Source organism: Ranitomeya imitator, chromosome 1, assembly GCF_032444005.1.
Source record: "Ranitomeya imitator isolate aRanImi1 chromosome 1, aRanImi1.pri, whole genome shotgun sequence".
NCBI classification, from domain to species: Eukaryota; Metazoa; Chordata; class Amphibia; order Anura; family Dendrobatidae; genus Ranitomeya; species Ranitomeya imitator.
Window position 1 is genome coordinate 539,597,467 of NC_091282.1, and position 72,089 is coordinate 539,669,555.

Here is a 72,089-nt window from a genome sequence, read left to right on the forward strand (position 1 = left end):
AATTTTATGTGTACATGGTAGCCACTTTACGGCATCTCTCTTATACCAGGTCCTACACTTGCCTTTCCTCGCTGAGAATAAACGTCTCCATCTGAATGGGTACCTGTGAAACCTCTTCTTAGACTAAAATTATCTCTCTCTGTGGAGGGGTATTGGACCTGCTGTAATTAAAACACCTGTGACTAGGAGGCGGAGTGCTCGATCAGAAGGCTAAAGAATACATTTCAAAAACCTGACCGTCACATCCAAACATAGACTAAGTGTGAACAGGTGCTGAACCTAGAGTCGCCAACTCGTATACAGTCAAGTAAATAAGGCAGCACACTGCAGCGCTAAAACATGCAAACATGAAACAAGAAAATTGAACTGCATTACTGCACTAGAAATATGAAAAATGAGAGCGCTTAGCGCATAAAAATGGCCAACTTTACGGCATCTCTCTTATACTAGGCCCTACACTTGCCTTTCCTCGCTGAGAATAAACATGGTTTCACAGGTACCCATTCAGATGGAGACGTTTATTCTCAGCGAGGAAAGGCAAATGTAGGACCTGGTATAAGAGAGATGCCGTAAAGTAGCTACCAGGTACACATAAAATTGGCCATTTTTATGCGCTAAACGCTCTCATTTTTCATATTTCTAGTGCAGTAATGCAGTTCAATTTTCTTGTTTCATGTTTGCATGTTTTAGCGCTGCAGTGTGCTGCCTTATTTACTTGACTGTATACGAGTTGGCGACTCTAGGTTCAGCACCTGTTCACACTTAGTCTATGTTTGGATGTGACGGTCAGGTTTTTGAAATGTATTCTTTAGCCTTCTGATCGAGCACTCCGCCTCCTAGTCACAGGTGTTTTAATTACAGCAGGTCCAATACCCCTCCACAGAGAGAGATAATTTTAGTCTAAGAAGAGGTTTCACAGGTACCCATCCAGATGGAGACGTTTATTCTCAGCAAGGAAAGGCAAGTGTAGGACCTGGTATAAGAGAGATGCCGTAATGTGGCTACCAGGTACACATAAAATTGGCCATTTTTATGCGCTAAACGCTCTCATTTTTCATATTTCTAGTGCAGTAATGCAGTTCAATTTTCTTGTTTCATGTTTGCATGTTTTAGCGCTGCAGTTTGCTGCCTTATTTACTTGACTGTATACGAGTTGGCGACTCTAGGTTCAGCACCTGTTCACACTTTGTTAGGACTGGCGGAACGCACCAAGAAAGATGTTATAGATGCGTTCGCAGTCCGGGGTCCACCGTGCAGGAGAAACCCTGCTGCTAGTAAATAGCAGACTATATGGCGGTACACTAAAGTATATACACGTGGGTTCAACCTCACCCAGTGTGAAGGGAGCAATCCTGCTGCGTCACAGGATCGCGGCACCGCACCTAAAGCGTGAGCGAGCAGTCAGCGTACTTAACCCCAACTGGGATTGAAGTCCGATTAGACCCTCGCTGGCACTACACCACAACTGGGTGTGTAAGGAAACTAAGAATAAATATATAAATGCACAGGAGTGCGAGCAATGCCGCACTGACGGACGCCACCAACCACACTGGCTTGGGTATGGAAAGCGCAAGGCAAGCGCACAGCGCCGTACAGGCGGACACAGCAAGAGGACGCTGCAATGTGTGTTTCGTGCTGTTGGACAAGTCGGGCGCTAGATAGCAAACATACACCTTCCGCGAACAGACATTCAATAGGGAGGGTTGTTTAAAGAGCGACTTTCACTCACAACACACACACATATTTACAAGACAATACTAGCGCATGGCCGTGCGGTCATGCGCAGTTTATATAGTTGCAGCACAGGAAGTGGCCACAGGACTTTTGCCCTTCCAAGACCTGTCAAGAGGACCAATGGAATGTGCCGCAGAGCCTGAGCACATGACCCTCGATCTCCAACGGGAGATCTTACCCTGGGCATGCTCAGTATGCGCAGACAAGGACTTAGTCCCAGAGAAGTCCGCTCGCTGCTGACCAGTACTGGCTTTAATGGCAGAGACTGGAGAAACAGCAGTAACTCTCAGAAAAGAGTGAGAATGAGCAAGACGCTGGGACCGACGTCTTTGCTGAGCAGACTCCACTGCGGCTGGATAAGAATGGGAGACCACAGCGGAGGTGGCTCGAGATTCCCCCTGTGCAGAAGCGGGAACTCGACCCCTAACATTACCCCCCCTCCTAGGGCCCCCCCCTCCTTGAGCCTCGCTACGTTCGAAGGCAGCAATGAGCTGCGGAGCCCGGATGTGCTCAGCAGGCTCCCAGGATCTATCCTCAGGACCGTAACCCCTCCAGTCCACCAAATAAAATTTTTTGCCACGAACCACCTTGAACCCCAAGATAGCGTTCACCTCGTAATCGTCCGTAGACGAACCCGACGTCCCAGTAGAAGACTCAGAAAACCGGGACATGTAGACGGGCTTAAGGAGGGACACATGAAAGGTGTCGGTGATACCAAGGCGTGGAGGAAGGGCCAGACGGTAAACCACAGGATTAACCTGTTCGAGGACCTTAAAAGGACCTAAGTAGCGAGGTGCAAACTTGGTAGACTCAACTCGCAGCCTGATGTTACGGGCGGAGAGCCACACCAAATCGCCAGGAGCAAAGGTTGGAGCGGGGCGCCGATGTGCGTCGGCGGAGGACCTCATTCTCTCCTTGGAAGCCCGAATGGCATCCTGAGTGCGATCCCAAATGTCCCGTGCCTCCACAGCCCAGTCTGCCACCCTGGAATCGGCGGAAGACACGGGCATGGGCACAGGTACCCGCGGATGCTGACCATAGTTAAGGAGGAATGGGGTCTGTCCAGTGGAGTCAGCTACAGCATTGTTAAGAGCAAACTCCGCCCACGGTAGCAAAGATGCCCAGTCATCTTGCTTAGCAGAGACAAAATGTCGCAGATATGTGACCAAGGTCTGGTTGGCTCTCTCCACCAACCCATTCGTCTCGGGATGATATGCCGAAGAGAGATTTAACTCAATAGTGAGAAGATGACAAAGCTCTCTCCAGAACCGAGACGCAAACTGGGGACCCCGATCACTGACAATTTTGTCTGGCATACCGTGAAGACGGAAGATGTGTTTAATAAACAACGCTGCCAAGGCCCGTGCAGAAGGTAGCCGAGGAAGCGGCACCAAATGCACCATTTTAGAAAGATGGTCGGTGATTACCCAAATAATGGTACAGCCACGAGACTTGGGCAGACCCACCACAAAGTCCATCCCGACCATCTCCCAGGGCCTGTCTGCCACCGGCAGAGGGTATAACAAACCAGCTGGCCATTGACGGAGAGACTTATTCTTGGCACAAGAGACACATGCCCGAACGTAGTCTCCGACGTCACGAACCATATGTGGCCACCAGTACATTCTCGCCAGCAACTCTGATGTCCTCTTTGCCCCAAAGTGTCCACCCACTCTGGACGAATGAGCCCAGGAGAGAACCTCCGGTCGCAAATTGATGGGAACAAAAGTCTTGCCCGGAGGCACAGACTCAAGCGAAACCGGAGCTACGGTTCTCAGACTTTCCGAAGGGACAATGAGCCGAGGCTCGTCCTCCTCCTCCTCAGTTGACACAAGGGAGCGAGAGAGAGCGTCAGCACGAATGTTCTTCTCCCCGGTGAGATAATGTAGAGTAAAGTGGAACCGGGAGAAAAACAAGGACCATCTGGCCTGACGAGAATTCAGCCGCTGGGCTGTCTGCAAATAGACCAAATTCTTGTGGTCCGTGAAGACTTGGAATGGGAACCGAGCACCCTCCAAGAGATGTCTCCACTCCGAAAAGGCCAACTTCATTGCCAGCAACTTCCTATCCCCGATGGAGTAATTTCTCTCCGCTGGTGTGAAGGTCTTTGAGAAGAAGAAGCATGGGTGCTTCCGACCTTGAGCATCCTTTTGATAGAGGACTGCTCCAGCACCAACGGATGAGGCATCCACCTCCATAAGGAATGGCTTATCTACATCGGGACAATGTAAGATGGGAGCGCTAGCAAAATGGGACTTTATAGAAGCGAAGGCCTTGGAGACCCCTTCGGACCACAATTTGGGATTCGCTCCCTTCTTGGTGAGGGATACCAAGGGAGCTACCAAAGTTGAGAAGTGGGGGATGAACTGGCGATAGTAATTTATGAACCCCATAAAGCGCTGCACCGCTTTCAGAGAATGGGGTTCCTGCCAGTCCATCACTGCCTGTAGTTTGGCAGGATCCATAGCCAATCCCTGGGCCGAGATGATATAGCCCAGGAAAGGTAAGGACTCCTGCTCAAACACACACTTCTCCAACTTTGCATATAAGGAATTCGCCCGTAGGAGTTCGAAGACTCTGCCAACATCTCTCCAGTGGGAGTCAATATCTGGAGAGAAGATGAGAATATCATCCAGATAGACTACAACCGAGCTGGAAAGCATATCCCGGAAGATATCGTTGACAAAGTCCTGAATAACGGCTGGGGCATTACAGAGCCCGAAGGGCATCACCAGGTACTCATAGTGCCCATCCCTGGTATTGAAAGCCGTTTTCCATTCGTCCCCCTCACGGATACGAATCAGATTATAGGCACCCCGCAGATCTAATTTGGTGAATATCTTAGCTCCCCTTAGCCTGTCAAAGAGGTCCGATATCAGGGGCAACGGGTATTTATTTTTAATGGTGATAGCATTGAGACCCCTGTAATCGATGCAAGGACGTAACTCCCCGTTCTTCTTCTGTACGAAGAAGAATCCCGCCCCTGCCGGAGACACCGACTTCCTTATAAACCCTCTTGCCAAATTCTCCTGAATGTATTGAGACATAGCCTCCGTCTCTGGGAGAGAGAGGGGATATACTCTTCCCCGAGGAGGTTCAGCTCCAGGCAAGAGGTCTATAGGACAGTCGTAGGGGCGATGAGGCGGTAGGGTCTCAGCAGCCTTCTTAGAGAATACGTCTGCATAGCACCAATAGCACCTAGGAAGAGATGAAAGGTCTGCGGGTACCTCAGTAGTAGAAACCTGTAGACACTCACTCACACACCTGCCCATACAAGACTTACTCCAACCCAATATTCTCCCTGAGGACCACTCAATATGTGGAGAGTGGAAACGGAGCCAGGGTATTCCCAGCAAAATCTCATCCATTCCCTCGGGAAGAACAAGAAGGGAAATAATCTCCTGGTGGGAAGGGGACATGGACAGCGTGAACGGAACTGTCTGGTGTGTGATCTGCAGTGGAAGCGTCGCCCCATTCACAACTCTAACTGTAACTGGTTTGGCGAGCATGACTAGTGGTATAGCATGGCGTAGAGCAAAAGCAGAGGACATGAAGTTTCCCTCTGCTCCTGAATCCACACAAAGCTCGACTGTAAGAGTGGAGGAGCCTAACAGGATTGTCCCTTTAAAGGACAATTTGGAGGAAAATGCTGCTGTGTCTAGTGAACCTCCCCCAATGGTTACTAGACGCGATCGTCTTCCCGACCGCCGCGGACATTTATTGGCGTAATGTCCAAGTTGATGACAGTTTTTACAAACCACGGGTACTCGAGCGGCCTGAGACTTAGGTCCTGCTCGAGAAACCTCCATGGCCTCATGGGAATCTGACGCCAAGACAGGAGATTCAAGAGGTCTGGCGAAGGTAGGAGCCAGCCGAAACCTCTGCCTACACTGGGTCCGCTCCAACCTCCGCTCGTGAAAACGGAGGTCGATGCGGGTAGATACTGAAATAAGTTCCTCCAGTGTGGCGGGTATCTCCCTGGTGGCCAAGGCGTCCTTCACATGGTCTGCCAGTCCCCTCCAGAACACCGGAATAAGAACTTTGTCTGGCCACTCTAACTCAGAAGCTAGAGTCCGGAACTGGATGGCAAACTGGCTGACCACGGACGTGCCCTGAATAATAGTCAACAACTGGAGCGCGGTATCGTGGGTAACACGAGGTCCTAAAAAGACCTGCTTCAGAGTGTCCAAGAAGAGAGGAGCACTCTGTACCACACGATCATCTCGCCCCCAAAGTGGCGTTGCCCACTCCAACGCCCTGCCCGACAAGAGAGATAGAATAAATCCCACTCTCGCCCGTTCCGTAAGGAAACGTGACGCCAGGAGCTCAAGATGTATGGAGCACTGGCTCACGAATCCGCGACATTGTTTACTGTCGCCAGCAAACTTGTCAGGAAGCTGGAGACGGGATAAAGTCGGAGCAGGGGTGGCAGCGGACAAACTGGCTGCGGCTACACTAGCAGCCTGAACAGCTACAGCAGTGACATCCACAGCTGAGGTTGTACGCTCAAGAGCTGCCAACCTTCCCTCCAGCTGCTGGATGTACCTCTGTAAACGCTGGTCGTCCGCCATTTACTAGCCAGACCCTGGCGCTAGTATTCTGTTAGGACTGGCGAAACGCACCAAGAAAGATGTTATAGATGCGTTCGCAGTCCGGGGTCCACCGTGCAGGAGAAACCCTGCTGCTAGTAAATAGCAGACTATATGGCGGTACACTAAAGTATATACACGTGGGTTCAACCTCACCCAGTGTGAAGGGAGCAATCCTGCTGCGTCACAGGATCGCAGCACCGCACCTAAAGCGCGAGCGAGCAGTCAGCGTACTTAACCCCAACTGGACAACAAACAGAACCCTAAAAAAAATGATGATAAATATGATATAAGAATAATAAAGGGACAAAGTAATGTGTATAAAAATGCCTTTATTCAAATATATGGCAATGGCACTAACAATGTGCCTGTACTTGGAGGAAAATAATATAGATAAAATAATACTAATAAAATATATAAACGGACAACAGAAAATAACAGATCACTAGGTATACCATATACACTATCTCATTATACCATAAGGTTATACCGATATCCACCAAGGTCTAGACAAAAACTGATATTAAAATATGTGCAGCCATGCAACAAAGTGCATAAAAACAAAAATATAAAAAAAAAAAAAAAAAAAAAAAAAAATAATAATAATGAATAAAGAAAAAATAATAATAGTGAAAAAAAGGGGTCACACAAATATAGTGTAAATATTTGAAGAAAAAGAAAAAAAAAAAAAGTGAAAAAATATATATATGAATATATGAAAAAATATATATATAAAAAAATACCAAGTGTCTGGCAATATATAAAAAATAAATAAATAATGTATATATATATATATATATTATGAAAGGTAAATGAATACAATAGTGAAACAATGTAATATAGTGGTCTAGAACAACTTATGGCAGATGCAGGTGCACCACATGATACAAATGTGTGCAGGAAAAGAAAGCACACTATACCTGAATAGAGTCAGGTTACACAATATAACTGAATATGTAAACGTGCATAATATGGCAATATAGATAAACCTAGGTGCACAAAAGTGCACGCTATGCCGTGGTAAATTGAAAAAAGTCACACTGGACAGAGTATAACCTGAAAGGAATAGCAGTAAATATATTGATGGCGAAAATAAAAAAAAAAAAAGGATTGTGGTATTACCTATAAGTGTCCGTTCCTCCAAGATACAGTGCTCTGTATCTTGGAGGAACGGACACTTATAGGTAATACCACAATCCTTTTTTTTTTTTTTTTTTTTTTTTTTTTTTTTTTATTTTCGCCATCAATATATTTACTGCTATTCCTTTCAGGTTATACTCTGTCCAGTGTGACTTTTTTCAATTTACCACGGCATAGCGTGCACTTTTGTGCACCTAGGTTTATCTATATTGCCATATTATGCACGTTTACATATTCAGTTATATTGTGTAACCTGACTCTATTCAGGTATAGTGTGCTTTCTTTTCCTGCACACATTTGTATCATGTGGTGCACCTGCATCTGCCATAAGTTGTTCTAGACCACTATATTACATTGTTTCACTATTGTATTCATTTACCTTTCATAATATATATATATATACATTATTTATTTATTTTTTATATATTGCCAGACACTTGGTATTTTTTTATATATATATTTTTTCATATATTCATATATATATTTTTTCACTTTTTTTTTTTTTTTTTTTTCTTCAAATATTTACACTATATTTGTGTGACCCCTTTTTTTCACTATTATTATTTTTTCTTTATTCATTATTATTATTTTTTTTTTTTTTTTTATATTTTTGTTTTTATGCACTTTGTTGCATGGCTGCACATATTTTAATATCAGTTTTTGTCTAGACCTTGGTGGATATCGGTATAACCTTATGGTATAATGAGATAGTGTATATGGTATACCTAGTGATCTGTTATTTTCTGTTGTCCGTTTATATATTTTATTAGTATTATTTTATCTATATTATTTTCCTCCAAGTACAGGCACATTGTTAGTGCCATTGCCATATATTTGAATAAAGGCATTTTTATACACATTACTTTGTCCCTTTATTATTCTTATATCATATTTATCATCATTTTTTTTAGGGTTCTGTTTGTTGTGCTCTGATATATATTCTGAGTGGTTATCCACTCATTTTTTCTGTGTATCGACCACTTTCCACCTATACAAATTTTATATATATATACATACTTTTTATTATTTCCAGTGGGTATTTGTGGTTTTTACACCTTGCTCAATTAACCCCAACTGGGATTGAAGTCCGATTAGACCCTCGCTGGCACTACACCACAACTGGGTGTGTAAGGAAACTAAGAATAAATATATAAATGCACAGGAGTGCGAGCAATGCCGCACTGACGGACGCCACCAACCACACTGGCTTGGGTATGGAAAGCGCAAGGCAAGCGCACAGCACCGTACAGGCGGACACAGCAAGAGGACGCTGCAATGTGTGTTTCGTGCTGTTGGACAAGTCGGGCGCTAGATAGCAAACATACACCTTCCGCGAACAGACATTCAATAGGGAGGGTTGTTTAAAGAGCGACTTTCACTCACAACACACACACATATTTACAAGACAATACTAGCGCATGGCCGTGCGGTCATGCGCAGTTTATATAGTTGCAGCACAGGAAGTGGCCACAGGACTTTTGCCCTTCCAAGACCTGTCAAGAGGACCAATGGAATGTGCCGCAGAGCCTGAGCACATGACCCTCGATCTCCAACGGGAGATCTTACCCTGGGCATGCTCAGTATGCGCAGACAAGGACTTAGTCCCAGAGAAGTCCGCTCGCTGCTGACCAGTACTGGCTTTAATGGCAGAGACTGGAGAAACAGCAGTAACTTTCAGAACAGAGTGAGAATGAGCAAGACGCTGGGACCGACGTCTTTGCTGAGCAGACTCCACTGCGGCTGGATAAGAATGGGAGACCGCAGCGGAGGTGGCTCGAGATTCCCCCTGTGCAGAAGCGGGAACTCGACCCCTAACACACTTAGTCTATGTTTGGATGTGACGGTCAGGTTCTTTGAAATGTATTCTTTAGCCTTCTGATCGAGCACTCCGACTCCTAGTCACAGGTGTTTTAATTACAGCAGGTCCAATACCCCTCCACAGAGAGAGATAATTTTAGTCTAAGAAGAGGTTTCACAGGTACCCATTCAGATGGAGACGTTTATTCTCAGCGAGGAAAGGCAAGTGTAGGACCTGGTATAAGAGAGATGCCGTAAAGTGGCTACCAGGTACACATAAAATTGGCCATTTTTATGCGCTAAACGCTCTCATTTTTCATATTTCTAGTGCAGTAATGCAGTTCAATTTTCTTGTTTCATGTTTGCATGTTTTAGCGCTGCAGTGTGCTGCCTTATTTACTTGACTGTATACGAGTTGGCGACTCTAGGTTCAGCACCTGTTCACACTTAGTCTATGTTTGGATGTGACGGTCAGGTTTTTGAAATGTATTCTTTAGCCTTCTGATCGAGCACTCCGCCTCCTAGTCACAGGTGTTTTAATTACAGCAGGTCCAATACCCCTCCACAGAGAGAGATAATTTTAGTCTAAGAAGAGGTTTCACAGGTACCCATTCAGATGGAGATGTTTATTCTCAGCGAGGAAAGGCAAGTGTAGGACCTGGTATAAGAGAGATGTCGTAAAGTGGCTACCAGGTACACATAAAATTGGCCATTTTTATGCGCTAAACGCTCTCATTTTTCATATTTCTAGTGCAGTAATGCAGTTCAATTTTCTTGTTTCATGTTTGCATGTTTTAGCGCTGCAGTGTGCTGCCTTATTTACTTGTACAGTCATAGGTTATCATAATAGTAAATAGGAAAATATCCAGTTGTATTTTCATGGGTGTATGCAGTCCAAACTAACGTATGTTAAAAAGTTTCTTATGACATCCTGGTTTATCTATATGGGTAAGATGTGCCCTTGCTAATTGAATTAATTAATACTTGTCCATTTGGGTTCAGAAACGTCTTAACATATGTTAGTTTGGGCTGCATACATACCTATGAATATACAGCTGGATATTGCATACTGTATTGCATAGATAAGTTTATAGCTCCAAAAATAGTTATTGTGTGTAACAATAAAGATGTTATTTTTCAACAAACAAAAAAATATGGGAGTTATATAGATTATACGGAAAAGCACATCAGTCTCGCCTTAAAGAAGTGATCCTATGAATGGCATGGCGTTGAAGAATTGCTATTTATTTTCTATTTATTCTAATATAATAATGAACCTTTTTATTCATTTGAACTACTATACCGACTGCATGCATGCCACTGATATTTTCTAGCATGAGTTTATGTTTTGACCTTGAATAAAAGATTAGAGAGAATCAAAGCCTAAGTAAATAAAATAGACACCATATGACCTTAGACAAAAGATATTATGACAGGCTTTGCTCAAGCCTTGCATACTTGCAGTTTGGTTTCTACTGTGAAAAGACAGCAAATCTGCCAAAGGCTGCAGATTTATAGGCTTCCTATTTAATGAGCTGGGAAGCAGCTGAGATCTGTCCTGTGGGAGACGGGTTCTCTCCCAACCTAGGGATAGGTTATATTTGTATAGGATTCTTAAGGCTAAAGCACCGTGGAAAGGTTAGGCTTTACAATCAGAACTATGACTGTCCTGTCAGCATATCCTTGTCATATATTACATGTAGTCCATCTCTTTAGCCTGTACAATGTATATATATTTTCTATATATTTTTTTTCAGTGAAGATTTACCAAAATTGGACTGCATTGCAATCTCTGAGCTGTACAAAGTCGTAATTCAGCATCTATAGAAATGTATATGTGTTTTTTATATCTTTGTATTCCCTTAGCCATACCCCAAACATTGTGCCAAGTATCAGTGAGCATAACTTAATAATTTATTTTGACCTAGAATCTCTAAAATACTGTTTGAGAATTACTGTTGGCATAGAATCAAGCTTTGTTTGTGCCTATTAGAGGCCCCTGGCTGGTTTTATACATGACATTTTGGTCACATTTGTTTTTCTTGTTCGAGGGATTGGCAGGAAAACACAAAATCTAAATGTTACCAGTTAACAAATATGAAGTAAACAGATATAGGAACAATGCATTTCATTGTTACTTACAAACATAGCCTTCAGTTTGTATTGTTTTTTTCCTGATTTATGCAGTGCTTTTAAAAAAAGCAACCAAGAAAGATGGCAAACACGGCAACTGGTTTAATAGTCCTTTAGTGATCGTTTCCTGATGAGAAAACAACAGATTTTATAAAAATTAAAGCAATATCCTGCTACGAGAATGCGAGAATCAGGGCTCTGGAATCGTGGAGATAGGGTCAGTTTTAGGGGCAGTTGGACTTGCAGTGGTAAGTCAGTAGAAATAAATTTTGCTTAACTGCCTGATGAACTATTGATGTACATTTTCTTTTCATCATAGGTTGCTATGCAAAGTAGGAAGCGAGCTCAGGACCTTAACTTGCTTCACATAAGACAGATTATGGTCATCATGTTGGCGTCTTGCATTATCATGTTGTCAGTTCAATTTTACCACACAATGAATGGCATTAAATCCAAAATAAAATGGCGGAATTGTGGAGGGGTTTTTTGATATTTTGCGACTATTGGAGTTTTTTCATTTTCCAGTACATTTTATGGTAAAGTGGTAAACTAGATGTGATTCTTGGAACAAGAGGAAAAAAACTATGAACAAAACCCTTCATGACCCAGCCTATTTTGACCTTTATGACCTGGCCATTTTTTGCAATTCTGACCATTGTCCCTTTATGAGGTAATAACTCAGGAACGCTTCAACAGATCCTAGTGATTCTGAGATTGTGTTTTCGTACCATATTGGGCTTCATGATAGTGGTAAATTTAGGTTGATTTTTATTCTGTTAAACCAGAGAGTTATGTGACACAAAATAGTTAATAAATAACATTTCCCACATGTCTACTTTACTTTAGAACAATTTTGGGAAAAAAGTATTTTTTTAGGAAGTTATAAGGGTTCAAAGTTTATCAGCAATTTCCCATTTATCCAGCAAAATTTACAAAACCATTTTTTTTAGTGACCACATCACATTTGAAGTTTCTTTGAGGGGACTACATGACAGAAAACACGCAAAAGTGACACCATTCCAAAAACTGCACCCCGCAAGCTACTCAAAACTATATTCAAGACGATTACTAACCCTTCCGGTGCTTCACAGGAACTAAAACAACGTGGAAGGAAAAAATGGAAATTTTAATTTTTTCAACACAAATTTTCTTTTAGCCTCAATTTTTTTATTTTTACATGGGCAGCAGGATAAAATGGATTCTAAAATTTGTTGGGCAATTTCTTCTGAGTTCACAGATACCTCATATGTGGTCATAAATCACTGTTTAGGTGCACGGCAGAGCTCGGAAGGGAAGGAGCGCCATTTGACTTTTCGAAAGGAAAATTAGCTGCAGTTGTTAGCAGACACCATGTCGCATATGGAGAGCCCCTGTGTGCCTAAACATTGGAGATCCCCCACAAGTGACCCCATTTTGGAAACTGGACCCCCCAAGGAACTTATCTAGATGTGTGGTGAGAACTTTGAACCCCCAGGTGTTTCACTAAAGTTTATAACGCCGGGCGTGAAAATAAAAAAAATCATATTTTTTCCACACACATGATCTTTTAGTCCCCAATTTTTTTATTTTCTCAAGGGTAACAGGAGAATTTGGACCCCAAAAGTTGTAGTCCCCAATTTTTTATTTTCCCAAGGGTAAGAATAGAATTTGGACCCCAAAAGTTGTTGTCCCATTTGTCCTGAGTACGCTGATATCCCATCTGTGGGATGAAACTACTGTATGAGCACACGTCAGGGCTCAGAAGGGAAGTAGTGATGTTTTGGAATGCAGACTTTGATGGAGTGGTCCACGGGCATCATTTTGCGTTTGGAAAGCCCCTGATGTGCCTAAACAGTGGAATCCCCCCAATTGTAACTCCAATCCTAACCCCAGCACACCACTAACCCTAATCCCAACCCTAACCACAAACCTAACCCTAACACACCCCTAACCCTAATGCCAACCCTAACCACAAACCTAACCCTAACCCACCCCTAACCCTAATCCCAACCCTAACCCTAACACACCCCTAACCCTAATCCCAACCCTAACCCTAACACACCCCTAACCCTAATCTCAACGCCAACCACAAACCTAACCCTAACACACCCCTAACCCTAATCTCAACCCTAACCCCAACTCCAACCCTAACCCTAACTTTAGCCCCAAACCTAATCCTAATTTTAGCCCCAACCCTAACTCTAACTTTAGCACCAACCCTAACCCTAATTTTAGCCCCAACCCTAACCCTAATTTTAGCCCCAACCCTACCCCTAACTTTAGCCCAACTCTAACCATAATGGGAAAACTGGGTAGGGGGTGGATCACCAAGGCAGAGGGGTGGTGCAGGGGGGCATATCAGTGGGGCAGGGGGTGATCTGAGGGGTGCAGAAGCAGGGGAGTGATCAAGGGGGCAGGGTGTGATTACCGCTGCAGGGGGGAGGGAGCAGAGGTCTGGGGGTGGAATCGACTGGTGGGGGAAGTGGAAGGCAGCAGAGGTGAGTACCAGATGGCAGGCGGCGGTCAGGCGGTGATGAGGCAGTAGTGGAGGCAGCAGGGCAGCAGAAGGGACATCGCTTTTCAGCTTCCAAGGAAGGGATCACGCTGGAGAGCAATGGCAGCCATATTTCACTCCATCCCTCCACATCTGATTTGAGGGATAGCGTCACATGGACGCTAGCTCCAATCAGATCTGGGGGTGGTGATAAAGAGGTCACCCCCCGGGCACAAGTACAAGTGCCCCTGTACCTGCAGGTTGGGTGACATTTCAGTTAACCCGCTCACCGGACCCGCAGGAACAAGATCCTGCCATGACACATATGCTGCATTACAGGTCAGATTGGCACTGACTTTCATGACGCATACACTGTGACACAGGTTGGGAAGGGGTTAAAGGGTTCAATAATGTATAAAGTGCATACACACTAGAAATGTAAAAAAAGTTAAGTAATTTAAATGATTACTTTAATCATATAAATATGTTATGTTCCATCAGTCAAAGTAGGTGAATACTCTAGTTTTCAAGAAATCACCTTAAATTTGGTATTAATTATTATAGATTAGCGGATCTGGCAAAATTAGTATTTGTCAAATAACACAGTTTTCAGGGAAACTCAATTCACAGTGAAATTATTCTCTGCAAAACAAGTTTCCATTATTATTCTCTGGGCTCTTTCTAAACCCCATAGCATAACAAATGTAAGATGTAAAAACACGCTAAAAAATAATTATACTCACCAATCACTTGTCCAGCCCTCTGCTGCTCAGGACCCACCATCAGGTCCTTGGAACTGCCTCGTCTTTCCTCCAGTCTGACCCACATTTCCCAGCCTGTTTAGTCTAGGATGCCTTCAGAAGCGAACATTCTGCCATACTGAAGTTCTACCCACTGTTTAGTCCTCTATTTTCTGTTCTTGCATATTCAGCATTTGCATTTGGCTTTTGTTCAATTAAAGGTCTTTTCTTCTGTCTGTGTCTTCATTGAATTTGACAACAGGATTAGTAACAAGGCATCTTAAAGATGCTTCTCCATTACCAATCCTTGGGCTTGATGTCAGCTGACGTTACAAAGCTGACATCAACTATTACCCCACTTGCCACCACTACAGGGCAAGTGGGAAGATCTGGGAAAATCTCCAGAATTGGTGCAAATAATGGATGCACCATTTCTGGGGTGGCTGTGGACTGCTATTTTTAGGCAGCGGGGGAACACTATCCATAGCCCCTTCCCAGTCTGAGAATACCAGCTCCCAGTTGTCTGCTTTAGCCTGGCTGGTTTTTAAAAATGGGGGGGAAACACATGTTGTTTTTTAAATTATTTATTTAAATAATAAAAAAAAGCATGGGGACCCCTCTGTTTTCGATAACCAGCCAAGCTGACAGCTGAGGGCTGCAATGTCTTGAGGGAATTAGTGGTTGGTTTAAATAATCTGTTAAATAAGAAATAATGCATCCATTTACCTTTCTAAAAATAGATTTTTTTCAGTGAATGATATTATTTATACAGACAAGGGAGAGGTGAGTTTACCATTTCAGTATACAACTGTATGTGTTATCGATGCTTTTAAATAGGTCTGCAGGTAAAACGTATGCACTATCTGAACTCAGGGAGCTATGATGCAAAAACAATGCAGCTTCAAGGATGTAAAATGATAAATATAGCTTCTGTTCTCCAGAATGATTCACCATGGCATTCCACTTTTACTATAAGCAATCTGTCTTTATAATACTAGTTTAGCTTCAACTTCACATCTTGTTATTCCTTCCTTTTAGTTTTAAATTCTAAGCCCTTCTTCAAATGTTATGATTATTTTATTTCCCAACTGGCAATGTGCTATTGATTTATTGTATCAGTGGGAGCACAAAGTGACTGTTTCTTGTTCAGCATATTACCATCTTTCTTCATAGGCACAATCAAGGCACATACATGTTGGCGATCCGCCCTGCTGTATTATTAGATGCAGCTGACAGAGCTGTTTCTGCGCAACTATTCCATGCAGCATATAATAATTCTCCTTACACCATTGAACTGCCATAATTGTTGAGTCAATAGGATCTGTAAAGAAAATTGTAAGACCTTTGCATCACAGCTAGACTTTGACAGGAAGACTGAGGACCCATCTTAAGACTTTTGTATACCTATAATTTCAATTAGAACATGCAGAACTATACAACTAATGAATAGTAGCTAGAGATGAGTGAATACTTCAATGTTCCGTTTGGATTACGATCGCCAAATTTGCGATTTATTAATCGAATATTCTCTGAACATAACCGAACGCCATAGAAGGCAATGGGAGGCTAAAACAAAGGCATACATAACACCTTACAACGGCCCAAAATCTGTCAAAACACATCATTGAGAGACAGACACCAGGAAAGTGGCCTCAATTCAACCACAGTACAAATTGTAGCATGCCACTGCAGAAATCAACCATGCTTGAGGTATCGGGGTCTTGGACAGCATTTACATCTTTCAACTGAGCGTCACAGTAAGAGAGATCGTGAGAGGCCTCCTGTGCTGGGAGCCCTGATTCCACATGCAACAGCTCAACCTGCTTTCATGCTCAGCCACACTCAGGTGGCAAAAATATCATATAAATTTCACAGACTACAGTTGCATGAAAAATCTAAGGATAGTAACATGGGTAGTTGACTCCAAGGAAATGGAGGCCTGACGATCTTGGAGGCCTACTACTACAGGCAACACACATGAAGGAGACCCAAACAGGAGTCTACACATTTACAAAAATTAGTGGCAGACACCAACAAAGTGTTATTAATTGGAATAGAGTAGAACTAGTATAGCGGGGACCGACACCTCTTCCACTACAACCAACCCAGCAGATGAAGACTGTATCGGCAAGGTGTTGGAACCACTGTGCCTTATCCTTTTGAAAGCCTGGAGGAGTGTAACTAGGTGGCCTACCAATTCCCAACTCAGACAATTGGCAGCAGGCTAAAACTGCGATCCAAGGAGGGACAAAGAGGTGGCACCAGGTGCTATTCCATGGCTGGCCTACTGAAAGAGGCAGCTAACTCCCTACTGCAGGTAAGCTGCTAAGGCCCGAAAGGCCACTTAGGCGAAACGTACGTTGGAGTCGGAGTCCTTGAGGGTCACAGATCATCTTCACACTGGTACTAGTATTGCTCCAGAGGTTCTATGCACTTTTTCTGTCTTGATTAGTCTATTTATTATGAAAGCATATGCACTTTATTAAGATGGATTGTCCATTTGTTTTTTCATCCATCTTCTGCACCTTGGAGGGTTATATATTATTTTTCTAGTATATATTTTTTATTATATGGATCTGGTCTCCTCATTCGGTATATCCTTTATATGCTGTAGCATTGTTGGTTGTTCTCTTTTTTGTATTTTGTTTATTTGTTTGTTATTATTTTTTGTAATAAAATTATATTTTTATACCTTATTGTGATCATTGCCTTATGTTCACTTTGACATTGGTTTATATTTGATGGTGGACATTTATTCACTTTTGTGAATTTTGTTGTAATAAGTCATAAGTAGGTAGCAACGTGAAAGATAATACAATAATTAAAGCAAAATGAGGTAGGGGGAGACAAAGTACAGGGGCTTATATACAATGATGGTCCAGCCATCTTGAAGGAGTGGGGGATAGCTAAAGGTTGCATGAGCTAGTCACCAGCATGTATCTGTGGTGCTGTTGGGTGTGGTGGAGTTTGATAGAGGGATATTCTCAGATAGTGAATGGGCTACGCAATCACCCACACTTACACATAAAATGACTTTGACTAGATGTGATAGGCCACTCTGAACAGATGTATTTTGAGGGAGCACCTAAAACTGCAAGTTGTGGATTGTCTTCATTTCTTGGGGTAGAGCAATCCAGAGGACTGGCGCAGCAAGAGTGTTGTGAGTTCTGTTTTTGGGCTCCCTCTGGTGGTTACTGATGGTACTGGGTGACTTGTCTTTCCTGGGTTTCTGGGTTCCACCTGTTCCATCAGCATATGGGAGTTTCCTATTTAACCTGGCTTTGCTGGCATTTCCTCGCCGGTTATCAATGTATCCAGTGTGTCTTGTTACCTCTGCTCCCTGCTCCTAGAACCTTCTGGACAAGCTAAGTTTGGATTTTCCTGTTTTGTGTTTTGCTTAATTTGGTTTTTAGTCCAGCCTGCAGATATGTGATTCTCTGCTGCTGGTTGCTCTAGTGGGCTGAAATTGCTTTTCATGTACCATGAGTTGGCACATGAGTTCAAGTAATTTCAGGATGGTTTTTTGAAGGGTTTTTCGCTGACCGCGCAGTTCACTTTTGTATCCTCTGCTATCTAGCTTTAGCGGGCCTCATTTTGCTGAAACTGTTTTCATACTACGTATGTGCTTTCCTCTCATTTCACCGTCATTATATGTGGGGGGCTGCTATTTGCTGTGGGGTATTTCTCTGGAGGCAAGAGAGGTCTGTGTTTCTTCTGATAGGGGAAGTTAGATCTTCGGCTGGAGCGAGACGTCTAGGATCATCGTAGGCACGTTCCCCGGCTACTTTTATTTGTGTGTTAGGTTCAGGGTCGCGGTCAGCTCAGGTTCCATCGCCCTAGAGCTTGTTTGTATCTGTGCTTGTCCTTTTTGTGATCCCCTGCCATTGGGATCATGACAGTATAACCGGCCCACAAAGTGTTAATTGTATTGGCTGAAGTAGGAGGATAAGTAGTCTGAGGAAGTTTTTTTTTTTTTTCCCCTCAGAGTTTGCTGCCTAGCCTTATTGCAGCCTGGCTACTTCCTCCTCCTCTTAATCTTTGAATGGCTCTGATCTCAGCTGTTTATCATGGACGTCCAGAGTTTGGCTTCCAGCCTGAATAATCTTGCCACTAAGGTTCAAAATATACAGGATTTTGTTGTACATGCTCCTATGTCTGAACCTAGAATTCCTGTCCCAGAGTTTTTTTCTGGAGATAGATCTCGTTTTCTGAATTTTAGAAACAATTGCAAGTTGTTTCTTTCTTTGAAATCTCGCTCCTCTGGAGACCCTGCTCAGCAAGTCAAGATAATTATATCTTTCCTGCGGGGTGACCCTCAGGATTGGGCATTTGCATTGGCACCAGGGGACCCTGCGTTGCTTAATGCAGATGCGTTTTTTCTGGCATTGGGTTTGCTCTATGAGGAACCTAACCAAGAGATTCAGGCTGAAAAAGCTTTGTTGGCCCTCTCTCAGGGGCAAGATGAAGCAGAAATTTATTGTCAAAAATTTCGGAAGTGGTCGGTACTTACTCAGTGGAATGAGTGCGCTCTGGCTGCAAAGTTTAGAGATGGCCTTTCTGAGGCCATTAAAGATGTTATGGTGGGGTTCCCTGCGCCTGCTGGTCTGAATGAGTCTATGACTATGGCCGTTCAGATTGATCGGCGTTTACGGGAGCGCAAACCTGTGCATCATTTGGCGGTGTCGTCTGAACCGTCACCTGAGATAATGCAATGTGATAGAATTCAGTCCAGAAGTGAACGGCAAAAGTATAGGCGGAAAAAAGGGTTGTGCTTTTATTGTGGTGATTCAGCTCATGTTATATCAGCATGCTCTAAACGCACAAAAAAGGTTGATAAGTCTGTTGCCATTAGTACTTTACAGTCTAAGTTCATTCTGTCTGTGACTCTGATTTGTTCATTATCATCCATTTCCGTCGATGCCTATGTGGATTCAGGCGCTGCCCTGAGTCTTATGGATTGGTCATTTGCCAATCGCTGTGGGTTTAGTCTGGAGCCTCTGGAAGTCCCTATTCCTTTGAAGGGAATTGACTCTACACCTTTGGCTATGAATAAACCTCAGTACTGGACACAAGTGACCATGCGTATGACTCCCGTTCATCAGGAGGTGATTCGCTTCCTGGTACTGTATAATTTGCATGATGTTCTAGTACTTGGTCTGCCATGGTTACAAACTCATAATCCAGTCCTTGACTGGAAATCAGTGTCTGTGTTAAGCTGGGGTTGTCAGGGGGTTCATGATGATGCACCTCCGATTTCTATCGCTTCATCTACTCCTTCTGAGATTCCTGTGTTTTTGTCTGACTATCGGGATGTTTTTGAGGAGCCTAAGCTCAGTTCGCTTCCTCCTCACAGGGATTGCGACTGTGCTATAAATTTAATTCCGGGCAGTAAATTTCCTAAAGGTCGTTTGTTCAATCTGTCAGTGCCAGAGCATACTGCTATGCGGGATTATGTTAAGGAGTCCTTGGAAAAGGGACATATCCATCCATCTTTGTCCCCTTTGGGAGCAGGTTTTTTTTTCGTGGCCAAGAAAGATGGTTCCTTGAGGCCTTGTATAGATTATCGTCTTTTGAATAAGATTACCGTAAAATATCAGTATCCTTTGCCATTGTTGACTGATTTGTTTGCTCGCATTAAGGGGGCTAAATGGTTCACTAAGATTGATCTTCGGGGTGCGTATAATCTTATACGAATAAAGCAAGGTGATGAGTGGAAAACCGCATTTAATACGCCTGAGGGCCATTTTGAGTATTTGGTAATGCCTTTTGGACTTTCTAATGCTCCTTCAGTCTTCCAGTCCTTTATGCACGATATTTTCCGTGAATATCTGGATAAATTTATGATTGTGTATTTGGATGATATTTTGGTTTTTTCTGATGACTGGGAGTCTCATGTTCAGCAGGTCAGGAAGGTGTTTCAGGTCCTGCGGGCCAATTCCTTGTTTGTAAAAGGCTCAAAGTGTCTCTTTGGAGTCCAGAAGATTTCTTTCTTGGGGTATATTTTTTCCCCTTCTACTATTGAGATGGATCCCGTCAAGGTTCAGGCTATTTGTGACTGGACGCAGCCTACATCTCTTAAGAGTCTACAGAAGTTCTTGGGCTTTGCTAATTTCTATCGTCGTTTTATAACTAATTTTTCTAGTGTTGTTAAGCCTTTGACGGATTTGACTAAGAAGGGTGCTGATGTTGCTAATTGGTCTCCTGCGGCTGTGGAGGCCTTTCAGGAACTTAAGCGCCGGTTTTCTTCTGCTCCTGTGTTGCGTCAGCCAGATGTTTCGCTCCCTTTTCAGGTTGAGGTTGATGCTTCCGAGATTGGAGCGGGGGCGGTTTTGTCACAGAGAATCTCCGATGGCTCAGTGATGAAGCCATGCGCGTTTTTTTCTAGAAAGTTTTCGCCGGCTGAGCGGAATTATGATGTTGGTAATCGGGAACTTTTGGCCATGAAGTGGGCATTTGAGGAGTGGCGTCATTGGCTAGAGGGTGCTAGACATCGTGTGGTGGTCTTGACTGATCACAAAAATTTGATTTACCTTGAGTCTGCCAGGCGTCTGAATCCTAGACAGGCTCGTTGGTCACTGTTTTTCTCTCGTTTCAATTTTGTGGTTTCATACCTGCCAGGTTCAAAGAATGTGAAGGCGGATGCTCTTTCTAGGAGTTTTGTGCCTGACTCCCTTGGAAATTCTGAGCCCTCTGGTATCCTTAGGGATGGGGTGATTTTGTCTGCTGTCTCCCCAGACTTGCGACGTGCTTTGCAGGAGTTTCAGGTGGCTAAACCTGATCGTTGTCCGCCTGAGAGACTGTTTGTTCCGGATAATTGGACCAGTAGAGTCATCTCCGAGGTCCATTCTTCTGCGTTGGCAGGTCATCCTGGAATATTTGGTACTAGAGACTTGGTGGCCAGGTCTTTTTGGTGGCCTTCCTTGTCGAGGGATGTGCGTTCTTTTGTGCAGTCTTGTGAGGTTTGTGCTCGGGCTAAGCCTTGCTGTTCTCGGGCCAGTGGATTGTTGTCACCTTTGCCTATCCCGAAGAGGCCTTGGACGCACATTTCCATGGACTTTTTTTCGGATCTCCCTGTCTCTCAAAAAATGTCCGTCATCTGGGTTGTGTGTTATCGCTTTTCTAAAATGGTTCATCTGGTACCCTTGCCTAAGTTGCCTTCCTCCTCTGAGTTGGTCCCTCTGTTTTTTCAGAATGTGGTTCGTTTGCATGGGATTCCTGAGAACATCGTTTCTGACAGGGGATCCCAGTTTGTGTCTAGATTTTGGCGGACTTTCTGTGCTAAGATGGGCATTGATTTGTCCTTTTCGTCTGCATTCCATCCTCAGACGAATGGCCAGACTGAACGAACTAATCAGACCTTGGAAACTTATTTAAGGTGTTTTGTTTCTGCTGATCAGGATGACTGGGTTACCTTTTTGCCGCTGGCCGAGTTTGCGCTTAATAATCGGGCTAGTTCTGCTACCTTGGTTTCTCCTTTCTTTTGTAATTCGGGGTTTCATCCTCGTTTTTCCTCTGGTCAGGTGGAACCTTCTGATTGTCCTGGAGTGGACATGGTGGTGGATAGGTTGCATCGGATTTGGAGTCATGTGGTGGACAATTTGAAGTTGTCCCAGGAGAAGGCTCAGCAGTTTGCTAATCGCCGTCGCCGCGTGGGTCCTCGACTTCTTGTTGGTGACTTGGTGTGGTTGTCTTCTCGTTTTGTTCCTATGAAGGTCTCTTCTCCTAAGTTCAAGCCTCGGTTCATCGGTCCCTATAGGATCTTGGAAATTCTTAACCCTGTGTCGTTTCGTTTGGATCTCCCGGCATCGTTTGCTATTCATAATGTGTTTCATCGGTCGTTGTTGCGGAAGTATGAGGTACCTGTTGTTCCTTCTCTTGAGCCTCCTGCTCCAGTGCTGGTGGAGGGAGAATTGGAGTATGTTGTGGAGAAGATCTTGGATTCTCGTGTTTCCAGACGGAAACTCCAGTATTTGGTCAAGTGGAAGGGTTATGGTCAGGAGGATAATTCTTGGGTGGTTGCCTCGGATGTTCATGCTGATGATTTGGTTCGCGCTTTTCATAGGGCTCATCCTGGTCGCCCTGGTGGTTCTCGTGAGGGTTCGGTGACCCCTCCTCAAGGGGGGGGTACTGTTGTGAGTTCTGTTTTTGGGCTCCCTCTAGTGGTTACTGATGGTACTGGGTGACTTGTCTTTCCTGGGTTTCTGGGTTCCACCTGTTCCATCAGCATATGGGAGTTTCCTATTTAACCTGGCTTTGCTGGCATTTCCTCGCCGGTTATCAATGTATCCAGTGTGTCTTGTTACCTCTGCTCCCTGCTCCTAGAACCTTCTGGACAAGCTAAGTTTGGATTTTCCTGTTTTGTGTTTTGCTTAATTTGGTTTTTAGTCCAGCCTGCAGATATGTGATTCTCTGCTGCTGGTTGCTCTAGTGGGCTGAAATTGCTTTTCATGTACCATGAGTTGGCACATGAGTTCAAGTAATTTCAGGATGGTTTTTTGAAGGGTTTTTCGCTGACCGCGCAGTTCACTTTTGTATCCTCTGCTATCTAGCTTTAGCGGGCCTCATTTTGCTGAAACTGTTTTCATACTACGTATGTGCTTTCCTCTCATTTCACCGTCATTATATGTGGGGGGCTGCTATTTGCTGTGGGGTATTTCTCTGGAGGCAAGAGAGGTCTGTGTTTCTTCTGATAGGGGAAGTTAGATCTTCGGCTGGAGCGAGACGTCTAGGATCATCGTAGGCACGTTCCCCGGCTACTTTTATTTGTGTGTTAGGTTCAGGGTCGCGGTCAGCTCAGGTTCCATCGCCCTAGAGCTTGTTTGTATCTGTGCTTGTCCTTTTTGTGATCTCCTGCCATTGGGATCATGACACAAGAGAGAAGTCTTGGAGTCGGGAGTGGGAGGTACGGATCAGTGCCGAGTTTAGTCAAAAGTCATTTGCAGAGAGTAACAAGTGGTTAGGTCGATAAACAGAAATGAGGGAGGAGATGTAGGGGAATGCCGCATTGTGGAGACCTTTGTGGGTGAGAACAAACAGTTTGAATTGGATCCTATAATGAATGGGCAGTCAGTGTAATCACTGGTGAAGAGCAGATGTGTCCGAGTACCGATTAGCCAGATGGATGACCCCGGCAGCTGCATTAAGGATGGACTGAAGAGGGGAAAGCCGAATGAGGAGGAGACCATTTAATAGAGCATTACAGTAGTCCAGGTGGGAGTGGATCAGGGCGACAGTGATGGTTTTTGTTGTTTCTATGATGAGAAAGGGGCAGATTCTAGAGATGTTCTTTAGGTGTAAGCAGCAAAAGCTGGCAAGAGCTTGTATATGGGAGGTGAAGGAAAGATTGGTGTCAAACATAACACCCAGACAGTAAGCCTGCTGCCTGGGTGCTATTATGATGCCACCCATGCAGAGGGAGATATCAGATTTAGGGAGATTAGTTGACGGCAAGAGCAGAAGTTCAGTTTTGGAAAGGTTTAGTTTCAGATATGTTAGGAGTCGAGTTTCCTCTGCTGCACAGGGGGAATCTCGATCCGTGTCTGCTGCGGTCTCCCATTCGGTATCGGCCGCAGTGGGCTCTGCTCAGCGGAGACGTCACTCCCAGCGTCTCGCTGGGGCTGATTCGGTGCATAGGGTCACTACTGCCTTTTCTGGCTTTCCTATGGTACCCTGCACTGATCTGCGGCGAGCGAGCCTCTCTGGGACTAAGTCCTTGTTTACTCACACTGAGCATGCCCAGGGCAGGGTCTCCCATTGGAGGTCGAGGGCCACATGTTCGGTCACATGCTCAGGTGCTGCAGTACATTCCATTGGTCCTTCTGGAAGGTCCTGAAAGGGCAAAACATGCTCAGGTACTGCAGCACTTTCCATTGGTCCTTCTGGAAGGTCCTGAAAGGGCAAAAACTTCAGTAGCAGCTTCCTGTGCTGCAACTATATAAACTGCGCATGACCGCATGGCCATGCGCTAGTATCGTCTTATGCTATATGCTTTGCGCCAATGTGGTCATATGTTTGAATGTGTTCAGGGACCCGGCTGAAATAAGCCCCTAGAATGCTGGCACCTCCGGCGAGGAGATTGTGTTTAAGTGTGTTCAGGGACCCGGCTGAAATAAGCCCCTAGAATGCTGGCATCTCCGGCGAGGAGTTTTGTATGCATGCATGACCACTCACTGCTCACATCTGGGTAGTTGGCCTGTGCCTCTGTGAAAGTCTAACAGGGCACAGAGCTTTCCTCTCGCGGTTACTCTGTGAAGCTAACAGAGTTGGTATATACCGCCATATAGAGCCGCCATTATTTAGCAGCAGGTGCTTTCCTGCACGGTGGATCCCGGGTTGCGAACGCACCAATTCCATTTAATAAATTATATATTTGGTGCGTTCCGACAAACCCTAACAGTATACTAGCGCCAGGATCTGGCTAAGTAATGGCGGATGAACAGCTATTGCAGGGGTACATCCAGCTGCTGGAGGGCCGGTTGGCGTCTCTTGAGCATGCAACCTCGGCGGTGGATGTTACCGCAATAGCTGTTCAGGCTGCTAGCGTGGCTGCAGCAGCTTTACCCACTGCCACCTCTGTTCCGACCCTATCTCACCTTCCTTTGCCTGAGAGATACTCTGGGGACAGTAAGTCCTGTAGGGGTTTCGTGAGCCAATGTGGTATACACCTCGAGCTTCTGGCTGCACGTTTCCCTACTGAGTGGGCAAAGGTGATTCATAATCTCTCTCCTGTCGGACAGAGCGTTGGAGTGGGCTATGCCGCTGTGGGAGCGCAACGATCATGTGGTGCGGAGTGTTCCTAGGTTTCTGGACACTCTGAAACAGGTCTTTTTAGGACCTCAAGTCACCCATGAGACAGCGCTCCAACTGCTGGCTTTGACTCAGGGTTCAACCATGGTCAGCCATTTTGCTGTTCACTTCCGGACATTAGCGTCTGAGTTGGAATGGCCAGATAAAACCCTCATTCCCGTATTTTGGAGGGGGCTGGCTGACCATGTGAAGGACGCTTTGGCCACTAGGGAGATTCCCGCCACACTGGAGGAGCTCATAGCCGTATCTACTCGTATTGACCTCCGTTTTAACGAGCGGAGGTTGGAGCGAGCCCAGTGTAGGCAGAGGTTTCGGCTGGCTCCCACCTTCGCCAAACCTTTGGAATCTCCAGTCCAGGCATCCGAGTCACATGAGGCCTTAGAGGTGACACGAGCGGGATCCAAGTCTCAGTCTGCCCGTGCACATAAGGTCCGTCATGTTTGCCAGCAGTCAGGACACCTTGCCTCCAAGGGTCCTCAGCGGTCAGGGAAACATCAGCGTCTAGTGGAAGTTGGAGGAGGTACACTAGACACGGCGACGTTTGCCTCAAAGTTGTCCTTCAAGGGGACAATTACCATAGGCCCATCCACTCTTATGGTTGAGCTATGCATGGATTCTGGGGCAGAGGGTAACTTTATGTCTTCCGCTTTTGCCCAGCGTCACGCAATACCCTTGGTGATGCTCGCCAAGCCGGTAACCGTTCGAGTGGTAAATGGGTCAACACTACCTTCACAGATTACCCACCAAACCATTCCTTTCACGCTATCTGTGTCTCCATCACATCAGGAGATAATCTCCCTATTAGTCATTCCTGAGGGAATTGATGAGGTCCTGTTGGGGAAACCATGGCTTCGCTACCATTCTCCTCATATTGAGTGGTCCTCTGGGAGAATTTTGGGTTGGAGTAAATCTTGCGAGGGTAGATGTCTGAGGCAGTGCATTCAGGTTGCTACTACACAGGTACCCGCAGATCTTTCCTCTCTCCCCAAGCACTATTGGCCTTATGCAGACGTGTTCTCCAAAAGAGCTGCGGAGACCCTTCCGCCTAACCGCCCCTATGATTGTCCTATTGACCTCTTGCCTGGTGCTGAGCATCCCCGGGGTCGAGTGTATCCGTTATCTCTCCCGGAGACGGAGGCAATGTCCCAGTACATCCAGAATCCATGACCACTCACTGCTCACATTTGGGTAGTTGGCCTGTGCCTCTGTGAAAGTCTAACAGGGCACAGAGCTTTCCTCTCGCGGTTACTCTGTGAAGCTAACAGAGTTGGTATATACCGCCATATAGAGCCGCCATTATTAAGCAGCAGGTGCTTCCCTGCACGGAGGATCCTGGGTTGCGAACGCACCAATTCCATTTAATAAATTATATATTTGGTGCGTTCCGCCAACCCTAACAGATAGTCACTGGTGTTTTGCAGTACAGCGGGAGTTAGGTCAGGGAATTACATGTATATTTGTGTGTCATCGGCGTAAAGATGGTACTGAAAGCCAAATCTGCTGATAGTCTGCCCAATTGGGGCTTTGTAGAGAGAGAAAAGAGAAGGGGGCCAATGACTGAGCCCTGAAGGACCCCAACAGTGAGAGGAAGAGGAGACGAAGTGGAGCCAGCAAACTATACACTAAAGGATCGGTCATAAAGATAGGAAGAGAACCAGGAGAAGGCAGTGTCCTTTATGCCTATTGATTGCAGCATAGAGAGTAGGAGGTGGTGTCAACAGTGTCGAAAACTGCAGAGAGGTCAAGAAGAATGAGCAGACAGTGGTCACCATTACATTTTGCTGTCAGAAGGTCATTGGTCACTTTGATGAGTGCAGTTCCTGTCAAATGTAGAGGGTGGAAGCCAGGCTGTAAAGGATCTAGGAGGGAGTGAGTGGAGAGGTAACGGGTAAAGTGGGAGTAGACCACTCACTCCATGAGTTTAGAGATGAAGAGGAGATTGGAGATCGGAGACTGGTCTGTAGTTATTTGTGTAGGATAGATAGAGAGGGGTTTTTTTTAGTAGTGGAGTAATGATAGAGTGTTTGAAGGAGGAGGCGAAAATGCCAGAGGAGTGGGAAAGATTAAATAGGTGATTAGTGACTACTGAAGAGAGATACTGGAGGATATGTGAGGGAATTAGGTCAGTAGTGCATGTAGTCAGGCGAGAAGAAGACAGGAGCCTGAAGACTTCTTTTTCTGTGATGGGATCAAATGTGGAGAGTGAGCCAGAGGAGATGGATGTGGGGAGGGATGGAAGTCACTGCAATGGGTGGCTGAGAATGGATTTCCTGATGGATATTCTCTATTTTCCTTATAAAGTGGGAAGTCATCAGCACAAATGTTTGTGATAGGGGTCTGTCCTTTCGGACTGAGGCGGGAGTGAAAGGTGTCAAAAAGTTTTGGGGGTTTTTAAATAGTGAGGAGATCAGGGTGGTGTAGTAGGTCTGTTTGGTGAGGTGAAGGGCAGAGTTATAGGTCCTTAACAGAAATTAGTAGTGGATGAAGTGTTCTGGTGTGCAAGTTTTCCTCCAAAGGAGCTCAGCTCTCCTAAAGCATCGCTCGAGAAATCGAGTTTGCGATGTGAGCAAGGGCTGTTTTACTCTGTTTTTTTGAGGTTCTGAGGGTGAGGGGGCTACTTGGTCAAGGGTGCTTCTGAGATTGTCATTGTAGTGATGTACAGCCAGATCAGGACAGGAAAAAGAGGAGATTGGGGACAGTGATGAGTTTAGGGAGTCTGTAAGTGATTGAGTGTTATCGGCTTGTACATTTCAGCAAGTGCAGTAGGTAGGAGTGTGCTGGAGTGGGCCAGCATTTGTGAGCATAAAGGAGAGAATGTTGTGGTCAGAGAGGGAAAGTGGTGAGTTAGCTACTGTAGGTAGGAGACTGAACAGAGCCAGACAAAGAACAGGTCAAGGGTGTTACCGTCTATGTGTGTCTCAGAGGTTGAAAGCTTTGAGGGGCCAAGTGAAATGGTTACTGATAGAAGCTGAAATGCAGATGTGGAAGTGGGGCTGTTGATGGGGATGTTGAAGTCTCCCAAGATAAGGGTTGGTAGTTCTGAGGACATGAGGTGTGGCAGCCAGGCAGTGAAATGGTCAAGGAAGTGGGTTGGTGATCCTGGTGGGGGCCAGTATATGACCGCTGCTCTGAGGAAGAGTGGACAGAAGAGCCTTATGGTGTGGACCTTATAATAAGGGAATGGGAGTGATGGAACTGGGGGGATGACCTGGAAAGTGCATTGTGGGGACAGAAGTATGCCTACTCCGCCACCAAGTGTGTTTGCAGGACTTGGGGAACGAGACAATTGTTAGTCACCATGGGAAATGGCAGCAGGGGAGACAGTTTCAGAATCCCGAATCCAGGTTTCAGTGAGGGTCAACAGATTAAGAGAGTTGTTCAGAAAGTAGTTGCGCAGCAAAGGAAGCTTATTGCATACATACTATGGATTCCAGAGTGCACAGTTAAAAGAAGGAGATGAAGGAGTACAACTAATGTTATTCAGGTTAGTTAGGTTTCGAAGTGAGGTGGGGGAGGGGTTGAGGTTGGAGGATGATAGACTAGGGTTGGGGGAAATATCCAATGAAATCAGTAGCAGTAGAAAGAGAAAGAGCAAGTAACATAGTAACATAATTATTAAGGTGGAAGGAAGACTTCAAGTCCATCTAGTTCAACCGATAGCCTAACCTAACATGCCTTAACAAGTAGTTCTTGGAATTTTGACAAGTTTTTTTGTGTGATGTTTTTCAGCAAGATGGGCTGAAGTTTTTCAGGAAGGTGAGAAGTGCATGGGAGCTGTACATGGGATAGGGAAGTAGAGAGAGGCTAATGTGGATGAGTGGTACTGGAGGGGGGATGAGGCAGTGAATGTGGATGGCAAAGGAACACAGAAGGATCAAAATAAAGCACATGACTAAAAGGGAGTACAAAGTGTGGGTTACCTATCTCCTGCTCTGTCTAACTGGCATTGATTAATTGCTTCCTCTGGATACTTAACTACAGGGATACTTTGCTGAAGTGATGTGTCCATGCACCCCACACACGTGCACCCATTAGACTCAGGAGAGAATTGAAAGTACTGAATAGTTGTTTTGGGATGTGAGACAGGTATGATATGAGGGATGAGAAGTCGGTTGGTTTTGCTGCAGTGAGCAACTACGCAGCATTTTTACAACTTCTGTTACAGGATGGGCTACTCAACTCCCTGTCTTTGGCAGCCGAATAGCGGTACACTTTGTAGATGAGGGCCAGAAAGAACATGTGCTCCAGTAGATGGCAAGTTCTGCATCAAGTGCCCTCTGCTCCCCTTCCTCCATCTTAACATCACACACAGTACAGTCCTCAGTGGTGGCACCCCAATGACTCTTGTTTTCCCCATATCACAACTCTCCAACCGCCCAACTGACTGTTGGCAACCACAGATGACTGAGTCTGCAGATCTCTTCACACATAGCATGCTATGGGCATATGAAGAGTGCTCTAAAGATTCACAGAATTAAGAGAAGGAAATCATCTGCATCAATGGCCAAATTTTTTCTCAATTTGATCTATAGCTGGACCAAGCTGTGTCTGAGAATAATTCAAACCCTCGCCAACAGACGTAATCCAATTGGGTAAAGGTGATCCATTCGTGACGAGACTCAGATACTTGAGGCACCAGCGGCCTTGCTGTGCTGTCATAGTAGGAAGAGGAGGAAGATGAATCTCAGGGCGAGGAGTGGGAGAACAGAGAGTATGATGATGAGGCAGTAGATCACACTTAGTGTAAACCCAGAGGCATGCAGCTGAGTAGCTCAGCAGAGGAGGAGGAAGATGAGGATGTTACGTAGAAACAGATTTATGCAACCACGACAACCAATGTATCCTGAGTAGAGATGAGCGAATATGTGCGGAAAACGATCGCCAAACATAAATTCTAAATTTAGCACGATCATTTTTCTATAAATCTGAAAAAAGTCGGTAACATTCGGTAAAAGTGCAGTAAAGTAATTGTTTTGCCTCTAAAGTATTTTAAAGAAGATGATAGATAGATAGATAGATAGATAGATAGAATAGAATAGAAGCTGGCAATCCATATGCTGCATGCAGTGTAATCACAGCATGACAGGTTAGAATAGATATATACACATAGAATACATATATATATATATGTCAGTGACACACACATATATATGTATATACTGTATATATCATAGATAGATAGATAAAAGAAAAGCTGGCAATTCATCTGCGTGCACTGTAAAATCATTGCTGGAGCCGACAGGATAGAAGAAATGGATTACATACAGTAAATACACAAAGAATAGGTTGATATATAGATGTCAGTGACAAATACAATTAGTACAGTGTGTACCCTACTCTACCCTGTGTCAGCACAGCAGCAAACCATTGTTTGTGCAGTTGTGCTCACGAAAAAGATTATTTCCTTCTGCACATGGCAAAGCTAACAGCTTGAACTTCACCATCTTCAATCTACTAATAATAATAATAACTAGTGTTGAGCATTCCGATACCGCAAGTATCGGGTATCGGCCGATATTTGCGGTATCGGAATTCCGATACCGAGATCCGATATTTTTGTGATATCGGGTATCGGTATCGAATCAATAGGGATGTGTAAAATAAAGAATTAAAATAAAAAATATTGATATGCTCACCTCTCCGGCGGCCCCTGGACTTCACGCTGCTATCCGGGAGGCTTCTTTGTTTAAAAAGCGCGCCTTTTGGACCTGTGAATGACGTCCCGGCTTCTGATTGGTCGCGTGCCGCCCATGTGACTGGCACGCGACCAATCAGAGGCCGCGACGTCATTCGCAGGTCCTCAATTCCTAGAATTAGCAGTTTTGTGAATGAGAATGACGTCGCGGCTTCTGATTGGCCGCGTGCCGGTCACATGGGCGGCACGCGACCAATCAGAAGCCGGGACGTCATTCACAGGTCTGAAAGGCGCGCTTTTTAAACAAAGAAGCCTCCCGGTTAGCAGTGTGAAGTCCAGGGGCCGCCGGAGAGGTGAGCATATCAATATTTTTTATTTTAATTCTTTATTTTACACATCCCTATGGATCCCAGGGCCTGAAGGAGAGTTTCCTCTCCTTCAGACCCTGGGAACCATGAGAATACCTTCCGATACTTGATGTCCCATTGACTTGTATTGGTATCGGATATCGGTATCGGCGATATCCGATATTTTTCGGGTATCGGCCGATACTATCCGATACCAATACTTTCAAGTATCGGACGGTATCGCTCAACACTAATAATAACCTTTATTTATATATTGCAAACACATTTCACATAGCTGTATAAATCAGCAGTTCATATAAAACAGTCAAAAGTTACCAAGTTTAGGATAATCAAACAACTAAAGCATTAATAATGACAACGCTACTCTTCAGAGCTTACAATCTGCAATGAGGTAAGGGTGACACAAATTACAGGTGCTTATTTACAATGATGGTACAACCATCTTGAGGAAATGGGGGTAGATAAAAACTGCATGAGCCTTTTGGGTACGGTTAAGTTTGATGGCGAATTATGTTCAAAGAAATAGAGTATAAGCTATCTACATATCAAGGCCTCCTTATGATCCGCTGGGGTGAAACGCGTAGAGGCGTATGAAATATCAACACTGATAAGTATCGGTCTCACCCTCTGTTTACCATGCATATATCTAAGCACTAGGCTATCTTCGGCTGAAGATAAGGGTTTTTTTTTTTTTTTCTTTTTCTCCCTGCAGCTATATATGTTTTTGTGCCTTGCCATTTTTGTGTATTTACACATCTGTGTTTGATCATTATCAGGCTGGGATTTAATATTAGGGCTTCCCAGGGCCAGTCGTCGCTGAGTGGGGGCGCCATTCCGCTGACCAGTAGGGTGCCAACCTCCACAGCCAGGCAGGCTGCACAGCAGTAGGGTACAGAGGTAGTGAGGCCTATTTTTAATACATGAGCACTTTTTTGTTATGCACATTGTTGGTCTTTAGTCCGTGTATCTCACCCTGTCACAAACCTAGTTTATATATATGATTATTCATAAATATATATATATACAATCAGCCAGTTAGTCTGCCTATCTTTTTCCTGTCTAGTGTAAGTGCTGGTCTGTATGTGACACCTATATTAGGATCCATACTAGGAGACATAGGGACAGCTGACGGTGAGTGGGGGCGCCAATCTCGTATCTGTGTTTAGGGTGCCAACCTCCACTGATAGGTAGGCAGTACTAAGAGTTATTGTTTGGCAGGGTTATCCCAGAGTGCACGGTTGTGTGTTTTATGTGTTTATCTGGTTGTATTTGTGGCATGGTTTTAATTGGTATATTAATTAAAAGCTATATTTTATCTGTGTTATCTTTAGTACATAAAGGGTTCCTATTGGTATAATATAGATTGTCGTTGACCTTTAAGTAGCTGCTAAGACAGCTCCAAGTGGTGTTTATAAGCTATATATGGAAAAAGAACTTTGATTAGGGAACGTGATAGGCCCCCCTAAACATATGTGCTTTTAGGGAGCACCTAAAAATGTCTAAGTTGTGGTTATACTTCTAATTTCATGGGAGAAAAAGGGTAAGACGTAAGTTATCTAAGAAGGAGAATGAACTGAGCCCGACAAAGTCCAGATCAGGGGTGTTATCGTCTTTGTTTGTTTCAGAGTTTGAAAGTTTTGAGAGACCATGAGAATTGGCTAGAGATAGAAGCTGGGATGCAGTTGGGGAGTTGGGGCTGTTGAAAATCTCACAGGATAAGGGGTGTCAATTCTGAGAACATGAAGAGTGGCAGCATCGCATAAAAATGGTCAAAGAAGTGGGTGGGTGAGCCTGGGGGCCGGTATATGACTGCAACTGTAAGGCCGGACTCACACTAGCTAGTTTTATGGATGTATGAGAGGTGCAAACAATATGCATTGCACACGGACCAATGATTTTCTATGGGGCAGCTCCTATCTGCCGTATTTTGAGCATCCGTATTATACGGTCTTGTACAGCCGTAGAAAATCACAGCATGCTGCGTTTGTCAGCGTATTGCGCAAAAAGTCTGCCAATGAAAGTCAATGGGGGTGAGAAAAATACAGATTACACATGGACCAACAGTGTGACTTGCAAGAAATACTCTATAGAAAAGCCGGCAATTCAGTGCGGTGTACAATAAAATCACACCGACAGGTTTTATTAGAATAGATAGAATAACTTTCTACACATAGTATAGGGATATATATATATATATATATATATATGTCAGTGAGACATATATAAATATATTTATATTTCATACAGCGCTAGATAGCAGAAAAGCCGGTAATTCGATTGCCGGCTTTTGCTATCTCCTTCTCAAACCCGACATGATAGGCAGGGCCTGGCTGGCAAATTTTAGCCTGGGGGGCAAGCACAAGCAGTGGCCCATGAGTAGCGGCCCATCCTTAAAGGGGTTGTCAGATCTTAAGCTACATGTCTACAGTCACTATGTGTGAATCCTCATATCGTGCGCACTGTGCGCTATGAGGATTCTCTGGTGCCGGCAACAGGTGGTCTGGTGACTGCAAGAATGCGATAGATAGAGATATTATTTATATATATATATTGACACACACAGTCCCACTGTATCATGACACACACACACCCACTGTATAATTCATGACACACACAGCCCCACTGTATAGTGACACACACACAGCCCCACTGTATAATGAGGAGTGGTACTGTGCAGTGTATAGATACAGAATAAGGCCACATTCACACGGTCAGTATATGGTCAGTATTTGACCTCAGTATTTGTAGCCAAAACCAGGAGTGGGTGATAAATACAGAATTGGTGCAGATGTCTCTATTATACTTTTCCTCTGGATTGTTCCACTCCCGGTTTTGGCTTACAAATACTGATGAAAACACTGAACAAATACTGACCGTGTGAACGTGGGCTTAATACAGGTGCTCATTAGGGTGGAATAACACTAGAATATGGCATCGGATGTGATATGCCAATGATACTCGGCTCTTGCTCTGCTGTGAGCGTGATCAGAGTGTCCGTGCTCCAATGCTCTCGCAGCACAGGTGTGGAGGAGACGGAGAAATTAATTTCTCCATCTCCTCAATGGTCTGACTCACCGTGTATCAGACTGCAACATCTGCTGAGAAAAAAAAAACCACAACTGCACACGGACAGCAAGTGAGAAGATGATTGTAGCACTTTTGTGGAAGAAAATGGAACCGATTTTTTTTAATACTCTTTATTAGTCAATGTGGCAACATTTCACTTCCATATCAGAGAAATGTTCAGTTATGGATCCAAAACGTTGCCACATGGGCCAATAAAGAGTCCACTAGTTTTCTAACAATTAATCGGAGTGATAGATAGACAGATACACATATACATCAGAATAGATACTGAGAATTACACCATTTATGCAGGACATTAGAAGTATACACAGCTCCACAACATACCGTATATACTTGAGTATAAGTCGACCCAAGTATATGCCGAGACACCTAATTTTGCCACAAAAAACTGTGAAAATGTATTGAGTCGAGTATAAGCTGGGTATGCATTGTCCCCACATCCCGTCCTTGTATGCATGGCTCCCCTGTCCCTGTATGAATGGCTCCTCATCCCCATCCTTGTCTGCATGGCTCCTCATCCCCATCCTTGTCTGCTTGGCTCCTCATCCCCATCCTTGTCTGCATGGCTCCTCATCCTTGTCTGCATGGCTCCTCATCCCCATTCTTGTCTGCATGGCTCCTCATCCCCATCCTTGTCTGCATGGCTCCTCATCCCCATCCTTGTCTGCATGGCTCCTCATCCCCATCCTTGTCTGCATGGCTCCTTATCCCCATCCTTGTCTGCATGGCTCCTTATCACCATCCTTGTCTGTATGGCTCCTTATCCCCATCCTTGTCTGTATGGCTCCTTATCCCCATCCTTGTCTGCATGGCTCCTTATCCCCATCCTTGTCTGCATGGCTCCTTATCCCCATCCTTGTCTGCATGGCTCCTTATCCCCATCCTTGTATGTATGGCTCCTTATCCCCATCCTTGTCTGCATGGCTCCTTATCCCCATCCTTGTCTGTATGGCTCCTTATCCCCATCCTTGTCTGTATGGCTCCTCATCCCCATCCTTGTCTGCATGGCTCCTTATCCCCATCCTGGTCTGCATGGCTCCTTATCCCCATCCTTGTCTGTATGGCTCCTCATCCCCATCCTTGTATGTATGGCTCCTTATCCCCATCCTTGTCTGTATGGCTCCTTATCCCCATCCTTGTCTGTATGGCTCCTTATCCCCATCCTTGTCTGCATGGCTCCTTATCCCCATCCTTGTCTGTATGGCTCCTTATCCCCATCCTTGTCTGTATGGCTCCTTATCCCCATCCTTGTCTGCATGGCTCCTTATCCCCATCCTTGTCTGTATGGCTCCTTATCCCCATCCTTGTCTGCATGGCTCCTTATCCCCATCCTTGTCTGTATGGCTCCTTATCCCCATCCTTGTCTGCATGGCTCCTTATCCCCATCCTTGTCTGTATGGCTCCTTATCCCCATCCTTGTCTGTATGACTCCTTATCCCCATCCTTGTATGCATGGCTCCTTATCCCCGTCTGTGTGTGCATGGCTCCTTATCCCCATCCTTGTCTGCATGAATCCTTATCCCCATCCTTGTATGCATGGCTCCTTATCCCTGTTCATGTATGCATGGTTCCTAAAAAATAATAAAAAACCACATCCTACTTACCTTCTTTGCATGGCCTCGCAGCATCTCGTTCCGGTGCCAGCAGCTCCGGCCGGGCGATCACATGTCCCCCGCTCATTAAGGTAATGAATATTTATCACACCTATGGGAGTGGAGAGGGGTGAATATTCATTACCTTAATGAGCGGAAGACTCGTGATCGGTCATCCTGAAGAGCTGCTAGCGCCGAAACGAGATGCAGCGAGGGTGCGCAGGGATGGTAAGTAGGATGTGTGCTGGAAGCCGGCGGCTGTGGCTGTCAATGCTACAAGAGAAATGAATATTCACTGCCAGTGCAGTGAATATTCATTTCTCTTTAGCAGCGGCACAGGCTTTAGCCACAGCCGCCGGCTCCTGCCTCTGTCACCTGCTGCTCCTTCTCCGTCTTTCTGGGACAATGATTTGTGTATAAGTCGAGGGGGGTGTTTTCAGCACAAAAAAAAATATGCTGAAAAACTCGGCTTATACACAAGTATAAATGGTATACTACAATATATTATATACACAGCGGCATATTATATACCGTGTTAAGGAATATAGAGCGGTGCATATATTATATAGTGTAGAGATGTGGCAGCAGTGTATATAGTGTGAATTCCACACTATATGCATAGCGCCATACTATATAAACATCTCTACACTATAAACCTCTCTACAATATTCGGTAATTAAGACAGCATTATACTATATTATGATGCATACATCACATAGGAGACACTGCGACTGCTGAACATATATCACATTGAAACTACTGTATATACAATAGTCGATACTGCGACTGATGTGTGTAGTTGTAGTATCACCTATATATTGTATGTGATACTGTGACTGCTGTACACACATTGTATAGATGAAACTGATTATATATATATATATATATATATATATATATACATACATACATACATACATACATACACATACACTAGATGGTGGGCCGATTCAAACGCATCGGGTATTCTAGAATATGCATGTCCACGTAGCATATTGCCCAGCCACTTAGTTTATTGCCCAGCCACGTAGTTTATTGCCCAGCCACGTAGTATATTGCCCAGCCACGTAGTATTCAGCACAGAGCCACGTAGTATATTGTCCAGCCACGTAGTATATTGCCCAGCAACGTAGTATATTGCCCAGTCACGTAGTATATTGCCCAGCCACGTAGTATATTGCCCAGTCACGTAGTATATTGCCCAGTCACGTAGTATATTGCCCAGCAACGTAGTATATTGCCCAGTCACGTAGTATATTGCCCAACCACATAGTATATTGCCCAGCCACATAGTATATTGCCCAGTCACGTAGTATATTGCCCAGTCACGTAGTATATTGCCCAACCACATAGTATATTGCCCAGCCACATAGTATATTGCCCAGTCATGTAGTATATTGCCCAGTCACGTAGTATATTGCCCAGTCACGTAGTATATTGCCCAGTCACGTAGTATATTGCCCAGCCACGTAATATTCAGCACAGAGCCACGTAGTATATTGGCCAGTCACGTAGGTATGTAACACTGCCCACGCAGTATTTAGCAGTGTGGGCACCATATCCTTGTTAAAAAAAAAAAATTAAAATTAAAAATAGTTATATACTCACCCCTGGGATCCAGCGAAGCTGTGTGATGCGGCCGCCATCTTCCATTCCCAGGAAACCGCCAGTGAGACCGCCAAGTCTTCTGGGTAAGTTCGCAATGCATCTCTGGGAACGGAAGATGGCGGCCGGCTGGAGCGCATCGTCCAATGACGGAAGGTGAGTATAGCAGGTTTTTGGTTTTTTTTATTAATATTTTTAACATTACATCTTTTTACTATTGATGCTGCATAGGCAGAATCAATAGTAAAAACTTGGTCACACAGGGTTAATAGCAGCGGTAACGGAATGCGTTACCCGTGCCATAACGCGGTCTGTTACCGCTGGCATTAACCCTGTGTGAGCGCTGACTGGAGGGGATTATGGAGCAGGCACTGACTGCGGGGAGTAAGGAGCGGGGAGTATGGAGCAGGCGCTGGGGACACTGACTGCGGGGAGTATGGAGCGGAGCGCCAGGCACACTGACTGCGGAGAGTATGGAGCGGGCGCCGGGCACACTGACTGCGGAGAGTATGGAGCGGGCGCCGGGCACACTGACTGCGGAGAGTATGGAGCGGGCGCCGGGCACACTGACTGCGGGGAGTATGGAGCGGGCGCCGGGCACACTGACTGCGGGGAGTATGGAGTGGGCGCCGGGCACACTGACTGCGGGGAGTATGGAGCGGGCGCCGGGCACACTGACTGCGGAGAGTATGGAGCGGGCGCCGGGCACACTGACTGCGGAGAGTATGGAGCGGGCGCCGGGCACACTGACTGCGGGGAGTATGGAGCGGGCGCCGGGCACACTGACTGCGGGGAGTATGGAGCGGGCGCCGGGCACACTGACTGCGGGGAGTATGGAGCGGGCGCTGGGCACTGACTGCGGGGAGTATGGAGCGGGCGCCGGGCACACTGACTGCGGGGAGTATGGAGCGGGCGCTGGGCACTGACTGCGGGAAGTATGGAGTGGGCGGCGGGCACTGTGACTGCAGGGGAGTAGGGGAGGGACTAATCGGACTGTGCCCGTCGCTGATTGGTCGCGGCAGCCATGACAGGCAGCTGGCGAGACCAATCAGCAACGCTGGATTTCCGTTACGGAAGTTGAGGACAGAAAGACGGAAGTAACCCGTAGGCAATTATATATATAGATTAGATACAAATAGATAGTGCGACTATACACAGCAGTGTCACCTATATAACGTATATACATTAGTCTGTACATTATATAGGTGATACTGCAAATGTTGCATACACGTTATATAGGCGATACTGCTACTGCTGTATATAATGATAGTATCACCTATATATCATATATACAGCAGTCTATATTCATTATATAGGCAATACTGCTACTGATGTGTATATACGTTATATATAGGTGTTACTGCTGTGTATATATGTACGTGTGTGTGTGTGTATACATACACACACACACACCAGTATCACCTACATAACGACATATATACACAGAAGTATCACCTATATACACATCAGTAGCAGTATTGCCTATATAATGTGTATAGACTGCTATATATGCATTATATAGGTGATACTGCTGTATATAATCACTATACCACTATAATGCATGTATAGCAGTCTATATCTTATATGGGTGACACTGCTACTTATGCGTATATACCTTATATAGGTGACACTGCGGTGTGTGTGTGTGTATGTATACGTGTGTGTGTGTATATGTATATATATATATATATATATATATATATATATATATATATATACACATATACATACACACACATTGCAGTGTCACCTATATAAGGTATATACGCATAAGTAGCAGTGTCACCCATATAAGATATAGACTGCTATACATGCATTATAGTGGTATAGTGATTATATACAGCAGTACCACCTATATAATGTATATATAGCAGTCTATACACATTATATAGGCAATACTGCTGTATATACATTAAAAAAAATCATCTTGGGACTCACCCAGGTCCCTGAGATGGGGGGAGGTCGGGAGGATGAAGAGCTGAGGTGGGTCGGGTGTCGCGTCCTGGCCAGCGTTGGCAGTGAAGAGGAGGAGAGGATCATCCCAGGGCCCAGGCATTGGTGAGCAGTCTTCTCTGACGCTGGTGCAGGCCGGCCAGCGTCAGACACCGTCTATGCGCGCGCGGCTTTTTGAAATATCACCATGTGCGCGCGCGCGCGCGCATGGTCTCCTGCTTGCCCACTCTGACTGATGGGCAGCAGACGAGCACGCGCAGGAATGAGGACCGCGGCCGTGCTCGCACACTAGTGCGGGCCGCGCGCGCGCCTGGTCTCCTGCTTGCCCGCTCTGACATGGGCAGCGCAGCAGCCGGCAGACGAGCACACGCAGGAACAAGGACCGCGGCCGTGCTCGCACACTAGTGCGGGCCGCCGCGGCACTTGTCAGAGCAGGCAACGCGCGCACATAGGGCCGGCTGGAGGGATGCGGCGCGCTATATATTAAAATAGCTGCTGCTCTTCCAGCGGCCCTGTGTACCTGCTCAGGCACCGGCCCGGGGGGCAGATGCATTCCTGCCACCCGGCCCAGTCCGCCCCTGATGATAGGAGACATGGTTTACATACAGTAAACCATTTCATATCCTTTATTTTTTTACATATTCCTCATTAGTAATGTTACAAGTGTATGTGTGTAAAATTTGGGGGATCTAGCTGTTAAAATAAAGGGTTAAATCACAGAAAAAATTACATGGGCTCCCGCGCAATTTTCTCCACCAGAGTGGGAAAGCCAGTGTCTGAGGGCAGATATTAATAGCCTAGAGAGGGACCATGGTTATTGGCACCCCCCCTGGCTAAAAACATCTGCCCCCAGCCACCCCAGAAAAGGCACATATGTAAGATGGCCAACGTGTTGTTAGATGAACTGATCAGGAAAAAGGGCATGACACCGGCGGGAATGGAAACATACAACAGGATCAATAACAGGGTGGCTATGGGAAGTATGAGATCCAGGATCCAGCTTTCAACAATTACTCATTTACCCAACACCAATTACCAGAGAGCGTTTGATGCTCGTCAGAGGATAGATGTAACAGATGAGCGTCTCATGCTAGGCATAAAATATAGGGTTGAGATATTGGATGCCAAAGATGCACATAATCTAGAAGATAGGCTCAAAACAATTTCAAACTGAGACCTCGCCTTCTGAATCACGTTAGTAACATGAAAAAAAATATATTTTTAGTGTGGATGAGGCCTGTATAATCTAGAAGATTGTCACTGGCATTGGAAGGCCCTCTATACTACATTTGCTGCTGGCAAGGTTCAGGTTTGCCGTAGAAATATTACCCAACACCAATTACCAGAGAGCGTTTGATGTTCATCAGAAGATAGGCGTAACAGATGCCCATGTTAAGCTAGGCATAAAAGATGCCGGTGAGAAATTGGATGCCAAAGATGCACATACAGTGGGTAGGGAAAGTATTCATACCCCTTTAAATTTTTCACTCTTTGTTTTATTGCAGCCATATGGCAAATTCCAAAAAGTTATTTTTTTTCTCATCAATGCAAACTCTGCACCCCATCTTGACTAAAAAAAACAGAAATGTTGAAATTTTTGCAAATTTATTAAAAAAGAAAAACTGAAATATTACAAGGTCAGAAGTATTCAGACCCTTTGCTCAGTGTTAAGTAGAAGCAGCCTTTTGAGCTAGTACAGCCATGAGTCTTCTTGGGAATGATTCAACAAGTTTTTCACACCTGGTTTGGGTATCCTTTGCTATTCTTCCTTGCAAATCCTCTCTAGTTCCTTCAGGATAGATGGTGAACATTGGTGTAGAGCCATTTTCAGGCCTCTCCAGAGATGCTTAATTGGGTTTAGGTCAGGGCTCTGGCTGGGCCAGTCAAGAATGCTCACAGAGTTGTTCTGAAGCCACTCCTTTATTTTAGCTGTGTGTTTAGGGTCATTGTCTTGTTGGAAGGTGAACCTTCGGCCAAGTCTGAGGTCCAGGGCACTCTGGAAGAGGTTTTCATCCAGGATATCTCTGTACTTGGCCACATTCATGTTTACTTCAATGACAACCAGTCATCCTGTCCCTATAGCTAAAAAACACCCCCATAGAATAATGCTGCCACCACGTTTCACTGTTGAGATTGTATTGGGCGGGTCATGAGCAGTGCCTGGTTTTCTCCAAACATACCGCTTAGAATTGTCTCCAAAAAGGTCTATCTTCATCTCATCAGAACAGAGAATCTTATTTCTCATATTCTGGGAGTTCGTCATGTGTTTTTTAGCAAACTCTATGCAGGCTTTCATATGTCTTGCACTAAGGAGAGGCTTACGTCGGGCCACTCTGCCATAAAGGACTGACTGATGGAGGACCTGGATCTCTGGAGCTCAGCCACAGTGATCTTGGGGTTCTTCTTTACCTCTCTCATCAAGGCTCTTCTCCCACGATTGCTCAATTTGACTGGATGGCCATGTCTAGGAAGACTTCTGGTGGTCCCAAACTTCTTCCATTTAAGGATTAAGGAGGCCACTGTGCTCTTACGAACCTTGAGTAATGCAGAAATTCTTTTTGTAACCATAGCCAGATCTGTACCTTGCCACAATTCTGTCTCTGATCTCTTTGGCCAGTTCCTTTCACCTCATGATTCTCATTTGATCTGACATGCACTGTGAGCTGTTAGGTCTTATATAGACAGGTGTGCCTTTCTAAATCAAGTCCTATCAGTTTAATTAAACACACCTGGACTCCAATGAAAAAGAAGAACTGTCTCAAGGAGGATCACAAGGAAATGGACAGCATTTGACTTAAAAATGAGTGTCTGAGCAAAGGGTCTGAATACTTATGACCATGTGATATTGATAATTCAGTTTTTCTTTTTTAATAAATATGCCAACATTTCTGTTTTCTCAGTCAAGATGTGATGCAGAATGTACAATAATGAGAAAAAATAAACTTTTTTGAATTTACCAAATGGTGGCCTTATTTTTTTTAATGGCCTTAGGTCTGCAGACAGTTTCATATCACCACAGCACAAAATGACAAGGTGGAATTCAGCAGGCTGTTTCTCATTTAGCTAGCAAAAAAATATTATTTAGAATGCTAAACTCATTCATGGAGCACAATAGAAGTAGTGCACAACACATTTGTAGGACATGTGCCCTGCTGGCTTTGTCTGTGAACCTTAGTAATGGCCAAAAAGAAAAAAAAGTGCTGGAAGGTAAATTTAACAGCCACATTGGACACTAGCTAGCTACACTATCTGACTGAAATACAACTGCCTAGCTAATTAGCTAAAATCTGGGATACAGCATGCTTTTTCACATTTAAGTAGTGAAACATTATTATTTAGAATGCTATACTCATGCATGGTGTTAGGACTGGCGGAACGCACCAAGTTTAAGATGGAATAGTATCAGGTGCGTTCGCAGTCCGGGGTCCACCGTGCAGGTGAAAACCTGCTGCTAGTGATGACGCACGATATGGCGGTACAATGTGAATACACACACGGGTTTACTTCACCCTGTGTGAAGGAAGCGAACCCTGTTGCATCACAGGGCCACGGTAACGCACCAAGAGCGCAAGCAAGGAGTCTCAGAACTCAATCCCAAAGACACAGGAATAGAGTTCATAAAAACCTCATGCGCTCGACACCGCTACTGGGGTGTCAGAGTGACAGAAATGAATGTATTAAAGATGCACGTGAGTGCGTGCGTTGCCGCACTGGCGGATGCCACTAACCACCCAGGCTTGGGTCAGGAAAGCGCTGAGAAAGCGCACGGCGCCGCACTGGCGGTCACAGCAACTAGACACTGTAATGTGTGTTTCGTGCTGATGGCTTAGTCAGGCGCTAGATAGCTACCTTCATTCGCAAACAGTCAACAACACTAGGAATGGGAATGATTTAGGAGCTTTCATCCATCGACATACATCCATCTACACACACATTATATCAAGTCAATACTAGCGCATGGCCGTGCGGTCATGTGCAGCTTATATAGTTGCAGCACGTTCAGGACCTTCCAATAAAGGACCAATGGGAAGCTGCTACCGAAGTTTTGCACTTTCAGGACCTTCCTGGGGGACCAATTGGATGTGCTGCAGTACCTGAGCATGTGACCCTCGATCTCCAATGGGAGATCTTGCCCTGGGCATGCTCAGAAAAAGAAAAGCAGGACTTAGTCCCAAAAGCATCTGCTCGCCGCTGCCCAACACTGACTTCAATGGCAGAAGCAGGAAAAGCAGCAGTAACTCTTTGTACAGAGTGGGACTGAGCAAGACGCTGGGACCGACGTCTCCGCCGAGCAGAATCCACTGCGGCAGGAGAAGAATGGGAGACCGCAGCGGAGACAGCCTGAGATTCCCCCTGTGTAGAGGCAGGAACTCGACCCCTAACACATGGAGCACAATAGAAGCAGTGCACAACACATTTGTGTGAAATGTGCCCTGCTGGTTTTGTCTGTGGACCTCAGTAATGGCAAAATAAAATGCTGGAAGGTAAATTTAACAGCCACACTGGATACTAGCTAGCTACACTATCTGAAATGATATACAACCGCCTAGCTAACTAGCTAAAATCTTGCTGCTAACAGTGCCAGGGTCAGGAGCAGCCTCTCTGCGCTGTCAGGGTATGTGCCAACGTTGCGGATTTCTGTGTGGATTCTTCCGCTCAGTTTATGAAAAATCAGAATACCTGCTGATTTACAGAGAATTTACAAAGAATTGACATGCTGCTGAAAATAAACTGCAGCGTTTCGGCGCCGAATTTTCTGCAGCATGTGCACTGCGGATCCGTAGGCAAATCCGCAAAGTGTGAACATACCCTCACAGTGTCAAAATGGCACTAAAACAAGATGTCCACTATTTATATGGAGTGGGACATATGAATTCATCAGCCAATGACACAAGCTGTAGTCCCAGGACATTGTGGGTGTTTCCCTGATTGGCTAGCCCACAGTGTGCACACATAAAGTTAGGGGGAAAAAATTACTGTTTACAAGAACGCCGCGCCTCTGAGCTCTGCAAATCCCCTCCCCTCATCAAACACATATCAAACGCTCTTGATACACCACCATTATCATTGATAAAGTGCTGAAAATACTTTGTAACTATGCAAATATTTTCCTGCACTTTTACCGAATGTTAATGATTTTTCCGATTTTTATAAAGTTTTGCTTGTGTTTCCGATCACTAATCCGAATGTGCCATATTCATGCTTAATTTAGTTTGGTTATTGTTTTCCAAACAAATTCACCATCCTCTTTTCAACTTCAGATTTTTTACAGATGGTGTTATGTTTGCATCAAGAATTTGTTGAAATTTCATTGAATCCATTCTTCCCTCTGCCAGTAAAATATTCTTTGTGCCTTCATCTGCAACACAACCGCAAAGCAAGATTGATCCACCCTCATGCTTAATGGTTGATGAGATGTGTTTTTCCTCTAAAATGTTAATACTGTATTTTTGTGCATTGTGCTGTAAATGATGTGCTAGAAGTACATTGAGTGGACCACATTTTCGTGTTTGTCTTCTTTTAAAATGGTTCTATAAAAGCTATATTTTATTACAAAAAGGAACTTAGCCTTAACGCTGGATCCACCACCATTTTCTCCTGTTCCTCCTGCCGCTGCCCAGCCAGGATCCGTGCAAGGCTTGGACATTAAGAATCATTGTCGGACCAGATGAGCTCACTATTTCTACATTTTTGTTGCTTCTCCATTTTAAGGAACATTATGTTCTCCAAGTTGGATGTGTACAGGCGGATGAGTCTGTCCATGATCACACCACCTGCCATGCTAAACACACATTCCGACTTGACACTTGCTGCAGAGCAGGCCAGCACCACCAAGGCATAAAGGGGAAGCTCAATGTGTTCAATTTGGAGATCCAGAAGTTAAATAGGGCAGACCCTGTTAGTACTTGGACACGTATTCTTCAAACATGTTGTTGTAAAGCTAACTCCTGCTAACACAGATCCTGTTACATGGGGTTGCTGTATGTTGTGGCATGCCAATAAAGTTTTGTCACATTTTGGCCAACCTAATCCTGCCTTCCGATGTTCTGGTGGGGCCTTTGCAGTGTTGGCTACTTTTGCCTCTGCCTCTGATGTGTTGTTCCACTGAGCCTCTGATGTCAGGTGGAAAAGCCATTAGTAGGCCATTTGCAGCACCTGCCATGCCCACATCAGCAGAGGTAGCAAAACAACCAGCCTGACCACCACCAGCATGATCAGGCACATGTAAGCAAAGCACCTGATTTTGTGGGCCGAACCCCAGGCTTCAGGACCACTTCCTGCTGGTCACACCACTGCTTCTTCCACTGTTTTTCTTAGAAGCCAATCCCCAGTACACCATGCATGTGAAGATGCCTCTAGCCCTGCACCTGTTGTTGCCCACAGTCAAGCTGTACCACAAGCAAGCGTGTCCACGTCCTTGTCCCAGCGCAGCGTTCAGTTGTCTATAACCCTGTCTTTGAAACGCAAGCAGAAAAACCCAGCCAATGCCCCACAGGCCACAATCCTCAATTCTAATATTTATCTTCTGCTTGCGCTAGAAATGCTGCCTTTTAGGCTTGTTGAGATGGAAGCTTTCCGCAACCTGAAGGCTGCAGCCATCCCAAGGTACTCGGTCCCCAGTTGCCACTATTTCTCCCGGTGTGCCGTACCTGCATTACACCAGCATGTGTCCCACAACATTACCCGTGCCCTCAACAATACTGTTACTGGGAAAGTCCTTCTAACCATGGACACATGGACAAGTGTTTGTGGGCAGGGACTGTACATCTCAATGACGGCACACTGGATTAACATAGTGGAAGTCGGACCTTAGGATGAAGCACATCCTCCCCACGCCGAGGATTGCTGGCCCTACGTCAATCAGGGTTGCCCCTACAGTCTACAGCTCCTGCACCTCCTCCTCCTCTTCATCCTCCATGTCTGAAATCAACATATCAGTCAGAAGCTGGAAGCACTGCAGCACTGCCTCAGCCAAGCGGCAACAGGCTGTGCTGAAGCTAATCTGCATAGGTGACAAACCGCATAATGCAGAAGAGTTGTGGACAGCGCTGAAAGAGCAGTCAGATGTTTGGATAACACCGCTGAACCTACAGCCAGGCATGGTTGTGTTTGACAATGGCCATAACCTGGTGGCGGCTCTGAGGCAAGGTGAGCTCACACATGTACCTTGCTTGGCCCATATGCTTAACCTCATGATTCAACGTTTTCTGAAAACCTACCCGGAGCTGCCGTATCTGCATGTTTGAGTACACCGTCTGTCTACCCATTCTAGAAAGTCAGCTGCAGCTTCAGCTGCCCTTAGTAACATAGTTATTAAGTTTGAAGGAAGACATTAAGTCCATCTAGTTCAACCCATAGCCTAACCTAACATGCCCTAACGTGTTGATCCAGAGGAAGGCAAAAAATAACCCATGTGGCAAATAGTAATCTCCACTTTGGGGAAAAAAATTCCTTCGCGACTCCACATACGGCAATCAGACTAGTTCCATGGATCAACGCCCTATCAAGGAATCTAGTATACAGTATATACCCTGTAACATTATACTTTTCAAGAAAGGTATCCAATCCCCGCTTAAATTTAAGTAATAAATCACTCATTACAACATCATACGGCAGAGAGTTCCATAGTATCACTGCTCTTACAGTAAAGAACCCGCGCCTGTTATTATGCCTAAACCTTCTTTCCTCCAGACGTAGAGGATGCCCCCTTGTCCCTGTCTCAGGTCTATGATTAAAAAGATCATCAGAAAGGTCTTTGTACTGTCCCCTCATATATTTATACATTAAAATAAGATCACCCCTTAGCCTTCGTTTTTCCAAACTAAATAGCCCCAAGTGTAATAACCTATCTTGGTATTGCAGACGCCCCAGTTCTCTAATAACCTTGGTCGCTCTTCTCTGCACCCACTCTAGTTCAGCTATGTCTTTCTTATACACCGGAGACCAGAACTGTGCACAGTATTCTAAGTGTGGTCGAACTAGTGACTTGTATAGAGATAAAATTATGTTCTCCTCATGTGCATCTATGCCTCTTTTAATGCATCCCATTATTTTATTTGCCTTTGTAGCAGCTGCCTGACACTGGCCACTGAATATGAGTTTGTCATCCACCCATACACCCAGGTCTTTTTCATTGACGATTTTGCCAAGAGTTTTAGAATTAAGCTCATAGTTATACATCTTATTACTTCTACCCAAGTGCATGACCTTACCTTTATTCCCATTAAAGCTCATTTGCCATTTATCAGCTCAAGCTTCTGGTTTACATAAATCATCCTGTAATATAAAATTGTCCTCCTCTGTATTGATTACCCTGGAGAGTTTAGTGTCATCTGCAAATATTGAAATTCTGCTCTGAATGCACCCTACAAGGTCATTAATAAATATGTTAAAAAGAAGAGGGCCCAATACTAACCCCTGTGGTACCCCACTGCTAACCGCGACCCAGTCCGAGTGTGCTCCATTAATAACCACCCTTTGTTTCCTATCCCTGAGCCAGCTCTTAACCTACTTACACATATTTTCCCCTATCCCCATTATTCTCATTTTATGTATCAACCTTTTGTATGGCACCATATCAAAAGCTTTTGAAAAGTCCATATACACTACATCCACTGGGTTCCCTTGGTCCAGTCCGGAACTTACCTCTTCATAGAAGCTGATCAGATTAGTCTGACATGAACAGTCCCTAGTAAACTCGTGCTGATACTGGGTCATGAGGTTATTCCTCTTCAGATACATCCCTTAGAATTTTCTCCAGTATTTTACCCACAGTAGAGGTTAAGCTTACTGGCCTATAATTACCGAGTTCAGTTTTTGTCCCCTTTTTGAATATTGGCACCACATTTGCTATACGCCAGTCCTGTGGTACAGACCCTGTTATTATGGAGTCTTTAAAGATTAAAAATAATGGTCTATCAATGACTGTACTTAGTTCCTGCAGTACTCGGGGGTGTATCCCATCCGGGCCCGGAGATTTGTCAATTTTAGTGATTATTAGATGCCGACGTACTTCCTGCTGGGTTAAGCAGGTGACATTTAATGGGGAATTTCTATCACTAGTCATTTTGTCTGGCATGGGATTTTCTTGTGTAAATACTGATGGAAAAAAGTCATTTAGCATATTGGCTTTTTCCTCATCCTCATCCACCATTTCACCCAGACTATTTTTAAGGGGGCCAACACTATCATTTTTTAGTTTCTTACTATTTACGTAGTTAAAGAATATTTTGGGATTATTTTTACTCTCCCTGGCAATGAGTCTCTCTGTCTCAATCTTTGCTGCCTTGATTTGCTTTTTACAGAATTTATTTAATTTTTTGTATTTATTTAATGCCTCATCACTACCTACTTCCTTTAATTCTCTAAATGGTTTCTTTTTGTCACTTATTGTGCCCCTTACAGCTCTATTTAGCCATATTGGTTTCCTCCTATTTCTAGTATGTTTATTCCCATACGGTATATACTGTGCACAGGTCCTATCCAGGATGCTAATAAATGTCTCCCATTTTCTTTGTGTATTTTTATGTCTCAGGATATCGTCCCAGTTAATTGCACCAAGATCCTCTCTCATCCGTTGGAAATTTGCCCTCCTGAAGTTTAGTGTCCTTGTAACCCCTCTATTACACATCTTTTTAAAGGATACATGAAAACTTATTATTTTGTGATCGCTATTTCCCAAGTGACCCCCAACCCTTATATTTGCTATGCGGTCTGGCCTGTTGGTTAATATTAGGTCTAGCAGTGCCCCCCTTCTTGTTGGGTCCTGAACCAGTTGTGAAAGGTAATTGTCTCTCATAGTTCTCAAAAACCGATTACCTTTGCTGGAACTGCAGATTTCCGTTCCCCAATCTATTTCAGGGTATTTGAAGTCCCCCATAATAATGACTTCTCTTGAGTCGCAGCTTCATCTATTTGCTTTTACGGGGATATTCTCCATTGCTTCCATTATTTTTGGAGATTTATAACAAACCCCTATCAGTAATTTATTATTCTTTCCCCCTCCCCTTATCTCCACCCACAGGGACTCTACATTTTCATTAGATTCACCTATAATATCACGCCGGATGGGTTTTAAAGACGATTTAACATATAGACACACCCCTCCCCCTGGCCTATCCATTCAGTCATTTCTGAACAGAATTATAACCCTGCAAGTTAAAAGCCCAGTCATGGCTCTCATCCAGCCACGTTTCAGATATCCCCACCATGTCATAATTATGCTCCAACAACATTAATTCTAATTTGTCCATTTTGTTGGCAAGGCTTCCGGCATTAGTATACATGCACTTGATTTTCCTCTCTGTACCTCTATTCTTTCTTAAATTATTAACTGTTCTAACCCATCCCCCCTTGACACCGCCACCTCCATCTTCCTTATTTGTGCCCAGGTCTCTATCTGCACTATCTTCCCCTCCCATCAAATGAATACCCTCCCCCGAAATCCCTAGTTTAAACACTCCTCCAACCTTCTAGCTATTTTCTCCCCAACACAGTTGCACCCTCCCCATTGAGGTGCAGCCCGTCCCTAGCGTAGAGCCTGTAGCCAACTGAGAAGTCGGCCCAGTTCTGCAGCATCCCAAACCCCTTCTTCCTACACAAATTCTTGAGCCACTTATTAACTTCCCTAGTCTCCCGTTGCCTCTCTGGCGTGGCACGTGGTACAGGCAGTATTTCGGAAAATACTACGTTGGAGGTCCTTGCTTTCAGCTTGCAGCCTAATTCCCTGAAATCATCTTTAAGGACCTTCCACCTACCTCTAACTTTGTCATTTGTGCCAATGTGCACCATAACCGCTGGGTCCTCACCAGCCCCTCCCAGTAATCTGTCCACCCTATCAGCGATGTGTTGGACTTGAGCACCAGGTTGGCAGCACACCATTCGAGGATCCCTGTCTTTGTGACAGATTGCCCTATCTGTTCCCCTAATAATTGAGTACCCCACTACCAGCACCTGTCTGGCCTGCCCTGCTCTCCTATTTCCCTCCTTACTGGAGCAGTCACTCCTCCAGCTTTCAGAGGACATGTCTTGCTGCAGCAGTGCTACCCCTGTACTGGCACCCCCCTCATCTGCCAACTTAGCAAACTTATTGGGGTGTGCAAGATCAGGACTAGCCTCCCTGGCACTCTTCCCTCTACCCGGCCTTCTAACTGTCACCCAGCTTGCTACTTCACTGTCCTGCAGCTCCATCCTACCATCTCCCACCTCATCTATCCCATTGAGCTTCTGCTCAGTGAGCAGAAGACTCCTTTCCATGTTGTCAATGGATCTCAGTGTTGCCAGCTGCACATTTAGATCCAGAATCTGGGCTTCCAAATGCACAACGTGCTCACATCTCGCACAGCAGTATGCACCCTCGACCAGCTGATCAAGGACTGCATACATGTGGCAAGATGTGCACTGGATGGCATTAACAATAGTGGAGCATATTTTCTAATGGGGATTGCACCAGACTGAAACGTTACATAAAAAAAACCAAAAAAACAAAAACAAATGCAATGTATTAATAAAATACAGACAGCAATTCTGTAATTCCTCCCTTGGAAACTCCCTGAATCTAAAGTCACTGAATCACAAGTCACACTTACCGCCGTTCACACTTACTCTCAGGTCACACTCAGCTCATTCACACTCGCTAAGATAAAGATTTAAAGATTTTTTTTCTTTTTCCCCTCAGCTGCAATCCACCTTGCTGTTCAATGCACTTCCAAAAAGGACTTGAGCTCCAAACAGCTGCCCCGTATAAACCCTTAATTATGAGCCCCCACCCTAAGTTAACCCCTTGTGAATATAGCTACTCCCAATTCAGCAATTCACACCAATTCACACAGGTATTTGTTGAAGGCTTTCCAAATACCTCGCTAAGCTGAAGATTTAAAGTTTTTTTTTTCTTTTTCCCCTCAGCTGCAATCCACCTTGCTGTTCAATGCACTTCCAAAAAAACGCGCCTTGCCGTGCTTCAGCAGCATTTTCAGATTCCAGCTCCCCGACTGTTGTGTGATGTCCCCATGAGCTGGAACTCTATGCTGCATATGTTGGAAAGGATTTGTGAGCAGAAGAGGACTACCAACATCAACAAGACCATCGAATTTTAGGTCAGGCTCCACACATAAGACCTCAGGAGTGGACATGGATGTCAGACATATGTAACATCCTCCAAAACTTTGAGGACTGCACCCAGATGGTGAGCGCCGATGACGCCATAATTAGCATCACCATCCCGCTTCTCAGCATTCTGAAAAACTCTCTGCTCACAATCAAAGAGGATGCATTGCAGATGCAGCACGAGGACATGGAGCAAGGAAACATACAGGGGGATTACACTCAGCCCAGCCTCATCTCTTCTCAACCGGGATTGGTAGGCAATGAGGAGGAGGAGGAAGAACAGGAGCTAATTTCATGCGCTATAGACTGTACTAAAAACACATTTGTATTAGCTTCTGTTCAGCGGGGATGGCCTGAGGACAGGGAGGAGGAGGATGAGGATGAGAAGGAGGAGGACAGCATGGTCAGTCGTCCTGTTGCTGAGGACACAGAAGTCTTACCTGTTAGCAGTCTGGCACGCATGGCTGACTTTATGTTGCGCTGCATTTCACATTACCCTCGGATTATCAAAATTTTGGGTGACACTCATTACTGGTTGGTGACACTTCTAGGCCCACACTACAAGGAGAACTTTCAATCTCTTATGCCTGAGGCAGAGAGGTGTACTAAAATGTTGCAGTACCACAGGGCCCATGGAACGGAATTACTTAGAAAATTCCCATGTGAGAACACTGGCAGCAAACATCAGAGTTTGTTGTACAACCAAGGACTTCAAGCGAGAGAGAGAGAAGTACAATCCAGCTCAGGCAGGGGAGCAATGGCCAAGTTCTGGGACAGTTTTCCCAGACAGTCCCATCGTGGACGCACAGAGGCAAGGTGTGCTGTCACAAGAAGTGCAATGTTTGGGAAGATGGTGAGGGAGTACCTTGCAGATCGTACCAATGTCCTCCGTGATTCTTCTGTGCCTTTTAATTATTGGGTATCCAAGCTGGACACATGGCATGAACTGGCTCTCTACGGCTTGGAGGTCCTGGCCTGCCTGCCCTGATTTTAGTGCTCTGTCAGAGAGGGGTTTTAGTGCTGCTGGTGGAATTATAACAGATAAGCACATCCGCCTGTCAACTGAAAATGCTGACAGGCTGACTCATCAAAATGAACAAGGCCTGGATTGGGAAAGACTTCTGTACACCACCAAGTGAAAACAGCGAAACATAACCTCAAATACATTCTCTCTTTTGGGGAGGTGTATTCTCATGCACCTCTTCACAACCACATATGGGTATACGCTTCCAGATGTGGTCTGTTTGTTTTTATCCTCCTCATTATCCTCATCCTCCTCATCCATAACCACTATATCACCAGGGTGAACATGGTCTGTATGGTGTATTTTGGCCAAGGGTGCTGTGATGGCACTCTTTTATTTTTTTAAAAAAGCACAACACATTGGGGAATTGGGCATGGCATTACATTGGGCCTACTTCTTAACTCGGTCTCCTACAATCTGTCCTGTACCTGCTAGTACATCACCAGGGTGAACGTGCTTTATACGGTGCATGTTGGCCAAGGGGCCTGTGATGGCACTCTTTTATTTTTTTAAAAAAGGACAACACATTGGTGAATTGGGCATGACATTACATTGGGCCTACTTCTTAATTCGGTCGCCTGCAATCTGTCCTGTACCTGCCAGTAGATCACCAGGGTGAACGTGCTCTGTACTGTTATAGGCCAGTGAATTTTGGGCAAGGGGTCTGTGATGGCACTCTTTTAATTTTTTTAAAAATGGACCCCACATTGGGGAATTGGGCATGACATTATATTTTGCCTACTTCTTCATTCTGTCTCCTGCAATGTGTCCTTTAACTGCCACTAGATCACCTGGGTTAATGTGCTCTGTACGGTGCATTTTGGGCAAGTGGGCTGAGATGAAACTCTTATTTTTTTTTAAAAATGGACCCTACGTTGGGGAACTGGGCATGACATTCCATTAGGCCAACTTCTTAACTTGGTCTTCTGAAATCTAAAATGTACCTGCCACTAGATCACCAGGGTGAACGTGCTCAGTACTGTTATAGGCCGTTGAAGTTTGGGCTAGGGGCATGCAATGGCACTAGTGTATTTTTAAAAAAGGTACCCCCGTTGGCGAATTGTTTACCAAATCATGCACTGCATTAAAAATCTCAGAGACCCACACCATTACATTGGCCCTATTTCTTAACTCTGTCTCCTGCAATGTCTCTTCCTTATCTCTGATGACATGACCAGGGTGCACATGCTCAGTACTGTTATAGGCCAGTGATTTTTGGGCACAGGGGATGTGAAGGCACTATTTCATTTTGTAAAAACAGGACCCCACATTGGGGAATTGGGCATTACATTACATTGGGCCTACTTCTTAAGTCTGTCTCCTGCAATGTGTCCATTAACTGCCACTAGATGACCAGGGTGAACGTGGTCTGTTCAGGGCATTTAGGTCTAGGGGGCTGTGATGGCACTATTTTAATCAGTCCAAAAAGAACCCCATATTGGGGAATTGGGCATGGCATTCCATTGGGCCTACTTCTTAACTCTGTCTCCTGAAATGTCTCTTGTTTAACTGCCCCTAGATCACCAGGGTGAACAACAGGCTTTGAAATGTTATAGGCTGGTGAAGTTTGGTCAAGGGGGGCTGTGATGGCACTAGTTTATTTTTACAAAAGGTACCCCCCATTGGTGAAAGCACATCCTTGTTGGAAAACACTTCATAACATTTGTGTACCTTAAAGAGCACACTTGAAAAGTTCCTTTTTGTGTTGCCTGGTTGCTAGCATTGGACACAATACACTTCATATAAATTTGCTAAAGCAATTCTGTTACTTTGCCTCAGTAGTTCATTAAAAATAAAGCTTTGTTCACTATATTTGCTTCTCTCCTTGCGAGCCTTAACTTTGTTTGCATCAAATGTACAAATGGAGAATATACAAATGGCGATTTGTAAACAAGATTGAAATACTTTTCAACAAAGAATCATGAAGCTCAAAAGTAATATAAGGCCAAGAGTAATAGAATATACCTCTCCCACTTGTAATACCCAGATACACTGGTTTGACGGGGCCACTCCAAGAATCATATATTATAGCAAGAAAATGGAGTAAAAGAATCCCAGATACCATATTAAAAACAAATAACTTTATTATAACATACAAAAATGACAAATGATCAGACACCAGTAAAATTGCAAATATGCACCAAAACAGATGGAACCTAAGGAGAAAACTCTAGCAGTACAGGTGTATATGGGGAGCACAGCATATATCCGGGGGTACAAATGATGCTATCAATACAGGGCCATAGACATAATCATATTATAAAGGTAACTCCTGCATACATCCCCCGCTGTCACTGACAGCACTTTATGGAATGAACACTAGATCCATCAACAAGTATACAATGACCACTGTGTGCTTACCCATGTAGTAGCCGGACAGCTCACCCACTACACACCAGGAACCCCTTGACGCACGTTTCGCCGCCAAGCTTTTTCAAAAGGGGATACAAGTCAGCTGTTCAAATCCCTTAATATAGTGCCGAAACCGGAACTACCGCTGGACACCGGCGCATGCGCACCTGGATCCAGGCACCACATCACCAGCGGCCGGCACCGACGTGTGAGCATAAGGGCGGAAGTCCGCCGTATGACGTCATGACATGCGCACACGTCGGTTCCAGATAGCCGCCGGAGAGATGGAGATCACCGAATCCAAGGAGCGCATGCGTCACCAAAGCGGCCATTAAGATGAAGACCGAAGTGGCGGCCATACTGTGAGAGACCCATTAATATTAAAACATACTACAGCCGTGGTGGGAGCGGCCAGCATAACAACAATACCACTCATCCCCACCGCAGCAATACGCTGCAGGAAGTCAACAGGTGATAACAGGTGACAGCGGGGATGTACACCTATACTGCTAGAGTTTTCTCCTTAGGTTCCATCTGTTTTGGAGCATATTTGCAATTTTACTGGTGTCTGATCATTTGTCATTTTTGTATGTTATAATAAAGTTATTTGTTTTTAAGATTGAAATACTGTATACCGAATGCATTCAGACAATCACATAGCTTGCATTTCTTGTAAAACGTTTACAGATGTGACAGACAATGCTCATAGTGACACAATCTTGATAAATGTTTGTTTATTCACTTCACAAACAGTTATAAGCCTCTATATGTTTGCTGTTTGTCATTGTAAAACATTAAGGTTTACTGAAACTATGCCCGTGGTGGTTTGATCTAAATCCTTGTGGCTTTTATTTTCTAGGGGTTTATGGCCCCTCGTCTGATGATTCCATGATATCTCAGTTTCATCCAACCTTGAAAAGTGGCCACTTGAAGGTGTCGGTGAAACTACAGTTACTACATAGTGTTATTCACTATATAAGACCAGAGAAACATGACTAAGACAGATGCCAAAACTGTGGTACCTGTACATGTACAGTGTGCTGATACCTGCATAATTGGGGATGCCCATGCAGTGTAGGTATTCTCCTAGTGGTTCTCTGTCTTGGTGTTGCTTCTCTGATATTCCAGACATATGATGTTTAAAAGCCTCTTGGTGATCTAACTATACAGTATGTAGTTAATCTTCATCTATACGTAATCACTATATTTATTTAATCCTTATATGTACTTATTAACATGTGTATGTTAACAGATACAAAAGTGTACGTCCTCACACTATTCAATCACACTATTCCTTGAATGTTGTAGATTGCAATAAAATTGCCTTGTATTGCAAGTATTTGCCTTTTTTTAAACCATATCTGAACCTTAGTGTTAAAAACATGTCAACTAAATTTGCAGAATTCTCCTGTAAATAATTGTGCAAAGAGGGAACCATCATACCATTAAAAAATCTGAGTGAATTTTCATGGGCCCATCCAGTATGTGGGTTCCAAGGCCTAATGGGGTGCATATGACTATGCAGCAGGGCTCGCCTTCCTGCCAATGTATAAAACAAAGGAGTATGGAGCACAAAATGCATATTGTGAAGTGGATTTTCCTGGGCCCATCCAGTATGTTTGTTCCAAGGCCTAATGGGGTGCATTTGACTGACTATCCAGCAGTTTTCGCCTTCCTGCCATTGTAGAAAACAAAGGAGAATGGAGCACAAAATGCATATTGTGAAGTGGATTTTCCTGTGCCCATCCAGTATGTGGGTTCCAAGGCCTAATGGGTTGCATATGACTGACTATGCAGCAGGGCTCGCCTTCCTGCCAATGTATAAAACAAAGGAGTATGGAGCACAAAATGCATATTGTGAAGTGGATTTTCATGGGTCCATCCAGTATGTGAGTTCCAAGGCCTAATGGGGTGCATATGACTGACTATCCAGCAGTTTTCACCTTCCTGCCATTGTAGAAAACAAAGGAATATGGAGCACAAAATGCATATTGTGAAGTGGATTTTCCTGGGCCCATCCAGTATGTGGGTTCTAAGGCCTAATGGGGTGCATATGACTATGCAGCAGGGCTCGCCTTTCTGCCAATCTATAAAACAAAGGAGTATGGAGCAAAAAATGCATATTGTGAAGTGAATTTTCCTGGGCCCATCCAGTATGTGGGTTCCATGGCCTAATAGGGTGCATTTGATTGACTATGCAGCAGGGCTCGCCTTCCTGCCAATGTATAAAACAAAGGAGTATGGAGCACAAAATGCATATTGTGAAGTGGATTTTCATGGGCCCATCCACAATGTGGGTTCAAAGGCTTATTGGGGTGCATATGAATTGATAGCAGGGCAGGTCTTGAATTCAATGCAACATTTTTTCAGGAGTCCCTCCTGGACATCTTATGACAGGGGTATGGTGGTGCGTCGTAATTCTTGGCAGCCCATCCACTGACAGCATAGTCTACAACAGCTTAGGAGACCCACTGTTTCATAATGGCCCTTTAAGAAGATTAATGCCACCTGATGCACCAGTAAAAATAGGCTCTGTGGCTTTAAGAGTCCCTCCTTCGTAAATGAAACAAGATGGGTCTGCTTATGTGTCACACACCACATGGCCGGCTAGGGGTGTTAAGTGTTACAATGACATTTCCCAGTGAATGCATTTGTAGTGGTTGAAAGCAATGTTAAAGTTGAAAAATGCTTCAAAATCAGAGCATCTGAACTAAGCCTTAGTGGGAGAGGAAATTTTTGGTCTGGGGTTAAATATTTGGCCTTACAGGCAAGTCATTACCCTGCAAAGGATGTACTTTGACATATTGCCAAGCAAAACCCGTTTTGGTTTCGTTTTCATGTGTTTATTTGTGGCACCGGGAAAAATGGCATGAATCTCGGAAAAAATTGATTAAGGCTGTGAACTAGGAGTCAGGAATGCTTCCAGGGGTGATCCCCATGAGGTCTCTGTTTCATGTGTGCACTGTTTTCATCATTTTCAGATGTTTTTAGACCTTAAAAAGACCACCGGGGGGATCGCGGTAAAACTACTCGGGCCTCCCATAGACTTACATTGGGCTCGTTGTTCTGGCTGAGTACCTGAGTATTCCAATTTGCTCAACCCGAGCAACGAGCACCTGAGCATTTTAGTGCTCGCCCATCACTAATGCTGATGCAAAAACTAGTTTTCACAACTAAAAGCGTCTTTTAGTGTGTGACAGCAGCCAAACATAAAAACCTGATATAAATTTGGTATCGCTGTAATCGCACCGACCCGAAGAATAAAGTCATCTGATCATTAAAACTGCAAGAGGAACAGCGTAATAAATCAAATCAAAATCATCACATGCTGTTGATTTTTTCATGCTGCCTCCCAAAGACCTCAGTAAGGCTCGGCGCACATTTATCCTGGGCTCTACGATGAGCGCTTACACTGGGGTTTCCGTGTAAATCTCTGAAATACATTATTCAGAGAGAACCACAGGTGGAAAATTCCCTTTAATGAGGCAGTTGGAGGCACTGTGGACACCATCAGACCTGTGATAGGATTACATAAATCTGCCTTCGGCAGTTTTGTGCACTTCGGAAAAGAAGACACCGCTGAACAGAGCCCAGACAGAGTCAAGGGTAACTCTGCTGCCTAATTATAGTGAATGGATCCATTGGGGGTTTCATCTGTCACATCACTTGGAGATTTAAATGGAAACTGTAACACTTGCGCCGAGACTGGTTGGCGCGAGCACCTGGGGGTGTGGCCCCACTGGACCACAGACCGAACTTCCCTGGAAGGGGCGTAACTAAGTAGCTTCCTAGGTGTTCGCTGGAGCCTCTGATGGTGAGGTTAGACTTGTGCAATAGGAAGCTACCAGGTACCACTCCAGGGTGGAGTCGGACTGTGGATGCTGATCCCACCGGGAACAAGACACGGGCAGGCAGGCACGGCTGTGACACTGGCTGACAGACGGGTATGGCAGAGGCCCTGACGGGCAGACTGGCTTGACGGAGATACAGGCAGGCAGACGGGCGCGGCTGGCACTCAGGCAGACAGGCGGGCACGGCTGGCACTGGCAGACAGGACTGATACTCTGGTAGGAACTGGTATTCAGATGGATGTGTGGAAACAGGTAAGAACCTGTTCAGACTGGAGAATATAAAGGAACAGGTAGAGACCTGTAGGGAAAGTTGCAGAATTAAGATAGAGCAAGAGTGGAAGAAAAGCTGAATCGCAGGAGGCGGATTACGAGTAGAAGGTGGAGACATGAGCAGAGAAGGAGAAGGAAGAGCAGAGAGTAGAGAAGGAGAAGGCAGAGCCAAGGACGGAGCTGCAGGAGGCGGAGCCAAGAGCGGAGATGCTGGAGGCGGAGCCAAGAGCGGAGACGCTGGAGGCGGAGCCAAGAGCGGAGACGCTGGAGGCGGAGCCAAGAGCGGAGACGCTGGAGGCGGAGCCAAGAGCGGAGACGCTGGAGGCGGAGCCAAGAGCGGAGACGCTGGAGGCAGAGCCAAGAGCGGAGACGCTGGAGGCGGAGCCAAGATCGGAGACACTGGAGGCAGAGCCAAGAGCAAAGACGCTGGAGGCGGAGCCAAGAGCGAAGACGCTGGAGGCAGAGCCAAGAGCTAAAGACGTAGAACCGCAAGGAGCGGTGCCAGGCGGAACCGCAAGGAGCGGAGCCGTAGAGCAAAGCCACAGAGAGCGGAGCAAGGTCAGAGAGCAGAGCTGAGAGAAAAGCTGAGAGACACAGAGCCACAGGTTGTGGTAAAACTGAGCAGAGAGAAGCAGAGCCACAGACAGTGGCGAACAGAGCAGAAAGATAAGGCAGAGGTACACACAGCTGAGTGGGAAATGACTAATGATAAAGAAGGAGCAGGGACGGACATAGACCAGAGTACAGACAGGAACGGACACGGATACACAAACAGAACACAGATGAAGGCCTGCAATAGTGCAGCCCTCAGAGACAGGAAACACACGACCTGGCAGCTCAGTAGCAAATGCTAACTGAGGGGAATAGTTTGCTCAGGCATCCTCCAATGGGTGAGGATGCCTTAAGTATCCGAGGCCTCAAGGCTATTGGCCAGAAGCACCTTAGGGAGGCACACAGTCTCAATAAGAATCCAGAGTGTCTGGCGCCGCCCCCCTATGCACACAGCCAGGAAGTGTACACAGAGCAGGCCGCCATGAAGCACATGGCATGGAACCAGCAGCAGACAGATCTCACAGCATGGCACTGGGTGAGTGAGTAGATGTAACAGGCAGGTGGGGAATGGAAGGCCATGCAGTGATGCCGGCAGGGTTGTTACAGAAACCCTGATGTAAGTGCTCAGCGTAGAGTGCAGGATAAATGTGATCAAAATTGTTATGTAAAAATGTTCCCAATAAAAGATTCAACTCAATCCAGAAATAAGCAAGCCCTCACTCAGGTCCGTCATCTGTTGGCGGAAATACAGTTGTGTTCAAAAGTTTACATACCCCACCAGAATTATTGCTTTCTTGGCCTTTTTTTCAGAGAATATGAGTTATGGCACCAAAACTTTTTCTGCACTCATGGATAGTGGTTGGGTGAAGCCATTTATTGTCAAACTACTGTGTTTTCTCTTTTTAAATCATAATGAGATAGGCATAACGTATTGGTCACTACAACATCAGTTTGAAATATTTACTCAGCAACATCTACTGCTGTTTGTTTCTGGAAAACACCCATGGAGTCAAAATTGTCACTACATCGGTAGATAAATTCCCAAAGGGTTATAATTTCCAAAATGGGGTCACTTGAGGGGGCATACTGCTTTCATGTCACTTAGGGGCTGTTTATATGGAATCCGCAAACTATTTTAGGAACATCTGCATTCCATGAGGCAAATAGTGTTCTGCCCCTCCTAAGTCTCTCCGTATGGCTAAGTAGTACTGTACAGCCATATATAGGGTATTGCCACATCCAGTAAAAGTTGTGGGATACATTTTGGTGCCATTTTTACCCATTTCCCAGTATGAAAATGTAAAACTAGTGGTTACCACACAATCCTGATGGCAAAATTGCAAATTATTTTATCCTAATTGTCCAATGGTATAAAAGTCTGTGACAAACCTGTGGTGTCAATATAATCACTGCACCCCTAGATGAATTCATTGAGAGATTTAATTTGTAAAATGAGGTCACGTATGGGAGGGTTCTGCTGTGTTGGCACCTTACTGGCTAATGCCAATATAACATGGCACCCTCAAACAAGTGTAGCAAAATCTGCACTATAATGTGGCGTTTCTTGTCTTCTGATCTTTGTACGGTGCCTCAAAAGTAGTTTTCGATGGCATATGGGGTGCCAGTAAATGTTGCAAAACAAATTTTGGGATCCATTTTCTCCTGTTACCTTTGTAAAGATACACAATTTGGAGCTAAAAATGTTTTTTGCAGAAAAAATTTGACTTTTTTTTATTTTCACGGCTTAAAGTTATAAACTTCTGTGAAGCACCTGTGGGTTCAAGGTGCTCAATACACATCTAGATAAGTTTCCAAAGGGGTCTAGTTTCCAAAATGGGGTCATTTGTGGGGTTTTCCACTGTTCAGGCAAATCAGGGGCTCTCTAAACGCGACATGGCATCTGCTAAGTATTCCTGCAAATTTTACATTCAAAAAGTCAAATGGCGCTCCTTTCCTTCAAAGCCCTGGGGTGCACCCGAAAAGTTGTTTTACTCCACATTTTGAGTATCTGCGTCCTCAGGAGAAATCACACAACAAATTGGATGGAGCAATTTCTCCTGTTACCCTTATAGAAATGCAAAATTTTGAGCTTAAAATATTTATCTAGGAAAAATGTCAATTTTTTTTTTTTTCACGGCAGTAAGCTATAAACTTCTGTGAAGCACCTGTGGGTTCAAGGTGCCCAATAAACATGTTGATAAGCTCCATAAGGGGTCTAGTTTCCCAAATGGTGTCACCTGTTTGCAGTTTCCACTGTTTAGGCACATCAGGGGATCTCCAAACATGACATGGTGTCCGCTGATTATTCCAGCAAACTTTACATTCAAAAAGTGAAATGGCACTCCTTCCCTTCCGAGCCCAGCTGTGTGCCCAAACAGTAGTATTCCCCCACATATGGGGTATTGACATACTCAGGAGAAATTGCGAAACAAACTCTATGATCTATTTTCTCCTGTTACCTTTGCAAAAGTAAGAAACAATAGGTCTAAAGGAAAGTTTTTGTGAAAGAAATGTAAATGTTTATTTTTTCCTTCCACATTCCAAAAATTCCTGTAAAGCACCTGATGGGTTAAAAACTTCTTGAATGTGCTTCTGAGTACCTTGAGAGGTGCAGTTTTAGAACAGTGTCACTTTGGGGTATTTTCTGTCATATAGGCACCTCAAGTCACTACAAATATGAGATGGTCCTTAAAAAAGAAGATTTTGAAAACTTTGTTGCAAAAATTATAAATCACTGTTGAACTTTTAACCCTTATAACTTCCTAAAAAAAATTATGTTTCAAAAATTGTGCTGATGTAAAGTAGACATGTGGGATATTTTATTTCTTAACTATTTTGTGCGATATGACTCTCTGACTTAAGGGCATAAAAATTAAATTTGAAAATTGCAGAGCCGCTTTCCAATTCCAAAGTCACTGTGTAAGTTTCCCTGTTCTGTAGAATTTAAGCTGTTGTTGTTAATAGGGTCCTCCATTTTACCCATAGTTTGTAGGCTCTTATGGTCTCTCTTTCTCTGTTATGTAGTGTGTAAGTTCTTGTTGTCAGCCGGGTCCCTTCTCTCACCTGTAAAGTGCAAGCTCTTTTTGTCAGAGGGGTCTCACCTGTGATAGTCAGTGGGATTCACTCTCTCCCTACTTGTATTTTCTGAGTAATTACAAGCTTTCCATTATTGATATTCACACAAAATTATTCATCGCAAATCAGTTTTTGGGAAAAAATTTGCTGAAGTCAGCACATTTTAATTTCAAAAGATCTGCTTGTCTCTAATAAAAACACTCCAATAGTTGTATTATATTTTGCTCAAACTGGTGTATAACTTTGCCGAATACTATCTCATTGTTTATCGGATCACATTTCGCCCAATGCTATACTATGGGGCAGTGCTGATCTGTGATTATTTTCACGTGCCAATTCGTCATAAGGCTATATTTTCACGGTCCAGAATGGCAGCCCCGCCCCGTCCAAAGCGCTGCCGGGTTTTGTACGCACTGTGATTCCACATGTGTTCATTGAACACATGCGGAATCACCGCATCCTATACATAGAACAGTGCTATTTATCTTGTGGAGACTGAGCGTCTCCGCGAGATCAATAGACATGCTGCTGTCTACAAAGACACGCCGCATGTGCATATACGCAGGTTTGCCACCTGCATCTTTGTACGCATAGTGGACATGGGATTTCATAAAATCCCCTCCATTATGTTGTAACATCTGGACTCTGCAGATTGGACACAGCGGATGTACGTAGCGTCCAATCCGCAGCAAATACGCCACGTGGAAACATACCCTAAGAAAACAATTGCAACATGCTGTGAGTGTATCCAATATTCGGACCATGCTCACCCATACAAATCTGATTACCGTGAGTGCTGACAATGGGGGAAATGGAGAAATTACCTTCTCCCTACTTGTGCAGTGATCGGAGCATAGTGAACTGAAACTTGGCTCAAACTCTGACAGGCGGCCATGTGTGCAAGTCATTACATTGCCTGCAAAAGGATTGTGAAAATGAATAAATCATGTTGCCATTTGCTGATGAACATGTACATCTCCTCTTATCAGTTGTCCTTTTCAGGCAGGCTTCAGTAATTGGAATGGTACATGACATGCTTTACGACTTTTTTATGGATTAGGGAAGTCCCTGAATCTGTCAAGTAAAAATATATGGGTAACATCAATTCGTATTGGAAGTATCAAGTGTGGTATGCTACATGTCAGTGATTTGCATCAGTGGATTTGATTACACTAACTACAGTGGCATGTTAAAGTTTGGACACCCCTGGTCAAAATTACTGTTATTGTGAACAGTTAAGCAAGTTGAAGATGAAGTGATCTCTAATAGGCCTAAAGTTAAAGATGACACATTTCCTTTGTATTTTAGGCAAATATATATGCATATATATATATATATATATATATATATATATATATATATATATATATATATATATATATATACTGAATTGTTCACTTTTCCCTTCTTTTCCATCTGGCCCAGACTGCCCTACACATTTCACTTCTCATATTTTCAGCACTTGCCCATTTATCCCCGTCCTGCACAAACTCCTCATACTGCTCATACTCCAATGTTGAGCCGCTGCTGCCGTATGTGTCCCTATTACTTCACCTATTGTGTGGCACTATGTGCCCTCTAAATTCTAAAGCAACCTTCTAGAATATAGTAATGCCGTGTGCCCTAGATAACAGTGGCCACATTTTGCCCCCTAGAAACCTAGAAAGTAATAATGCCCTCTGTGTGCCCCTTTGACAGTCACAGTAACCTAAGTTATCCTATAACAATAAGTGCCTACATTACATTTAATAATGTCCCGAGTCTCCCCCTATACAGCTCCCCTATACACAGTATGATGCTCTCTTATACACAGTATAATGCCCCCTCACTGTATAGTACCACTCACACAGTATACTGACCCCTTAGTAGCCCTCAAACTCTTTGATGGTTCCAATACAGTTTGAGGAGATTCAAGCTTGAGGAGGCTAATTTGCATATTCCAGGTGCCTTCTGGGAAAGCGAAGAGTCTCCCTAAGCTAGAAGATCGTTGGGTACAGCCGGGACCAGCTGCTTGGAAAGAATCACCAAACCGCGCACCGTAAGGCCTGTAGGACATTATTGCAAGAGAGCTTGGCTGAGTAGATTACACAAGAAGGAAAACACACAGCAAGTCAGCAGGATCTAGGAGCAACATGGCAGATGTGACAACCTACATGGTGAGCTGCAGCATGTGCTACATGTTCACAGATCGACCAGAAGAAGAATTAAATTTCACCTGTCAGAAGTGTAGACTAGTGGCCCTTTTAGAAGAAAAGGTGCGGGGTCTGGAAGAAAGAATAGCAACTTTGAAACTCATCAAAGAGAATGAAGACTTTCTAGACAGAACAGAAGCATCTCTACTGGTCACAGAAGGTGAAAAAAGTGTCAGAGAACCTCCAAAAGCAGATGAGTGGAAGCATGTGACCAAAAGAAGCAAGAAGACCATGGAGAAATCACCAACCACACAACTGAAGAACCGATATCAAATCTTTGTAGAGGATGAAGATGGCACACCTAAGGATGAAGCAATACCAGCAAGCAAAAAAGAAAAGGGCACACAGCAACAAGTGACAGCAAAAAGTACAGCCAAGAAGCAACGAAGAGTGGTGGTGGTGGGAGACTCACTACTGAGAGGCACAGAAGCAGCCATCTGCAGACCGGACATAACTGCAAGAGAAGTATGCTGCCTTCCAGGTGCGATGATCAAGGATGTGACTGATAGGATACCAAAGCTCTTCAACTCCAAGGACGTCCACCCATTTCTTCTGATACATGTTGGCACCAATGACACGGCAAGGAAGGACCTACCGACAATCTGCAAAGACTTTGAAGAGTTGGGGAAGAAAGTAAAGGAACTGGATGCACAGGTAGTTTTTTCTTCTATCCTTCCAGTAGACGGGCATGGCACCAGGAGATGGAACAGGATCCTTGATGCAAACAACTGGCTAAGACGATGGTGCAGACAACAAGGATTCGGATTCCTGGACCACGGTGTGAATTACTTGTACGATGGACTCCTCGCCAGAGACGGACTACACCTCAACAAACCTGGGAAACACACATTCGCCAGAAGACTCGCTACACTCATCAGGAGGGCGTTAAACTAGAAGAAGAGGGGACGGGAAGAAAAACATTAGACTTGAACAAAGAAGATCCAGGAAAACATACTCAGAAGGGAGGTAAGAACATTTCTAAAACAATCCACAGCGAGGAGATTGGAACAAAACAAAATCCTCTAAACTGCATGCTTGCAAACGCCAGAAGCCTGACAAACAAGATGGAAGAACTAGAAGCAGAAATATCTACAGGTAACTTTGACATAGTGGGAATAACCGAGACATGGTTAGATGAAAGCTATGACTGGGCAGTTAACTTACAGGGTTACAGTCTGTTTAGAAAGGATCGTAAAAATCGGAGAGGAGGAGGGGTTTGTCTCTATGTAAAGTCTTGTCTAAAGTCCACTTTAAGGGAGGATATTAGCGAAGGAAATGAGGATGTCGAGTCCATATGGGTCGAAATTCATGGAGGGAAAAATGGTAACAAAATTCTCATTGGGGTCTGTTACAAACCCCCAAATATAACAGAAACCATGGAAACTCTACTTCTAAAGCAGATAGATGAAGCTGCAACCCATAATGAGGTCCTGGTTATGGGGGACTTTAACTACCCGGATATTAACTGGGAAACAGAAACCTGTGAAACCCATAAAGGCAACAGGTTTCTGCTAATAACCAAGAAAAATTATCTTTCACAATTGGTGCAGAATCCAACCAGAGGAGCAGCACTTTTAGACCTAATACTATCTAATAGACCTGACAGAATAACAAATCTGCAGGTGGTCGGGCATCTAGGAAATAGCGACCACAATATTGTACAGTTTCACCTGTCTTTCACTAGGGGGACTTGTCAGGGAGTCACAAAAACACTGAACTTTAGGAAGGCAAAGTTTGACCAGCTTAGAGATGCCCTTAATCTGGTAGACTGGGACAATATCCTCAGAAATAAGAATACAGATAATAAATGGGAAATGTTTAAGAACATCCTAAATAGGCAGTGTAAGCGGTTTATACCTTGTGGGAATAAAAGGACTAGAAATAGGAAAAACCCAATGTGGCTAAACAAAGAAGTAAGACAGGCAATTAACAGTAAAAAGAAAGCATTTGCACTACTAAAGCAGGATGGCACCATTGAAGCTCTAAAAAACTATAGGGAGAAAAATACTTTATCTAAAAAACTAATTAAAGCTGCCAAAAAGGAAACAGAGAAGCACATTGCTAAGGAGAGTAAAACTAATCCCAAACTGTTCTTCAACTATATCAATAGTAAAAGAATAAAAACTGAAAATGTAGGCCCCTTAAAAAATAGTGAGGAAAGAATGGTTGTAGATGACAAGGAAAAAGCTAACATATTAAACACCTTCTTCTCCACGGTATTCACGGTGGAAAATGAAATGCTAGGTGAAATCCCAAGAAACAATGAAAACCCTATATTAAGGGTCACCAATCTAACCCAAGAAGAGGTGCGAAACCGGCTAAATAAGATTAAAATAGATAAATCTCCGGGTCCGGATGGCATACACCCACGAGTACTAAGAGAACTAAGTAATGTAATAGATAAACCATTATTTCTTATTTTTAGTGACTCTATAGCAACAGGGTCTGTTCCGCAGGACTGGCGCATAGCAAATGTGGTGCCAATATTCAAAAAGGGCTCTAAAAGTGAACCTGGAAATTATAGGCCAGTAAGTCTAACCTCTATTGTTGGTAAAATATTTGAAGGGTTTCTGAGGGATGTTATTCTGGATTATCTCAATGAGAATAACTGTTTAACTCCATATCAGCATGGGTTTATGAGAAATCGCTCCTGTCAAACCAATCTAATCAGTTTTTATGAAGAGGTAAGCTATAGACTGGACCACGGTGAGTCATTGGACGTGGTATATCTCGATTTTTCCAAAGCGTTTGATACCGTGCCGCACAAGAGGTTGGTACACAAAATGAGAATGCTTGGTCTGGGGGAAATTGTGTGTAAATGGGTTAGTAACTGGCTTAGTGATAGAAAGCAGAGGGTGGTTATAAATGGTATAGTCTCTAACTGGGTCGCTGTGACCAGTGGGGTACCGCAGGGGTCAGTATTGGGACCTGTTCTCTTCAACATATTCATTAATGATCTGGTAGAAGGTTTACACAGTAAAATATCGATATTTGCAGATGATACAAAACTATGTAAAGCAGTTAATACAAGAGAAGATAGTATTCTGCTACAGATGGATCTGGATAAGATGGAAACTTGGGCTGAAAGGTGGCAGATGAGGTTTAACAATGATAAATGTAAGGTTATACACATGGGAAGAAGGAATCAATGTCACCATTACACACTGAATGGGAAACCACTGGGTAAATCTGACAGGGAGAAGGACTTGGGGATCCTAGTTAATGATAAACTTACCTGGAGCAGCCAGTGCCAGGCAGCAGCTGCCAAGGCAAACAGGATCATGGGGTGCATTAAAAGAGGTCTGGATACACATGATGAGAGCATTATACTGCCTCTGTACAAATCCCTAGTTAGACCGCACATGGAGTACTGTGTCCAGTTTTGGGCACCGGTGCTCAGGAAGGATATAATGGAACTAGAGAGAGTACAAAGGAGGGCAACAAAATTAATAAAGGGGATGGGAGAACTACAATACCCAGATAGATTAGCGAAATTAGGATTATTTAGTCTAGAAAAAAGACGACTGAGGGGCGATCTAATAACCATGTATAAGTATATAAGGGGACAATACAAATATCTCGCTGAGGATCTGTTTATACCAAGGAAGGTGACGGGCACAAGGGGGCATTCTTTGCGTCTGGAGGAGAGAAGGTTTTTCCACCAACATAGAAGAGGATTCTTTACTGTTAGGGCAGTGAGAATCTGGAATTGCTTGCCTGAGGAGGTGGTGATGGCGAACTCAGTCGAGGGGTTCAAGAGAGGCCTGGATGTCTTCCTGGAGCAGAACAATATTGTATCATACAATTAGGTTCTGTAGAAGGACGTAGATCTGGGGATTTATTATGATGGAATATAGGCTGAACTGGATGGACAAATGTCTTTTTTCGGCCTTACTAACTATGTTACTATGTTACTATGATGGCCCTCTCACGGTAATCTCCACACTGTATGATAGCCCCCTCACTGTAACCTCCACACTGTATGATGATGGCCCCCTAGATAGCCTCCATATAGTACAATGCACCAGATTGTCCTCAATCTAGTATAATGCACTCCCCCATAGGCCTCCATATAGTATAAGGTACTCCCCAGGCCTCCATATTATAATGTATGTCTCATAGGCAGACTCTATACTATAATGCACTTCTCATAGGCAGACTCTATATAGTATAATGCAGCGCCCCATAGGCAGTCTCCATAATATAAAGCAGCCACATAAAAACAATACAACACTCACCTATCCTCCTGTTTCCTCTGCTGCTCCGACTGCCCCCACATCTCCAGACAGGGGCGTCGAGTAGTGATGTCATCACATTCCCCTGTTAGTGTCTGTGTCGGGGTCAACAGACACTGAGAGGGAGATGATGGGAGAGGGAGCTTGTTGCTTTCACTCTCATCAATGCGGTCAACTGTTTTGGCATCCAGCCGATACAGTTGAACTAGCGATGATGGACAGGGGCAGCTGCTGGCACCATGTCCCTCTGCTTGCTCAGGGGAACCATAGTGGCCAAGTGTCAGTGCAAAGAAATAGAGCCTATCTGCTCTGCCGCAAAACATAACTGTATAGGAATGCTGGGCACGCCGATAATTACAGTAGCGTAGCTACGGGTGGGCCCCCTCAGAGCACAGGGCCTGGGGCAAACACTCCCTCTGGCACCATGGTAGCTACGCTACTGAGGTGGATTAATCATGCTTTGGGGTTGTGTTGCAGCCAATGGCATGGGCAACATTTCACGGGTAGAGGGCAGGCTTAGAGTAGAAGGTAGAGTGTAGGTAGAGGATAGCTTCTGCAAATGGATAATGACCCTGAACAAATGTCAAAATCCACAACAGACTGTTAGGGCTAGCGGAACGCACCAAATAATAAGACAGATAGAGTATGGTGCGTTCGCAGCCCGGGGTCCACCGTGCAGAGATGGAACCTGCTGCCAAGTAATGACGGACTATATGGCGGTACAAAGTGAATGCACACATGGGCTAACCTCACCCTGTGTGAAGGAAGCGAACCCTGTTACGTCACAGGGCCGTGGTACCGCACCAAGAGCGCAAGCAACGAGTCTCAGAACTCAATCCCAAGACAGGATTTGAGTACATAGACCTCATGCGCTCGACACCGCTACTGAGGTGTCAGAGTGACAGCAATAGAAGCACGAGAGTGCATGCAGTGCCGCACTGGCGAACGCCACTAACCACCCAGGCTTGGGTCAGGAAAGCGCTGTGAAAGCACAAGGCGCCGCACTGGCGGTCACAGCAATAAGACGCTGTATCGTGTGTTTACGTGCTGATGGCTAAGTCGGGCACTAGATAGCAAACATACACCTTCCGCGAACAGTCATCCAATAGGGAGGGTTATTTAAAGAGCGACTTTCACTCACAACACACACACATTTACAAATGTACACTAGCGCATGGCCGTGCGGTCATTCGCAGCTTATATAGTTGCAGCACGTTCAGGACCTTCCAATAAAGGACCAATGGGAAGCTGCTACCAAAGTTTTGCCCTTTCAGGACCTTCCTGGAGGACCAATGGGATGTGCTGCAGTACCTGAGCATGTGACCCTCGATCTCCAATGGGAGATCTTGCCCTGGGCATGCTCAGAAAGAGAAAAGCAGGACTTAGCCCCAAAAGCATCTGCTCGCCGCTGCCCAACACTGACTTCAATGGCAGAAGCAGGAAAAGCAGCAGTAACTCTTTGTACAGAGTGAGACTGAGCAAGACGCTGGGACCGACGTCTCTGCTGAGCAGACTCCACTGCGGCTGGATAAGAATGGGAGACCGCAGCGGAGATGGCTCGAGATTCCCCCTGTGCAGAAGGGGGAACTCGACACCTAACAGGACCCCCCCTCCTTGGGCCTCGCTACGCTCGAAGGCAGCAATGAGCTGTGGGGCCCGAATGTTTTCAGCAGGCTCCCAGGACCTGTCCTCTGGGCCATAACCCTTCCAATCCACCAGATAGAACTTTTTGCCACGTACCACCTTGCACCCCAAAATAGCGTTCACCTCGTAATCGTCCGTAGACGTACCCGATGTCCCGGCAGATGACTCGGAAAACCGGGACATGTATACGGGTTTCAAGAGGGACACATGAAAGGTGTCGGTGATACCCAAGCGTGGAGGAAGGGCCAGACGGTAGACCACAGGGTTAACCTGTTCAAGGACCTTGAAGGGACACAAGTAGCGAGGTGCAAACTTAGTGGACTCAACACACAGCCTGATGTTACGGGCGGAGAGCCACACTAAGTCGCCAGGAGCAAAGGTCGGAGCGGGACGCCGATGAGCATCGGCGGAGGACCTCATTCTCTCCTTGGAGGTCTGAATGGCATCCTGAGTGCAGTCCCAAATGTCCCGTGCCTCCACAGCCCAGTCTGCCACCCTGGAGTCAGCAGAAGACACAGGCATGGGCACAGGGACACGCGGATGCTGGCCGTAATTTAGGAGGAATGGAGTCTGACCGGTGGAGTCGGCTATGGCGTTGTTAAGCGCAAACTCTGCCCACGGTAGCAAGGATGCCCAGTCATCCTGCCTGGCAGAAACAAAATGTCGTAAATATGTGACCAAGGTCTGGTTGGCCCTCTCTACCAACCCATTCGTCTCGGGATGATATGCCGAAGAGAGATTCAACTCAATACTGAGTAGACGACAAAGCTCTCTCCAGAATCGAGACGCAAACTGGGGACCCCGGTCACTGACAACTTTGTCTGGCATACCGTGTAGGCGAAAGATATGTTTGATGAACAAGACAGCCAACGCCCGTGCAGAAGGTAGCCGTGGAAGAGGCACCAAGTGCACCATTTTGGAAAAATGGTCGGTGATCACCCAGATAATGGTGCAGTTACGAGACTTGGGTAAGCCCACCACAAAGTCCATCCCGACCATCTCCCAGGGCCTGTCCGCCACCGGCAGAGGGTAAAGCAAACCAGCTGGCCGTTGCCGAGGGGACTTGTTCTTGGCGCAAGAGACACACGCCCGAACATATTCTGCGACATCACGAGCCAGTAACTCAGATGTCCTTTT